The sequence below is a fragment of the Castor canadensis genome, chromosome 5 (genome assembly GCF_047511655.1).
Source record: "Castor canadensis chromosome 5, mCasCan1.hap1v2, whole genome shotgun sequence".
Taxonomy (NCBI): Eukaryota; Metazoa; Chordata; class Mammalia; order Rodentia; family Castoridae; genus Castor; species Castor canadensis.
The window spans coordinates 75,348,363-75,409,310 of NC_133390.1; the positions used below are offsets into that span (position 1 = coordinate 75,348,363).

The 60,948-nt window shown below is 39.6% G+C and overlaps 1 protein-coding gene, 1 non-coding gene and 1 pseudogene across 2 annotated transcripts; 1 reads left to right on the forward strand and 2 right to left on the reverse strand.

Annotated features, from left to right (window-relative positions):
* Positions 1 to 10,493: 10,493 nt before the first annotated feature.
* On the forward strand, positions 10,494 to 30,636 carry Ppp1r2 (protein phosphatase 1 regulatory inhibitor subunit 2). The gene is made up of 6 exons (XM_020179632.2): positions 10,494 to 10,911; positions 18,030 to 18,137; positions 18,691 to 18,768; positions 19,391 to 19,485; positions 25,421 to 25,588; positions 29,109 to 30,636. The coding sequence occupies exons 1-6, from the start codon at positions 10,790 to 10,792 to the stop codon at positions 29,153 to 29,155; spliced, it is 618 nt and encodes a 205-aa protein (XP_020035221.1). The 5' UTR covers positions 10,494 to 10,789; the 3' UTR covers positions 29,156 to 30,636.
* Positions 30,637 to 34,368: 3,732 nt separating this feature from the next.
* On the reverse strand, positions 34,369 to 58,616 carry LOC141423264 (small ribosomal subunit protein uS5-like; annotated as a pseudogene).
* Positions 44,989 to 45,091, reverse strand: LOC141423621 (U6 spliceosomal RNA). The gene has a single exon (XR_012448463.1). It is a non-coding gene; the product is annotated as a U6 spliceosomal RNA (small nuclear RNA).
* Positions 58,617 to 60,948: the final 2,332 nt, after the last annotated feature.

Consider the following 60,948-nt stretch of genomic DNA (forward strand, 5'->3'; position numbering starts at 1 on the left):
GGTGGCTGAGGGTGACGCTGATGGGAAGCCTAGTGAGTTACACTGCCACCCGTTTGAAAGGGCTCATTCACCATGCCACCCGACGCCCGAGAGCTGGCTGGGCTGGCCTATTTGGCTCCTGAAAGCAGCTGTCTCAGGAGCGAAGAGCTTGGCTGGTACCAGAATCTGGAAAGATTGAAAGTAGGGTCCCGTGCTTGCAGAGAGAGAAAGACATTTGTGCTAAATTCTGCTCAGAGCTATTACAGCATTGACTCAATCTCATCATATTCTATCCTCCAAGAAGTGTAACTTCACATCTAATAAAGACGCTAACTTAATTACCTACATTTGGTTTCTGCCTACTCATGTAAGTTTTCTCAATTTCTAAGTCCTTCTATGAAGGGAAAGAAAACATGAAACAAAAGTAGCTAATGCTTTTATGTGTTCTCCTTGACCCTGAAAAACTCTGAAGGAACTCACCCTGCAGCCTCATTCCATTGTTGCCTCTGTGGAGGGATGGAGTGAGAGCAAAATGGGCTCAGCTCCACAGTCCTGCACTGGAGTTCTGCCTAGCACAGCATTAAACATTCTTCTGCACTCTTTGGAAATGCGGAAAATGGTACTGGCTTTGACTAGCACAATGAGTAGTGTATTTAGGAACATAAGGCCGGTCATGGTGCCACATGCCAGTAATCAAGACAAAGAGGATGAGACAGGAGGATCACAAGTTCAAGCCCAAACTGGGCTACACTTTTGGCCTGGAGAAGTGGCTCAAGCAGTAGAGTGCCTGTCTAGCAAGCGTGAAGTTGTAAGTTCAAATCCCAGTACCACCAAAACCAAAAGAAAACAAAGAATGTCAGAATATTAGTGGTATGGTAGATGTTCATAAAATTAAGATAAAATTAGTGTTGACTGGGGGTTTGTCTTGGACAGGGCTGGGCTTCCAAATAAGTAAACCATTAATGATAGAAAGAAAGAATATTTTCGTTTTCACCTACAGAAAAATAGTACAGGTGCCACATTTTTTAAATTCCAGGGGAAAAGCTAATTTTCACTTTGGCATCTCTTTTTGAGGGTTCTGGGGATTGAACCCAGGCACTTATGCATGCTAAGCATGTGCTCTGCCACTGAGCTCCTTTGGCTACTTAACACACTGGCTAGAAAACCTCCACCTGTGAGAAATAGTGAGCGCAAATTCTTTTGTGCCCTGGAATGTTCTTGATTGGGTATACGAAAAAGGAGTATGGGAAGCCTTCAGCATTTCCTGCTTTATGTTCCCCATATCAGAACATGTCTACAGATACCACCAACCCACACAGCCCTAGCTGCTGGGCTCCCAGGTCTCAGCTTTTCTCTGCAGTCTGCTTTAACGCTGCTTCCTCCTGGCTTCCAGTCCATGGGCAAGAAAACAAGACACCAGTTCCTCTTGGGAGAGCTTTGTGATTTTCCCCACCTGCCTTAGCCACAGGAAAACACAAAGGGTCTACAATCCTAGTCCTATCCATGGCATAGATTGCTTAATTAGGACACCTGACTGGAACAAACAGGAAGATAAACCCTTGTGAAAACGCACTTTACTCTCATTGTGCACAGAACGAAAGCTGGGAGAGATGCACAAAACTAGGATGTGTGTGTGTAATGATGAAGAAAATTTTTAGAAAGGGTTCTAAACTTAAAATGAAAAGAAAGGAAATAACCTACTATAGTTTATTGTATGGAACCAAGCAAAGATAGTACCTAGAAAAAGAGCCTAGCACATAATAGCCCTCAATAAAGGTTTTTCACTAATTTAGACAGGCCAGTTCTCCTTTAAGTCTTCTCTACCTCTTCAGCAGTGGTTCTTATTTCTAGTATTTCCTTCCCAGCATGACAGCTGTTGGTATTTTACTCTGCCATGTGGAATAAGACGTAAAATCAGATTGCTTTCCAAGAAATGACAAAATGGTTTTTATGGACACCATTAGGAGGGAGGGGCGGTAAAGAGAAGAAAGACATGTGCCTGCTCCCAAAGAGGTCCAGTAGGAGAGCAGACACCAAGAGAACAACACTACTGTGAGACAGAGATACGCAAACAGTTCCAGGGGATCTCGTGGAGGCAGAGCTAGCTCTGCTTGTGTGGAGTCAGGGAAGGAGGTGACTTTTGAACTGGGGTAACTCAAGGATAAAAATGGGGATGGCTTTTCACACAAATTAGTAAAGTGTGCTCCTTCATGAAAAGGTGAGGAACACGGGCATTTCCTTTCTTTTCATGTTGGATTCAGAGCACTTTCTTAAAAAAGCATTCACTATTAGATACACACACGCACGCATGCACAAACATACTCACTCACACACCCGCTACATTTTTTGCATCTCTCCCAGCTTTGGTTCTCTGCGCTAAGCGCAAAGATACATAAAGATCTATCTTCCTATTTATGTCAATCAGGTGTTTTTCTCTTTTGTTTTGAGGAGTCTCATTTATGTTCCCAGGCTGGCCTTGCACTCCTGGGCTCAAGTGATCCTCCCACTTCAGCCTCAAGGGTAGCAGGGACTACAGGCCAGAGCCCTGTTTTGGATCCAAGACCCTCTGTATCTGGCACCTTGAGAAGGGTAGTGTGACTAGTGTGAAGAACACAAGGGAAGAAGTGGATGTGAAAAGAAGAGGAGCCTGGAGACACAGATGGGACAGGTTCTAAAAGCCCAAGGAGTTTAGACATTTTCTCATGCAATAAGCAGTCACAGAAGGCTGGGCTCATTGAAAAGAAACAAGGATGGGGGTTCTAATTGTTTGCCCTGTGTCTTAACACTAGGTGTGGCAAAATGGAACTGATTTTAGAAATTGGGATCATTACATAACCCAGTTAAAAATATAGAGCAGTATGAAGACAAATAGGGAAGAAAGTGCAGCTTCATAGACCGATCTGGTGGCTGTCATATAAAAATAATGAAATTATAACCTGCAATGGTGGTGCACACCTGTAATCCCAGTAATTTGGAGACTGAGATAAGAGAATCAAGAGTTCAAGGTCAGCCTGGGTACATATCAAGACCCTGTCTTAAATAAATACATAACATTACATATTTGAGAAATTGCAAACTAGGACAAATGCAAGTGAGTGTAAATACGGCAATAATGTAAAAAAGCCCTCTGATTATAAATGACAGCTATCTAGGGTCCAAAATATATTTAAGGTTTTCCATAAAATATCTATATCAACAACACATGTATTCTGTTTGTTCTTTTTTTTTTTTGCTTTATTTAGTTATTAGCATATTATAGTTGTCCCCAAGGGCATATTGTGATTTACAAAAGCACTCACGTTGTATTTTAGTTATATTCACCCTTTCCATCTTTCTCCATTATTCCCCTCTCCCTGCTTCTTAGAACAGTTTCAGTGGGCCTCATTGTTTCATTTTCATACATGAATACATAGTACTTCCACCATATTAGCCCTCCTTCACCCTTTCCTTATGCCTAGGTACCAGTGGATACCCCTGGATAGGACTTGTTTTACCTTATCCTTCATTTTTTAAAAAAAGACATTTTTATTTGTTTATGATGGTTATACAGGCAGTTTCATTGTGATGTTTCCATATATGTGTATTATATGTCTCTATATATGTATTACATATATATATATATGTTTCATTCCTTCTATTATTCTCCTTTCTACCATAGTCCCCTTCTTATGGTGATTTCAACAGGGTTGAGTGTTACGTATTCATACTCGTATACAAAGTACATCAACCTCACTCACTTTCTTTACTTTCTTCGTTTACCCTCTCTCTTCCATGTGTCCTGTTTTACATTCTTATCCTTCATTGTTTAGATGTCTGTTTGTTGTTCACTGGGATTTTTACCTCAATATTTTACCCATAAATGTATTGTGCTTATGTCAATCTACCCCCGATCCACTGCACTTCCTCACTCTTTTCCCCCAGCCTGTATTGTTCAACAGTTTTCAGTGTGTTTCGTTGTGTCTTGTTCCTGCACAGACGTGATATTTTTCATTATTAGCCATATCTTTCTTTCCTTCTTTCTCTCCTCTCTTAGTCTTCTCTACCAGTCCCATTTTTGTATCCATGTTCTGTGTATATTTATATGTATATATGATATTGCTTATATTTGTATAGGGCCTATATTACACATATGAGAGAGAACATGTGACCTTTGGCCTTCAGAACCTGGCTAACTTCACTGAAGATGATGTTTTCTACTTCCATCTATTTACCTGCAAATGACAACATTTCATTCTTCTTTATGGCTGAATAAAATTCCATTGTATATAAATACCACGTTTCCTTAATCCAATCATCAGTTGTGGGGCATCTTGACTATTTCCATAGTCAGATGGAATAGTGTTGCAAAAAATACATGTGTGCAGGTGCTTTTATTGTAAGCTGACTTACATTCCTTTGGGTATATATCCACAGGAGTGGTATTGCTGGATCATATGGCAGTTCTATTTTTAGTTTTTTTGAGGAGCCTCCATACTGTTTTCCATAGTGGTTGTGCTAATTTGCATTTCCACCAGCAGTGTATGAGGGTTCCTTTTTCCCCACATCCTCACCAACATTTGTTGTTTGTGTTCTTAATGACAGCCATTCTAACAGGAGCGAGGTGGAATCTTTTGTTTTCTTTTGTTTTGTTTTTATTATTATATTATTGTAGTACTGGGGAAACATTGTCACATTTAAAAAATGCTTACAATATATCTTAGGAGGGCCAGGTGCTGGTGGCTCAATTCTGTAATCCTAGTTAATCAGGAGGCAGAAATCAAGAGGATCTCTGTTTGAAGTCACTTCAGGTAGATAGTCCACGAGACCCTATCTCGAAAAAACCCATCACAAAAAACGGATGGTGGTTCAGGGTGTAGACTCTGAGTTCAAACCCCAGTACTGCCAATCTTAGGAGGTGGAATCTTAATGTGGTTTTGATTTGCATTTCCTTTATGGCCAAGGATGGTGAGCATTTCTTCATGTGTTTTTTTGGCCATTTGGACTTCTTCCTTTGAAAGAACTTTAGTTGTCCATTTCTTCATTGGGTCATTTATTTTTGGGGTTGTTTAGTTTTTTTGAGCTCCCTGTGTATTCTAGCTATTAATCCTTTGTCAGACGTATAGCTGGCAAAGATTTTCTCCCATTCTGTGAGATACCTCTTCAATCTGGTGGCCATTTCTTTTGATGTGAAGAAGCTTTTTAGTTTCATGTAGTCCCATTTGTCAATCCTTTCTCATATTTGCTGAGCCATTGGAGAACTATTTAGTTATTGCCTGTGCCTATATGTTCCAGTGTACTCCTTACTCTTTCCTGCACTCGTTTCAAAGTTTAAAGCCTTATATTATGGTCTTTGATCAACTTTGAATTGATATTTGTATAGGGTGAAAGACGTGGATCTAATTTCAATTTTCTGGATGTAAATATCCGGTTTTCCTGGCAACATTTGTTAAAGAGGCTGTTATTTCTCTATAGTATGTTTTGGGTGACTTCGTCAAAAATTAGGTGGTCATAGCTGTGTGGATTCATTTCTGGGTCTTCTATGCTGTTGCATTGGTTTTCATATTGTCATGGTGCCAATATCATGCTGCTTTCACTCTTGTGGCTCTGTAATATAGTTTGAAGTCAGGTATTGTGATACCTCTAACATTGTTCTTTTTGCTCAGTATTATCTTGGCTATTCATGGTCTTTTGTGTTTCCAAATGAACTTTAGGGTGGATTTTTCAATCTCTGTGATGAATGTCATTGGAATTTTGATGGGGATTGCATTGAACATGTAGACTGCTTTTGGTAATATATACATTTTCACAATATTGATTCTACCAATCCGTGAGTATGGAAGGTCTTTCCATTTTCTGAAGTCTTCTTCTATTTCTTCCTTCAATGGCTTAGAGTTTTCATGTAGAGGTCTTTCACTTTGTTAAGTTTACTCCTATGTATTTTTTGAGGCTATTGTAAATGGAATTGTTTTGCTAAATTCTTTCTCAGTCTGTTCATTGTTAGTATATAGAAAGACTACTGATTTTTCTAAATTGATTTTGTATCCTGCTGTTTTGCTGAAGTTACTTATGATGTCTAAGGGTTTTTTGGTGTTTTCCAGGTCTTTTAGGTATATGATCATGTCATCTGCAAACAGGGATAGTTTGACTTCTTCCTTTCCTATTTAAATTCTTTTATTTCTTCTTCCTGTCTTATTGCTCTGGCTAGGAATTCTAAGACAATATTAAATAAGAGTGGAGTAAGTGGACACCTTTGTCTCATCCCTGACTTTAGAGGAAATGGTTTCAGTTTTTCCCCATTTAGCATGGTGTTGGTTATAGGCTTGTTATATATAGCCTTTATTATGTTGCAGTGCATTCCTTCCATTCCTAGTTTCATCAGATCTTTTATCATGAACGGATGTTGAATTTTGTTGAAGGCTTTTTCTGCATCTATTGAGATGATCATGTGATTTTTGTCTTTGCTTCTGTTAATATGCTGTATTACATTTAATGATTTGTGTATGTTGAACCATCCCTCCCTCCCTGGAATGAAACTGACTTGATGATGGTATATGATCTTTTTGATATGTTATTGAATTCGGTTTGCCAGAATTTTATTGAGAATTTTTGCATCTAAGTTCATTAAAGAGATTAGCCTATAATTCTCTCATTCTCTCTCTCTCTCTCTCTCTCTCTCTCTCTCTCTCTCTCTCTCTCTCTGTTGTGTCCTTATCTGGCTTGGGAATAAGTGTAATACTGGCTGCATAAATAATTGTGGCAATGTTCCTTCCCTTTGAGAAGGTGTTGGTATTAATTCTGTTGTGTGTGTGGAGGTTTCTGGAAACTGAACCCAGGACCTAGTACATGCCAGGCACATGCTCCACTGTTAGTTCCATCCTCAGGCCCTGTATTCTGAATCAGTCTATTCTTATCCCATTATGGGTTCATAGAATAATAAAGTGCAATAGAACCTGCCCAAATTGACATAATGAAATTACAATATATGGCATTGCTTGCTTACTTCTTACGATAGGTTACAAACTAAACCAGTTAACACTTATGGAAAATTTTACAGTAAAAAAAGAGAAAGATTTCTGTCAGGCACAAGTTTAGCCAAAATAATAGTTCACATTTCCTACTTACCATCCTAGTCTTATCACACAACTTATCTTGCTTTCTTTTTTCTTTCCAGGTTTGGTCTCATAGGTTTTGAAAAAGACTACTTGTGCAGATCCCCTGGATTTAAGGGGCAGGAACCATATAGGGACAGATTAAAACTTTGTGTAACCAAGGAGGACATGTGAGCCTTCTTAGAAAAGTGTCTTGGCCACTTGGAGGCTTTCATGGTGATATCTTTGAAGAGAAACAGTGGGAAGTTTCATGGTTGGAAATCAAAGCTATTTTTTAAGCAAAAATGATTAATCTTTGTCCTTGGTATACTCTCTTTTGCTCTCTGTCTCTAATACTTTTTGTATTTTGCTTAATCTTGCCCTTGCCACTGTGAATTTCTATAATATACTGCAAAATCTGTGATCTTCCTGTTGGGGGATGGATTACCTGAAAAGGAAAAGAACAATGTGCTAACATCATGCTAGTTCCTGGCAAACAAAAAGCCCTGGTGACTCAGTGGTCATTAAATCACAATCTTTGATTATTTTTCCAGAGGTTTGGGTGGGGGGACTATCCACTTCCCTACTGAAGGACCTGTGGTTGATGATTTAGGCAGCTGGGTGGAAATGGCCACCAAAGCCATTTCTCGTTTTGGAATTCTACTGTTGATGGGAATTCCACCAATCAGCTTAGTAGGCTATTCCAAGAGACAGAGAGTCAACTGGCTCAGTCACATTCAGGGTACACTAAATATGTCTCCTCTTCTCCTCCAGATATGCTGCATTGGATCAGGTAACCATGATGAAACAATTGCCAGACAATCCTGTTTCATGTATTTGTTTAAAATACTGTATATGATTTGCCTTGAGCTCAAAAGCTACTTCCAGAAACTGAATCCAGAATGGAGGATTCCATTCATAATCAAGCTCTTGGCAGTCACACAGGAAATGGCATATAAATACAGCCAAATTTGGTGCTTAAGCTTTTTGGTCCAGATGACCATCTCCAAGATCAAGCTTCAGCAAAGGCAATGAAGGAGAGCTCTGTGTTAGAGGCTTTTGTAAAATTTTTTGTGACACACTGAGGAATAAAGTGGTTTAACTATTCTAAAATATAAGGAAGAGGGCTGGCAGAGTGGCTCAAGTAGTAGAGTGCCTACCTAGCAAATGTGAGGCCTTGAGTTCAAACCCCAGGTACTGCACAAAAAAGAAAAAGAAAAAGATAAATATTATGTGTATGTATATTATGCACATGTATATATATTTTGCTGTACTTGCGATCTTTCAGCCAAACTATTTTATGGTTTTCAATTGTTAACTTGTTCATCTGCATTCACTTTTTATGGAATCTGAGTGAAAGAAATAGTATGAGACAAAAATTTAACTTTGACAAATATAAGGGAAGGAAGAGATTTCTCAGAGAACTCTCCACCACTTCTGGTCCAATGTCTTTTAGTTTATTAACTGTAATAAAAACACATTATGTCACACTGTGGTAGCCCTTTTCATTAAAGGGTCTCCAAGCAAGGCATTGCTTAATTATGGACCCAGTGTTAGGTTCAGAGTGATGAGTGCCAGGCTCAAGCAGGAACAAAGTAAATTGCCCAATAATTACAGTCATGAAGACAAGTTTTGTGGATTATCTTGCAAGCAGGATTGCTACCGCTGAGCAAGGCTCCTGCTGACTGGGCAAGTAAGAGAGGCCACACAGGTTCTGGGAGCCCAGCTGGGTTTTGGCCACTGAGAACTCACTCTTGATGCTGGTCCAGACAGAGCTGTCAGATTGTAATACTAGATCCAATGGATTGTCCTAGTCTGGGAGGAAGGGAAGGCAGTGGGGGACACTTGACTGGGAACTGAGGTGGGGTCAGGGCCAATGCCTGCTATGGAGGCCTCACCTGGGAGAAATCCCTGGGGAAAATATTCAGCTCCAGTACTAACAAAGCTGCTTCCCTTCTGCCTTCCTGCCCACTTCCCCTCCGTTATCTCCATCAGCATTCCTTCCTTTACTGAGGCCCTACACAGCAGGACTCAGCCAGGGTCAGGCTGGAAAATCAAAACAGAATAGTTTTCAGGACCCCTGAAGTTGCTGCTGGGGAACAGAAGCATAAGGACACAAGCTGAGCATTGTCCTTAAGGCACTGAGGGAGATGAGACTTGGGGCCCAGAGATAAGAGATTTGAGGAAGATGACTGTTTAAAATGAAAACTGCTTCCCCATCAACAGAGGGACAGCAGGTGCTGCTGGGAATTAGGTTTGACTCAATCTAAGGAGCTTCCTGAGACAAAGCTGTTCAAAAGTAAAATGAGTTGTGTGGGGTAGGGCTTGGGGGGTGAGGTCCTGGGCCCTTGGGCTTTTAGAGACAGGCTAGCATAGCCACCTCACAGGACTGCTTGTCAAGGTCCCTTCCAGACCTAGCAGTCTTTGAGTCACCAGGTGGGTTTGCTAGAGGCACCCATTTGGGGTGGCTCAGTTAGTCTGTTCTGGCTAGTCATAAGGATGATGAAGAGGCCTGATCAGGACAGGGCGTCAATCGCAATCAGTTGGGGACTGGAGGTAGGAACTGGCAGGGAGGGAGATAAGGGTTGTCACAACAAAGTGCCACAACTAGGTGGCTTTAAATAACAAAAACGAACTGCGAATTTGAAGTCCAAAATCAATAGGGCAGCAGGGTTGACCCTGGGGGGCTCTGAGGGAGAATTTGTAGCAAGCTGTTCCTCTGGCTTCTGCCATCCCAGCTGCCCCTTGACTTGTAGAGGCATCACTCAGACCCTCCGTGGCCCATCATGTTTTTGTCTATCTTCGCATTCTATGGATGGTCTACGTGACAGTGGTGGTCACTTGCCCTCTCTGTCATCAGCTTCTCCAATGGTACAAAGAGGTTAAGACTATAAAAACCAACGCGGGCATTCTACGAGTTAATAAAAGTCACCATTGTGTAATCTCCTAAGAGATCTGCAAGGATCATTCCAATGCTAATATTCCTTAATTTTATAATAGGGGTTAAGTTTTTTACGCGGGTTAAGTAGAAGAGACATATGGTTTCTTTCAAAATAAGATATCATCTATCTGTGGCGATGAGGCCACCTCTGAGCCTCAGTTTTCTGACATTCAACAGAAATAACAATACAGCCTCATAAGGTGTTGGGAGAGAGGGCGCTTGAGAGATGTGCACGTCTAGAAACCAAGTGGGTTCTCTCCCTAGGGAAAAATAGTTCCTTTGCTGCGAGCGCCGCCGGGAGCGGAGAGAGCGGAAAATGAAGTCTGGAGGGGGCGGAGCCACCAGGGGGCGGAGCCACCAGGGGGCGGAGGGAGGAGCCATTAGGGAGGGAGGGAGGGGCGGGGTGGGCGGGGCGAGTAGAGAGCAAGGGCTGGAAGGGGTGGAGAGAGGAGGCTGGCTTTTGTTCTCGCCCCGCCTCGCCGTAAATATCGCGAGAGGGCGGGTCCGGCTTGGCTTCGGCGTCTGCGTCGCTCCCGCGCTGGGGCACTGGGTTGGCCTCAGTCTGCGGGTCGCGGCTGAAGTGCCGGCGGCGAAAGGCCGCCAGCCGCGCGGCGTTGGCTGTGGCGTCGCGGTGGTTTTGTCGTGACAGCCACGCCGATAGTAGTTTCTACGACAACCGGAGCGGCCGCTTTAGTCCCCAGCGGGCTCCGCAGCTGCTTGCCGGGTCTCTGTAGCGCGCGACCCGGTGTTCCCGGACTCCTCGCCGGCAACGACCCTGAGCCGTCAGCTGAAGAGACCGGCAATGGCGGCCTCGACTGCTTCGCACCGGCCCATCAAGGGAATCTTGAAGAACAAGACCTCCACGACTTCCTCGGTGGTGGCCTCGGCCGAACAGCCCCGCCAGAACGTCGAGGAGGAACTGAGGTGAGAGCCGGGAGGGCCGGCCCGGGAAACCCCTCCTTCCCGGCCGTTCCGGATCCGGACCCAGCGGCTGCGTAGACGCGGCCGGGGCGCCGCCTGGCTCCGCTCCTCTGGCCCGCGCAAGGTGGAGTGATTCCTAATGAGAGGGGCTCGGTGACGTTTATCGCCTGTTATTTTTAAAGTATATGTGCAAATGTAGCATTTTAAAAACAGACATCGTCTTTGAACTTTCTGTAATTGGGAGCATTAAGGAATCAATTGGACGTTCGAAAGCGTAAAGGGTTAAGCGTTTATTATTCCTTAACCTATACCCAGGTATCTAAAATTGTTCAGTAATTAAAAGCGTTTTCTAGCCTTAGGAACCCTTTACGATCTAGGCTCAGTCTAATACTAACAAGACATCTCTCAAAAAAGACCGCTTCCCCCTTAAGCATCTTACTACACTCATGCGCTTAGTTTCTCCTTTGCCATCGTCTCCGCACCTAGCGAGACTAGAATTGTCCAAGTCCTTGATTTGTCTTTAAGGGAACGTTATTTATGGCTTAGTTTTGGGGGCGCGTTCTGCGTTTTGGTCCCGCTCAGACGTATCTAAACTCAGGACAGTTTAGAGAAGAGCGGCTTGAGGGGGTGTTGACCCGAAGCATCGTGTGTAATAGTAAATAACTGGAAACAGTCCAAGGTCCATTAGGAAGAGCTAGTGAAATATTAATTATGGTACATTTGTGTAATGTAACAATATACCAGCCTTTGAAAATGAATGAGATAGGCATTTTGTGCACAGAGAAAAATATCCAAGGTGCAATGCTCAATGAAAAGAACGTTGCAGTGTAGTGTCTAATATTGTGAAATATACCACTGGATTAGAAGTGCAAGGGGGCTTAGATATTATAACTAAAAACTTAAGGACTCTGCATTTTGGAAATAAGGCCTAAAAAGTTACTGAAATTTGTAGTGATGAAGCTAAGATGAGTATATTCATGAAAACTTAGAATATGAGTTCCAGGGCATTCCCGTATAGAGAATCTAATTTAGTACCATAAAATGAACTGCTACTTGGTGATGACAAATTTATGGGGACTGTGTTATCTTGAAGAAAATATCAAATAGGAGTGCAACTTAAAATCATGGCCTTTAGATGCTTGAATCTTACGTTTTCTCATATGCAGTTTTTCTAACCTCTATTTGGCAGAAACTGCTTTAAATGGGGAATTTGAGGGGCACCATGGGTGTAGGTCATGGGATTAAGAAAACAGAATATCATCAAAACACAATTATAGCAAGAAGATCAAGATTAAAAAAAAAAAAAAGAAGGCTCTAATGCAGCTTCGAAATATTCAGCAGCAGGAAGATGGCTCTCACTGGCTTTTATATTATTCTCCATTGTGAGCTTTTTTCTGTCCAAGGACCAAGTATCTTCTTTTTCTCTTTTTCTGCTTCCTTAATTTCTCCTTATTCTCAGCTTAGATCTGCTGTAACTCATGTCCCCATGCTGTAATGTGGGTTAGCCCCCATCTGCTCTGTAATTGCCTGTGGTTTACATCCAGGTCTTTCTGCTTTGAAAGCCACTGTACTAGGCTTACTCAACTAGGTAGGTTGCTTCTACCTGCAGGGCAGGGCAGATTCACTTAAGAGAGATTTTTGAAGGTAGATGAGTGATTGACCTGACTAGTTAGAGGGTTATAGCCATTCTCAGTGTTACAAAACTGTAAAGCAAAGAAGCTATTATACTACTAATACAGTATACATTATTATTTATGTCACAGTTCAAGTAAGCAATATTAATAACTTTATGAGAGTCTCTTTAAACATGAACAGTAAAGTATAGTTGAATGCATTTGAAGCAAACTTTTTTTTTTATTATTCATATGTGCATACAAGGCTTGGGTCATTTCTCCCGCCTGCCCCCACCCCCTCCCTTACCACCCACTCCGCTCCCTCCCTCTCCCCCCCACCCCCTCAATACCCAGCAGAAACTATTTTGCCCTTATTTCTAATTTTGTTGTAGAGAGAGTATAAGCCATAATAGGAAGGAACAAGGGTTTTTGCTGGTTGAGATAAGGATAGCTATACAGGGAGTTGACTCACATTAATTTCCTGTGCGTGGGTGTTACCTTCTAGGTTAATTCTTTTTGATCTCACCTTTTCTCTAGTTCCTGGTCCCCTTTTCCTATTGGCCTCAGTTGCTTTTAAGGTATCTGCTTTAGTTTCTCTGCGTTAAGGGCAACAAACGCTAGCTAATTTTTTAGGTGTCTTACCTATCCTCATATCTCCCTTGTGTGCTCTCCCTTTTATTATGTGCTCAAAGTCCAATCCCATTGTTGTGTTTGCCCTTGATCTAATGTTCACATATGAGGGAGAACATACGATTTTTGGTCTTTTGGGCCAGGCTAACCTCACTCAGAATGATGTTCTACAATTCCATCCATTTACCAGCAAATGATAACATTTCGTTCTTCTTCATGGCTGCATAAAATTCCATTGTGTATAGATACCACATTTTCTTAATCCATTTGTCAGTGGTGGGGCATCTTGGCTGTTTCCATAACTTGGCTATTGTGAATAGTGCTGCAATAAACATGGGTGTGCAGGTGCCTCTGGAGTAAACTGTGTCACAGTCTTTTGGGTATATCCCCAAGAGTGGTATTGCTGGATCAAATGGTAGATCAATGTCTAGCTTTTTAAGTAGCCTCCAAATTTTTTTCCAGAGTGGTTGTACTAGTTTACATTCCCACCAACAGTGTAAGAGGGTTCCTTTTTCCCTGCATCCTCGCCAACACTTCTTGTTGGTGGTGTTGCTAATGATGGCTATTCTAACAGGGGTGAGATGGAATCTTAGCGTGGTTTTAATTTGCATTTCCTTTATTGCTAGGGATGGTGAGCATTTTTTCATGTGTTTTTTTGGCCATTTGAATTTCTTCTTTTGAGAAAGTTCTGTTTAGTTCACTTGCCCATTTCTTTATTGGTTCATTAGTTTTGGGAGAGTTTAGTTTTTTAAGTTCCCTATATATTCTGCTTATCAGTCCTTTGTCCGATGTGTAGCTGGCAAATATTTTCTCCCACTCTGTGGATGTTCTTTTCAGTTTAGAGACCATTTCTTTTGATGAGCAGAAGCTTTTTAGTTTTATGAAGTCCCATTTATCTATGCCATCTCTTAGTTGTGAAGCAAACTTTGTAACGTTTAATTAAAATCAGTATCCCCTTCCCATATAAAAAAGACTGAAAAGAGTAAATAGCTCTTATAATTACAGCATACTTAAAATTCAGAAACTTGAAATGTAGAGTGGTGGTCTAACTTGAAATGTTAGAAGAGCAGAAGGCAAATGAATCTCATTAATGTGCAAATAGCAAGGTATCTAAGTTGATTGTCATTACTTACAGTAATTGTGTTCTATAAAGTCCCACAGACACTAAATTGTAAGTACTGAACCCTTGCTCTTAGGGTAAATAAGAGATTAGGTTCCTTGAAGCCTCTGGTCACCTTTCATCAACTAATCAGTACATCGCCTTGTTTTCTGCTTGTTTCTTTGTAAAGATGCCTTATTTAACTTATATTGTTGATTGATTAGCATTGAACTCATAGCCAAAAGCATTTATGGGTAAATGAAACTGATCTAATAGAAGTCACATCACAGCATTATTACACTTAGAAACACTGGACGGCATCTTTACACTTGAGAGCCATTTGCCAAAAAAATGTGAAACATCATGGCACTAAATATGCCTTGAAAAGCACACTTGTTGGCTCAGTTGTAGAATACTTGCCTAGTTTGTGTAAGGTCCTGGGTTTGATCCCCAGTACTTCGTAGGGAGGGAGGGAGGAAGGAGGGAATTGCTTTGTTTGGCTTCAGCTGAGAATGTGTGCAGTAGGCAACTAAAATTTTTTCCTTCTCTGCTTATGTGTTCTAAGTAGCCTAACCTAAAGCACCTCCAATGTTAATTTTTACATTACAGATAAATTTTTGTAAAGTAAGTGAATTCTAGATTTTGTCTCATAGGTTTTGAAAAAGACTACTTGCCCAGATTCACTGGCTTTACCTCATTTTTAAAGGGTCAGGAAACATAGGGACTGATTGAAAACTTTGTGTACCCACGGAGAAGCCTGTAAGTCTTCTCAGAAAAGTGTAGGGGTGCTGGGTTTATGATTAAATTTTCTTTTTCTTTTTTTGCAGGAGAGTTTATTGAGATAGAAAAGTATAAAGTGGGAGAGTAGAGCCCCTGCAGAATTAGAGGAATTCTATTGTTAATTTTAAGAAAACACAATTTTGGCACATGTCCTATATTTCTTTCTTTCTTTTTTTCTTTTTTCTGTCGTCATTATCTTGCAAAACAGATTTAAAGGGTGTTGGTATCTCTTCCTTGCATTAGTGATAAGCTTTAAACTCCAAAGGTCTACCTTCATTTCTTTTTCTATCCATGCAGTAATAATAACTTTCTGTTTTTAATTTAGTATTGTTAACTCATTTAGGAGTAACTTGTTTTACTTTGAGATTAGGGAGCACTCAACAAGGTCATTAGTATTAGTATGTGTTTATTTAAAAATATTGTACACACATCCAGAAAAATATTAAAAAGTAAATTTAAAACTTAAGGCATTATTGTAAAGCAAACACCCGTATATATACCATCTTGGTTAAAAAATGTTTCCATCACCTCAGAAATGTCCCTTGTCTTTTCAGTCACGGTCTTCTTTTTTCCAGTGGTAATTAACCTAAGTGCACATCCCTGCATGCTGGTTTTGCTTGCCTGCTAGTTTTCTTTTACAGTATCTTTATTAGGGAATCTTACCAGGAGGGAACATTTAACTATGGTATTATGAGTCTCTCTGTTAACTGGATTCACAAAATCTACTTCTCTTAAAATTTACATCTATTTTTTTCATTATCCTACTAATCACAAGCTCCTTAATCATTTTTTCTATCTCAGATCTTTAGAAGTATATCTCTTTTCACTATTGAGTTTCCCTAGAATATGGACATGAGTAGACTGAATTATTTGCTTTTTAAGTTTACAGAAGTTTATAGATGGTAGAGCTATTTAGCAAAATAAAAGTACTGAAACTGTAGTCAGAAATAGAAAACTGATTGCTTTTTAAAAAATACTTGTTCGTTCTGTAGCAGATTTAAATATTTCAAAATCATTTAAATTTTGAGTCTTGTGGGGCAAACATGGAAGGAATTCAGTGCAAAGGCAGTTGAAACTTTTAGGATGACCTTTCTCAACCCATTCTATACTATTCTAAGTGAGATCCTGTTTCAGTACTCTTAACCCAAGAGTTTAGATTTTATTTTATTTTTTATTTATTTTTTAAATGTTTTTAGTGGTACTGGGGTTTGAACTCGGCCTCACACTGGCTAGGCAGGCGCTCTACCACTTGAGCCATTCCACTAGCCCTAAATTTTAGATTTTCAAATCATAAAAATGCGTTGCAGTTATATGGTACTTTTACAACTTGGTTTCACAGACATTTCAGTTGATTTTCTCAACAACTCTAAATCATAAGGACTGTTACTGAAATTCCCTTTTATGTAACGTTCATGTAGACTAAATATACCCCAAGGAGAGAATGTTTATTGGGCTTGCCTACGGTGGCAGGACTAGTGAAGAATAACTGAAACTTAAACTTTAAACATTGTCTCCTAATTTTTTGGTTTTTGTTTGTTTTCTGCCATAAGACCAACTGTTATTGTGATAGAGGCCTAGGCATTTAAAGAAATCAGTGTCTGGTTCAATCAAGTGACTCATGGAATATCAGTGATATTTCAATTTGATTAGTTGAAAATTCAGGTGAATAACACATGAGTTTCATGCTTAATGAATAACAGCATTTGAAATGCTGTTTCTGTACTTAAAAATAATGGCCTATGTATCTTAAATTTTAGCTTCTTACAAATGTTTAAAATTTTGACCGTTTCATGAAGAGACTTTAGGCAATTTCCAGTAATGTGCTTTTGGAGAAAAGTGAGTGTCGTAGACTCAGTCATCTGTGCAATATCTGTGCCAGTCTTTACCTGTTGAGAAAATGAAAGATAAAAATAGACTTGAAAAGAAGGTTAGTCAGAAGCACTTAGTTTTTCTGTTAGAGTGTTAACTTTAAAATATGAAATTCTGATACTTGCTATAACATGGCTAAACCTTTAAGACATTGTGCTGAAGGGCATACATCAGTTACAAAAAGACAAATAATGTGTGATTTCACTTATATGAGGTCCTTAGAGTAGTCACATTCATAGAAACAGCAAATAAAATGATGGTTGCTGAGGCTGGGGAAAAGGAAGGTGGGGAATTACTGTTTAATAGGTACAGAGTTACAGAAGAATAAGATGAAAATAGATAGTAGGAATGAGCACACAACAGTGCCACAGGGCTCTACACTTACAACTGGTTAAAGTGGTGAATTTTATGTAGGATTTTTTTTTTTTTTTTTTTTTGAGACAGGGTCTCACTTTGTAGCCTAGGCTACCCTGGAACTCTGTGTAGCCCAGGCTAGTCTCAAACTCACAGTCCTCCTACCTCAGCTACCTGAGCACTAAGATTTCAGGCATGTACTACCATGCTAACTTAGTACTTTAGTAGTATTAGAATTTAATAAGGTTTTCTCTGTAGTTTTATAATATTCTTGTTCTTATGGATATTCCTGAAGACATTATGTCAGGGAAATATTACAGTTATTTTTATTGTTGCTTTGTTTTTGAGATGGGGTGTCACTATGTGGCCCAGGAGGGCCTCAGACTTTTGATTCTCCTGCCTTGACTTTCCAAGTGCTGGGATTATAGGTGTGCACCATCACTTCCTGTTATGTTTCTGTTTTGTTTTGTTATTTTTATTTTTTGGTAGTACTGGGGTTTGAACTCAGGGCCTCACACTTGCAAGGTAGGTGCTCCACCACTTGAGCTGTGGCCCCAGCCTTTGTTTTGCTTTTTGAAAGTTTTTTTACTATATGTAGCCTAGAACTTAATTCCTGAGATTGTATAGTGGTATCAATTTCTATTTTAATTGTTAATTAGTTCTATGGGCCAGGTGTAAAAATGCCATGTCATAGTACAGTAGTGTTTCAAGTGCCTGATTCTGAAACTTCATTTTTAATATATGGTCACTAAGTGTTCTTTTCTTTTAAATTTTAGTAAAAAATCCCAGAAGTGGGATGAGATGAACATCCTGGCAACATATCATCCAGCAGACAAAGATTATGGTTTAATGAAAATAGATGAACCAAGCACTCCTTACCATAGGTAATGCTACATAGACCTTGCTTTTGTGACTTGTTTGCATTTTGCATTGATACAGGTTCTAGATAGCAGCTGATTTGAATTTGTTTTATATTTGTTATAGAGTACTAGTTAATAACGTAACTATATGATTTTTATTAATTAGTGTAAATATTATGTAACTTGAATTGTGGAAAGCATTTTCTACATTATAACCATAGAAATAAACATTTGTTGTTCCCCAGTGATTGTTAGCTGCTAGTCAGACATGAAAAGTAGTGAGCTTTGCCTTTTTTGAAAGGAAAATTAGATTTGGGTTTGTTTGTTTCTCAAATAGAAATCAGAAGTTTTCTTTTCAGAAAAAAGTAACTGCATGGTTGATAACTGTTTTTCTAACCCACTAAAAGACAGATATTGTTACTGTTGTTTCATGTCTTTATTTTTGAGATTATATAATGTAGTTCAGATAATTACATTGTGATTTTTTTGGAGTTTTGAGTCCATAATTTTTTAAAAGGATTGTTTTTGTGGTTGAAAATAATATTTCATGTATTAAAATGTGTGTGTGTCATCCTAGTATGATAGGTGATGATGAAGATGCATACAGTGATTCAGAAGCCACTGAAGCCATGACTCCAGGTATCTTAGCTAAGAAGTAAGTACTAAAGCATTTTCACTTACGCAGTTTTTCATTGTGTAAAGTTAAAGACATTTACATTGTCTTACTTCTACAAGAGTAAAAAAAGACTGAGTTTTATCTGGGGTTTTTCGGTGGGGTATGGGATGCTAGGGATTGAACCCAGTGTCTTGGTGTGCTAATCACCTGCTCTGCCACTGAGCAATATCCTCATCTCCCATCTGGATTTTTCAACTGTTACATTTTTATTTCTTGATTAAAAACAGTATACCCTGTTTCCTGGTAGCAGGAAAATTAGTGTACCTAAAAATGAGATACTGAGATCTGTCTTAATTTTGTGTATTGTGTTTAAGTATCCTGCTACCTGCATTTTAAAGATGAAAGTGATGAAAGCAAAAATAAGCTAATTCATGAGACAAAAGCTTTCTTCTTTTGCTGTGGATGGATTTCTAGAACCCATTCCACTGTTCTTGTTGGTTTCTATACTCATTCCCACTCTTGTTTTTTATTTTCATCATTAGGTTATAGCTAGTATATTAATGATCTTTAAATGTTTTTGTGGTACTCAAAAGTTGAACAGGACCTTAAATAATACAAGAATGTCACAGTGTTAATTTCTTTATAAATGATTGTTATATAGATTAGCTGCTGCTGAAGGCTCTGAGCCAAAGTATCGAATTCGAGAACAAGAAAGCAGTGAAGAGGAGGATAATGACCTCTCACCTGAAGAGCAAGGTGGTTTATTTCTTTTACTACATAATGTTAATAATTTTTGCTAAAATAAGTCCATTATTTGGAAGATTAGAAAATGGTTTTCACTGTTGGAAAGTGAAGCATAGGAAAATAGAAAGCAACACTTTAAAATTCAGATTATACTTGTGTGAGTTTATTGCATTACAGTATTTTCCCCCTGATTTTAAGAATTTGGGAGCAATATTGCCATCATTAAATTATGAACATGCCTTTCTTAGTGCCTGATATAGAGTAGGCACTCAATAAATACTTAAATTAAGCCAGGCACGGTGGCTCACACTTGTAATCCTAGCTACTCAGGAGGCAGAGATCAGGAGAATTGCAGTTTGAAGCTAGCCCCAGGCAAATAGTTCATGAAACGCTATCTCAACAACAACAAAAAAACCCTGGCTCAACTGATAAGAGTGCCTGCCTAGCAAGCGTGAGGCCCAGAGTTCAAACCCCATTGCCACCCAGAAAAGAAAAAATAATGTTTTTAATCTTTGAGTTTTTGAGTGGTCCTAAAGTTGATAAATATAAGAGCTAATTTCTTTGTTGCTTGTGCTTTTTCTGTTTTAACATAGTGGTGCAATTTGTCAAATGAAACAAGATGGTCAGATACAATGTTTTTAATCTTTGAGTTTTTGAGTGGTCCTAAAGTTGATAAATGGAAGAGCTAATTTCTTTGTTGCTTGTGCTTTTTCTGTTTTAACATAGTGCTGCAATTTGTCAAATGAAACAAGATGGTCAAATTTAGAGCGAGAAACTTTATAGGTTCCATGGAACAAAAAGAGCAATAGTGTCACAGAAAAGGAGATGGAGACAGTCCTCTTTAACAGGGATGAAAGAGACTTTCCTAGTCCATACAATTCAGGTTCAGTAGACATTATTACCAACTCGTGGTTTCTGTTTTATTTTAAAAGTAGCCATGGTTATCTTTGGAGATGGGGAGAGAAGAAATGTATTTTACTTTTTTTGCTTTTTATACTTTTGAACCATGTGAATGTGTAATTTCTCAAGAATTAGGGCTAGAAGTGTGGCTCAAGTGGTAGCATAACTTGAGTTCAAACTGTAGTTCCACCAAAAAAAAAAAAAGTTAAAAATTGTATATAGTTAGTTGAACCTCTATATGTGCAGGTTTCACATCTGAGTATTCATCCAACTATGGTTCAAAATTATTTCATAAAAAATGAGCCTGTCCTGAACATTTACAGATTTTTTTCTCCTTGTCATTTTTCCCTAAAAAATACTGGATAGCAGTTATTTACATTGTAATAGGTATAAGATATATCATAGAGATGATCTAAAGTGTAAACCGTGTGTGAAGGTTACATGCAAATACTATACCATTGTGTATAATGGACTTGAGCGTCTGTAGGTTTTGGTGTCTGTGGGGTCCTGGAACCAATTCTGCTCAGATACTGAGGTATAACTCTGTATAGTTTTCCATTCTCTTTTAAATGAAAAAACCAAGGGCCGAGGATGTAGCTCAGTGGTAGAGTGACCACTTTATAGCATGCATAAAGCCCTGGGTGTGATCACAGACACCTCAAAAAAGAAGGCGACAACGACAGAAAGGAAAAAACAAGCCTTTGTGGAAAAACAATGCAAGAAAAATGCACACAAAAATGCTTGAAGCTTTTAATGTGGGAATTGCCTACAGAAGTTTGGGGATGTTATAACTAAACCTCTGAGTATTTGCTAGTGAGCTTTCAGGATCTTTGTCACATGTAACTACTGAACTATTTGGTATTCTTTCCTGTCTTCAGACTATAGCCCACCTATTCAGTAAAACACTGGTCTGAGCCTAATGTCTATACAAGAGAGAAATTTGACATATAGCACATTCTTAAGTTGTATTATATCTCTTCTACTCACACTGACTTCCTGACTTATTTTTCCAAAATATACCCAAAGAGGTCCCTGAAAATGATTCACATAGAATTTTCTTTCTAATCAATGTGAGTCAATGCCCTGTATAGCTATCCTTATCCCAACCAGCAAAAACCCTTGTTCCTTCCTATTATTGCTTGTACTCTCTCTACAACAAAATTACAAATAAGGGCAAAATAGTTTCTGCTGGGTATTGAGGGGGTGGGGGGGGAGAGGGAGGGGGCGGAGTGGGTGGTAAGGGAGAGGGTGGGAGCAGGGGGGAGAAATGAACCAAGCCTTGTATGCACATATGAATAATAAAAGAAAAAAAAAGAATTTTCTTTCTAGAGTTTGTTTCCTCATTACTCTCCAAAAACATGATTAAGAGTAGGGATTGTCAGTTCTCACCAAGAATTATTGTTCCTCAAGTTGTAGTTCCAGGAGCCAACCTGCAGTGGGAGCTTTTAGACCAAATATTCATTAATTTGGGTCCCACTTGTAGTTACTAAATTATGAGTTGTTTTACACTTTGTACAGTTACATGTTTGGAACATAATATTTATTGACGTAGATACTCATTTTTAAAAATTGTACCAAAGTTTGAACTCAGGTCCTCAATCTTGCTAGGCAGGCATTCTACCATTTGGGCCATGTCCCCAAGTGACATTCTCCCAGCCCAATAGGAGATAGTCTTAGGAAAAAATTATCTAGTAATTTGTAGCATAGTAACTAAGATTATTGACTATGGAGTCTGACAGACAAGTTTGTGCTACTTGGCTGATTTGCTTACTTTCTCTGAGCCTCTGTTCTAAACTGGGAGGTTTGTGCTTGGGTTTGTGCTACTTGGCTGATTTGCTTACTTTCTCTGAGCCTCTGCTTCTTATTTCTAAACTGGGAGGGGAGCTATAAAAATACTTACTTTAGAGCTGGTTGATGTGGTGTACATCTTTAGTCCCAGCTGCTTGAAAGGCTGAGGCAAGAACAGTCTCTCAAACTTATGTGTTCAAGACCAACCTGGGTAAACTAGACCCATCTCAAAAAAAAGCAAACAAAACTGGTGACTATTAAATGAAATTAAAGCCTTTAAAGCTGCTTAGAACTGATTCTGGCATGTTATACACACTCAATAAATGTTAACTTTTAATAATTTTAAATAATCAAGATATTCTCCAGGTTGAGATCATTTATATTAGCAGCTTTCTATGAAATGAATACTTAACATATTTTTAAATTATTTAACTTAGGAAGAAATAACATTCCTAGATTATATAAATATAATTTACAAAAGAGACATACTATATTGTCAACTTCTAGGAATAAGAAGCTGCAAATTAAAACAGCATCCTACCTTTCTTTCAGATCAGTGAAGGTGAAAGGATGACAGTTGGTCTAAAGATATACCTCAGTGGTAGAGCACTTGCTTGATAGGCATGAGGCCCTTGGTTTGATTTCCAACACCATACAAAAAAAGAATGACAGTTTTGCTTTTAGTGTGAATGTGGGATAATGGGTACTTATACTTGTGGGTATGAAAAATGGTTCAGTCATTTCTTACCAAATTTTACTCATTGTACATGTACACATAAAATTACAAAATGAAAAATTTCACAAAATAGTATTCACCTTTATTTTATGTGATACATTCCAATTTATGCTGCTTATTTCATCTTTGTTAATATTGGTTGTGACTTATGCACAGTTTGAAAAACACTGGTTTATATTGAGGAAGTAATACAACAAATGCGCAAAAATGTGTATGTGTATATATATTTTATGACATTTTATATGTGCATATATATTTGTATAATATACCATTTATACTTAAATCTGCTGAATACAAGGAAGAATGTTTAGTTTACTATATATTTGTTTACTTTTAAAGCAGGTTCTTTTTTTTTGGTAGTACTGGAGTTTGAACTCAGGACCCCCGCTTGCTAAGCATGCAGCCTGCCACTTGAGCCATGCCCCCGGCCCTTTTTGCCTTTAGTTTCTTTTTTAGATAGGGTCTTGTGCTTTTGCTTATCATCATACCTCTGCCTCTTGTGTAGCTGGGATCATAGGTGTGTGCCAACACGCCTGTTTAAATAGGGTCAGGATTACTGTTACAGTTCTATCAAACTGTAGCCATAATCTGAGACTTCCCTGAGTAAACTGAGATATATTATTATCCTAACAATATAATAAGTGAAAAAAACGGCTTACACCTTAATATATGAATCCTTTTTATAAAATGTATTTTTAGAAAAAAATCATAAGCCAGGTGTGGTGCACTTCTGTAATCCTAGCACTCAGGAGGCTGAGGCAGAAAGATTTCTAGGTCCAGGCTAACTTGACCCTAACTCAAAAAAAAAAAAAAAAAAGAGAGCTAGAGAGAGGGTCGGGGAAGGAGAGAGGAAGAAAAAGGGTGGAGATGCAGCTCAGTGGTAAGAGCTCTTGTCTAGCATGCATAGGCCCTGGGTTCAGTTCCCAGCACCACAAGGAAAAAATTCCAGAGATATAAAATATTAGTGGTAATTTCTGGATGCTTGTGTTGTTGCGGTGCTGAGGATTAGGCCTGGAGCTTTGTGCATGCTAGGCAAGCACTCTACCACTGAGCGACATTCCCAGCCCCTATTTCTGAGTAAGGAAATTAAGAGTGACTTTTTAAATTTCTACTTTGAATGTGTTGTTACTTCATTACTCTTTTTACTAAATTATGGTAATGGAGGTGATTAGAACCATTATTTTTTGTATATTTTGCTTTTACATCATCTGAATATTTGAAAGATGTGTCAATAAACATTTAGTCATAGCTGGGTGTGGTGACACATGTTCCAGCAACTCATGAGGTTGAGGCAGGAGGATCGCTTAAGCCCAGGAGTTCAAGACCAGCCTGAGCAACATAGCAAGACCCCATCTCAAAAATGAAAATTTAGTCGTGAGGATTTTGTCTTTTTATTGGTTTAGTTTTATTTCTCTACAATATGGCACCCTTAAAGAGCAAAATGAATCACAGAAGTAATTTGTAAATAGAGCAGAATAGAAATGTCTGGCAAGATGTTCGTAATTTGAAACAAATTACAGGGTATGATATGGATATCAGCCTCAAAACTTTCCCTCTCCCAACCCCAATAGAGGCTGAAAAGTGATTGATGTCTAGTGACATGAACTTTTTAAAAAAACATTTTTAAGTATAAATGGTAATAAATACTTATGACGAAAATAAAGACCCTTAAGAAATTACTTTGAATATCCTGTTCTGAGTGTTATCTCTATGCTTTTTGAGATTAAAATAGTTAAATGAACATAAAACAATGGTGATGAATATTAATCCTCTTCATTGGACAAAATAAAGAGTTGACAATTTTATACTGACCCCTTTTTGTTTATTGTTTTTTTGATCTAGTGACCTAAGAAAATTTTAAATCTTAGAATTATTTCCTCATAAAATTGCTCTTTAAAGTGCTGTTAGTAAAATGTGACCAGTTATATTGAATTTCTGCTAGCTCTGTTTGTATGGTAAATTCTAAAATCATGGAAGTTTCTTAAGGATTCTTTAAAGGAATTTTTTCTTAAGAAAACAGAAAACATAAAAATACTAAAACATAATTTAACCACTTTTGATTGTTAAGTCTTTTCAATATATGTGTGTGCAAGCTTTGTACATTATACATCTATACAAAGGGAGCTACACCAATGTATAGTTGTACACTTTTACATAGTATATGTATTATATACATATCCAGTTCAACTCTTGCTGGAGAATTTTCCTTTATTTTTAACTTTTCTTCACGAGTGAAACTTCTAATAGCTGTGTCTTATTCCTGTTCTTCCATTAGGATATACTTAACTTAAAGCAGAGATGGCAAGTTTTTTTTGTGAAGTACACAGATACTAAATACTAAATATCTTTGACTTTGTGGACTGTATGTTCTCTATTGCAAATTACTAAACTCTACTTTAAGCACAAAGAGCAGCCTTAAACATGACAAACCAAATGTGTTCCAATAAAACTTTACGTATAAACAGGCATGGGGCAATCCTTGAGCCAAGATTTTCCAACCTTGCTTTTTTTTAAATCTTACAGAAAAAAAGCGACAATTTGAAATGAAAAGGAAGCTTCACTACAATGAAGGACTGAATATTAAATTAGCTAGACAATTAATTTCAAAAGACCTACATGATGACGAGGAAGACGAAGAAATGTTAGAGTCTGCAGATGGAGAAAGCATGAATATTGAAGAGTCAAATCAAGGTCAGATGTTTAAAAAAAAATCACTGAGACTTGTGATTCTCTGTGCCTATGATAATGAACATTATTTTGCTTTAAACTTGTGAAAAAACTCTCAGAAAATTTTGCTGATTCACTTTGGTATGCCAGTATTTCTAAAATTTGAATTCCCTTGATTGATTTTAAAATAACCTTTTCATGCCTAGAGTTGATTTAATGTTTAGTGTTGTTACATCATATGACCGTTTTTTCTTATGGCTTACTTGGCCTTAGGCAAAGATACTTGTGTTCATATTAAGGTATATATTTTTTTGAGTGTTTCAGATCTTTTTTGGGGGGGGTTGGGCAGTATTGGGGTTTGAACTCATGCATGCTGAGCAGGCGTTCTACCACTTGAGTCATACCCCCAGCTCTTTTTGCTTCAGGTGTTTTGGGGATAGGGTCTTACATTTATGCCAAGGCCGGCTGGACTGCACTACCATGCCCAGCTTTTAGTGGTTGAGATGGGGTCTTGAGAACTTTTTGCCCAGGCTGGCCTTGAACCATGATCCTTCTGATCTCTGCTTCTCAAGTAGCTGGGATTACAGGTGTGAGCCACTATACCCTGCTAAGTCATATTTTATTTGACATAACAATCTAAATTAAAGCTTAAAACATTTTTACCTGACTTTGTTTACTTGTTTGTTTTGTGGTGGTGCTGTAGTTTACACCCAGGGCCTCACACATGCTATTAAAACTTTTTAAAAGAAATGTTTTTAGTATGGATTTTTTTTTTTTGGCAGTACTGGGGTTTGAACTCAGGGCCTCTTGCTTACAAGGTAGGCACTGTACCACTTGAGCTGTGCCATAACCCTGGAAAATTGTTTGGATATCCCTTTAAGGTGCAAAAAGTATGTCATTATCTTGCCATTTTAAGAATTGAAAAATAATTTTGATTGACAAATAATTGAATTGACAAATAATCTTGATTCCTTTGGGGATTGTTTTGTTTATTGAGATAGAATATCACTATGTAGCCTCAAATTCTTGATCTCCTTGCCTCAGTCTTCTAAGTGCTAGGATTATAGGTATGCCCCACACCTTTGATTTTTTTTCCAATTTTTTTAAGGCTTAGACAACTTGTCCTTCTTACCAGTCATAGAAAATGGATTTTTTAAGTATTCTTTCTTTTTTTTTAAGATACTGGGAATCAGACCCAGGCCCTTGTACGTGCAGGGAAGTATACTCCACTGAGCCACACTCTCAGTCTTTTTGTGGTCAGCTTTGTTTTGGTATTTGACAAAGGTGAATCTTTTGCACCACTAGTGAAGAATTTTTTGTGCTGACTGCCTACACTTTTTGAACTTGCATATATGCTTTTTGGAGAGGGTATAACTTGTTTGTGGTGTCTAATGTGGTTAAGTCTTAAGAACATAAACAGTTATTATTATTTTGGTGAGCACAGTGTGAAATATGAGTAAGTCTGTGATACAGCCTGATGTGTCACTGTCTCATTATAGTGTCAGAATTACAGTATTTTTGTTAAATATTTTCCATATTATGCTTTAGCCTTTCAGTCTGATTCATACAGCATTTCTTTTCCATTGTGTATACCAAAGTCTATTTAGCTTATATTTAACTTGAACAAACTTCATCTTACCTAATGATTATTACATACCTCTCTAAAAAAATCTGTTACCCATTTTTAGGTTACCTATTCCTTAATTGCCCTGAAGTCTTTGTTTCCCTTTTACCTGTATCTTGATAGTTTCTTTTGATGTATTAAAGAGTATGGTTCTGAGGGGTATCAGCAGTACTGGGAATTGAACTCTGGACCTCATGCTTGCTAGGCAGATACTCTACCATTTGAAACACGCCCCCAGCCCTTTTTGCATTGGTCATTTTTGAAATGTTTCATGTTATGCCCAGGCCAGACCGGACTGTGGTCCTCCTGTTTGTGCTTCCCTGCATAGCTAGGATGACAGACACATACCACTGCACCAGGCACTGGTTGAGGCGGGGGGGTCTCATGAACTTGTGCCTGGGCTGGCCTTGAACCTCCATACTCCAATCTCTGCCTCTCATTGTAGCAAGATTATAGGTTTGAACTATCATACCCGACCTCAAGTGAATGATTCTTTATAACTGTTCATCAACTTCTAATTCAGACTTTCAAGATCCACTCTTAGTGACTGAAGTGGGGTACTAGAAATAACCCTCATTTGCTGCTGAAAATTTATATCCATTCCCACTATGGCAAACAATAAGAGGATGTATTTTTCCTTCTTGCCTGCCATCCTTCCTCTTTGGAAAAATGACTCTGGCCTTTTGCCCATCTCTGTCTGTAAGGTACTAAATTTTGCATATTTAATACATGGATATATTTTCCATTTAAGCATAATATGATGATTAAAATTTGTATTAGTTCAGTGTCTGATTTTTTTCAGTGGAAATAAAGTATTCCTCTCATAGGATTATATCCTGCATCACAAAAGTCCATAAGAATTGGGAAACTACATGTTAAGGCTTAGAGAAATAAGTTTCTTATTTATTCTCTACTCTTTTTAGTCTCTTAGTTGTTTTTTTTTAACAAGCTTTTATAATCTTTAGGTTCTATAGAATCCAGTTTTACTGTGCATTGGCAGTGTCCTCCTTTCCCTCTCTTCCCACTTCTCTCTTCCATCCCACCCGTTTTATTGGTGTTTTCATAAAGAGAAAAGTGTTTAGATTCAGGTGTAATATTTTATGTTTTCAGGTAAGAAATGTAAATATTTTTATAGTTTCAGATATTTGATTTATAATAAACTCTTAAGGTTCCACCGTGATTTACTTGCAGAAATATTCATTCCGAAACCTATTTGTCTTATTAACAAATAACTAGTCCTGTTCTACTCCTTAGAATATTTAGGGGCAGGGCTGGCAGAGTGCTTCAAGTGGTAGAGCACCTGCCAAGCAAGTGTGAAGCCCTGAGTTTGACCCCCAATACCCCCCCAAAAAAAGAAAGAAAGCATTTAGGGGTATATACAGATTCTTTTATTACAGTCTAATTCAGCCTGCATGAAATTGATCTTATTTATTTATTAGAGTTATTGGCCATACCAATGTAAGAGAGCCTAAATTCAGATAGTTACTTCCAGGTTGACAATTATGCTAGTTTTTTGTCATTGTGACAAATACCTGGAAAAACGATTTAAAATAAAGAACTTATTTTGGTTATGGTTTCAGTCCATGTTTTGTTTGGTTCCATTGCTGTGCACCTGCGGTGAGGCACAGCATCATGGCAGAGAGAGCATAGAATATCAGAGCTACTTAACCTTATGGCAGCAGGGAAGCAAAGAGAAGACAGGAAGGGGCCAGGTTAAGATACAGCCTCCAAGGACACACCCCCAGTGACCTATTTCTAGCCAGGCCTCACCTCCTAAAGTTTCCAGAATCTCCCAAAATAGTGCTACAAGTTGGTAATCAACCTTCAACACATGAGCCTGAGGGGGACATTTCATATTCAAACCATTATAGCAATCAATATAAGGCAAATTATGTTTACTTTTCCTCTTTATCTTTGCAGGATCTACTACAAGTGACAAACAGCAAAGCAAATCGCAAAGTTCATAGAAGAAATTTGTTCACCATTGCAGTTGTTTTGTCAAATACAAACCCTGTTGTTATAATACACTGCTTCTTGTTCTATACAATTCATGACTTACATACCAAAATGCATAACAATTATTATATATTGCCAAGAATTAAATGGTAATCTAGAGATTGATTAGACTGAAATGCCTAATTAGTGCATACATTCTTGTGCCTCGTACTTCACCACAAATTCAGTGTAATGTCATTAGTCCAAAACTGCTTTACTTTTTTAAGTACACTGGTTAATTTGTATGAGATATTATATAGCTTTTTATGCTTTAGAGGGTAAATGATGTCTTTTTTGTGGGGAGGGGAATTAATTTATATTCATCACTCCTAGCTGTACCTCTTACAAAAAGTTTGTTGAGTCTTTTTTTTTTAAATCAGAAGCCAATTGGAACAACGGGATATAGAGGTGCATAAATTTTCAGGCTGAAAGGTATTTTAACACTTGTCTTCAACTTGATTTGTCTATTAAGCCTCGAGAAGGATTGTAAGAGCAACTGTTGCGTTTTCTGTGACCTTTAAAATTCCTGTTGAGTTTTCTTTGTGTTTACAAGGAAATAATTGAAATTTTTCTAATCAAAACTAGCTTTTTTTTTTTTTTCATAAATTATCAAGTTAAATTTGCACTAATGTCTGCTCTGCTTGCTTGTTTGGGTGTCCTGAGCAGACTTCAGATCAGTTTTTTAATAAATATAATTCTAATGTAGCTATTTCAGCATTCTCTTTATTTATCTGTCTTAACCTACTGCTTTTGTTTCCTGCTCCTTTCCACACATACATGTAGAAGTGTATGGACTGTATTAAAAGATGGCAAAGGTTGTCATGGCATTAGGAACTCTTCTTTCTCTCACATATTCTGTCATTTGAAATTTTTTGACCACCATTGCCTACATGAAGAAGATAGATTGCAGTAGTGTAGACAGGAAATACAACTCAACTGCTCAGTTTCTATATCTCTCTGATTTTCTGCTTGATAAATTGCTATTGGTTGATTTGACTTAATTAGACTTTAGAAATCAATTAACTGAGGCTTTTTTGCATGAGAGAATTGTATGTAACCAGTGATTGTTCCTGAATGTACAGACAGAATTAAACCTGAACATTTTTTTAATTTAAAAAATTTAAACAGTCCCTACTTTAAGGGAATATAATAACGTATACTATGACAAATGTACTTTTATTCTTCTAATGCAGTAAGAATTATTTGGATTTTCTTTTCCCAAAATGAAGTGCAGTTCCTGTCTATCTTGGTTTAGTGATGGTTTTATTTCTAGTCAGTTATTTGTATCTTAATTTTTGTTAGTACCAAAAGAATTCATTATATGAACATCTTTAAAATAATATCTGTATATTATATATATGAAATGACTTTTATTTAACAACTTATCTTCCACTCCAAGTTTATGGAAGTATCGGTATATCAAAATAAAAAGTGGGAAGATTCTTTGCTGTTAGATTTGAATGTCTTTTTTTCTTTTTTTTAAATGGGATCTAACCAAACTCCATGTGAATAATTTTAACTACACATATGTTCATGCACCCAGATCTCTGTTTTTGGTTTTCTCTTTTTTAAGTTCTTAGGAAGTATCCACATACTCTTTTTTATTTGTAGAAGTAGCCTACTGTACACTGAAGAAAAGGTAAGATCTTTAACAACTGATAATTTTTGTGGTTTTTGCAAACTATTTATTGAAATTTAAATCACAAGCATACTAATTTCTGGTTTTAGAAAGTACTTAATTTCTTTAGAGGAGTAAGATATGCCAAATAGCATGCTTGATAGGATTTTAGGTAGTCAAATGCAACTGAGTAAAAGTGTTTTTTTTCACCAAGTCATGAGTTCTAATTGACATGGTATTGGACTAGTCAAAAAATGAGCTTTTATGACCTAGAGATACAGCCCAGGGATAAATGCCTGCCTAGCATGCACAAAGCCTAGGGTTTGTTCCCCAGCACCATCATGTGTACACACACACACACACACACACACACACACACACACACACACACACACGAAACTTTATGGTTCAAATTAGATTTTTCCTTTGGAGCAAGTTATCTCTGAATGTTCAGTTCTAGCCAAGGTAGGTCTTACTTTCATTCTTTTAATTAATATTACTTCTTCTGCTTAACTCTTTAATACACCTTTGTTTATTCATTTGTTTAAAATTCAACAGAAATGACTCTTTAAAGTCTGAGACAGAATGGTATAAATGAATTGTTAAAGTAAAAGTAACTGATGAAGATTAAAGGAAAATGCTATTTTCCCCTAAACTTTCATTTTTTAAATATTTCTCTTTTTTGTTATACATTAGACATATTACAATGAAGTATGATATGACTTTTGCCTGTGTGTAAATTTTATATTTTTGCAAGCAGCTATCTCAAGATCATAGTCCATTACCAAGTGGTCTAGATAGTGAGGCTGCTCTTCTTGGGCTATGTTGTGGCTGAGTAGTTTGATTAGTTGTAGTATAAATAATAATAAGAGATGTGCAAAGTGGTTCTTATCTATAAGGCCAGCTGCTTGAGAGGCCAAAGCAGGAGGATAATGAGTTCTAGGCTAACCTGGGTACCATAGCAAGATCCTGTCTCAAAAAGAAAAAGGGTTTTTTTTGTTTTTTTTTTAAAGACAAAATAATAAGAGATACCATTTATTGAGAACTTGTTTGTTCTTGCCCAGCATTGTGCTAGGTACTTCATATCTAGTCCTTTAAATCACCACACGAAGTACACATTATCTCTCTACTTTATAGGTGAGAAAAATGCTTGGCCAGATGATTCAGTTTCAGTTTCTCAAACCTGCTAAATGGTAGGATTCTAACTGAATTTCATGGTCTTTTTTTTTTTGCAGTATTGGGGTTTGAACTCAGGGCCTACACCTGGAGCCACTCCATCAGCCCCCTTATTTATTTATTTATTTGTTTGTTTGTTTGTTTGTTTATTGTGATGGGATTTTTCGAGGTTGAGTCTTGATAACTATTTTTGCCTGGGCTGGCTTCAAACCTCAATCCTCTTGACCTCTGCCTCCTCTCCCAACCAGGCCCGATCCTCCTTAGCTTCCAGATCAGATGAGATTGGGCACGTTCAGGGTGGTATTGCTGTGGACCTGATCTCTGCCTCCTGAGTAGCTAAGATTACAGGCATGAGCCACCAGTGCCCAGCTTTTTTTTTTTTTTGGAACTGGGGCTTGAACTCTGCTTCAAGCTTGTAAATCAGGCACTCTACCTTTTGAGCCACACCTCCAGTCCATTTTTGCTCTTGTTTATTTTGGAGATGGGGGTATCTCGAGCTGTTTGCCAGGGCTGTCCTTAAACAGTCCTCCTGATCTCAGCTTCCCAAGGAGCTGAATTATAGACATGAGCCACTGCTGCCCAACAGACAGGTTTTTTCTTTTTTTGGATGGGGAGGGAAGGGGATTGGGGGTTTGAACTCAGGACTTTATGTAATCTGTGCTGTTTTAGATGTAGAAAATTCACTTTAGAAATTGTACCTTACAAATGAATTTATTTGGATTGATAAATATTATGTGCATTAGGAGAAACATTTTTCAGGTGTTTTCACTTTCTGGGTTTTATTTTAATCTGAAAAATTGAAATTTTCTTTGGGTTTTCTGGTATTTATTAAAATCACATACTTGTTGGCTACCGATGTCTAAATGTATGATTTGGTTGTATTCCACAATGTTCTAAGCATACTGTTTCACACTCAGAGCATGATTTTTTCATAGAATCACTATTATAAAGTCAAGTAGCAAACTAGCCTATAAAAACCAACATACACCTAAACTAGCATTTCCCAGTGTGTTCCATGAAACTTATCCCAGATGTTCCATGGAAAGCATTCCATGAACAAACACTTTTTGCATATACTAAATATTTGATTCTCCTAACATCTTGGAGACTTAGAATGATATACATTACCATATTAAAGGGTCTGATGGGATGGGGGTGAATGTCAGTGGTGGAATTCATGTTTACCATGTGCAAAGCCCTGGGCTCAAACCCTAGAACCAAAAACGAATGGAAAGAAAAAACATCTGGCATGGTGGTGCACATCTGTAATTCCAGGAGTTAGGAGGCTGAGGTAGGAGGATGCAAGCTCAAGGCCAGCCTAGGCTATATAGCAAGACTCTGTCTCAAAAATAGTCTGATAAATCTTAACTGAAGGAAAGTGTTTAAAACTGCTTAATGTTGCATTTTTCAAATCATTCATAATAACCACCCCACTTTGTTCATCAAATAACATTCCAAATAGGGGTAATAGACTAGAGTTTATAATATATGAAAGTTGAACTTACTCGTAGAAGAGGAAGAGCATGATTTATATATAATTTGCCAAACATGAGACTTTAATTTTTGGTAACTTATGCAAGAAACTATAAAATGCCTTTCCAGGACAGAGGAGGGTGTGGTTAGTTGTAAACTGCTACATGGTTTAGTACTGATATGACTCTTGCTCCGTGATTTGCTGCTCTAAGCAGTTTCCAAATGTCCTTGTCATCGGCTCTTACATAGCTGGTTGACAAGAGCACATCTGCTCCTTACTGGAAAAAAAAAATTAGCGAGTATCTCTGCCTGTGCCTAAAGCCCCCAAGCCTTGGTTGGTTTATTTATTAGCTCCTATACTTTATATTTGAGTTTGACTCATCTCTGGTTTTATTTGAGTAATTGTTGGGGGAGGTAATGATGACAGTAGGTAGGTGAGGGAGGGTGGATTTGGCAAATGTTTAGTCATGATTTTACTGCAACTGCCCAACCTGAAATTTTTTGCAGTAAGTCTACCAAGCAGCATCTCAGTTTGTTACCAGTGGGAATTATTGGAACTTCTATAAATTGTTGTTCCCTCTGTTTAATTCTTTCTGAATTGATGGCAGTGTTGACTAGAAATAGAAGATTATACAGCCTGATCTTTTGTAGCTTTTTAAGCAAAAAGCTACAAAAGATAACCCCCTTTTTTTTTTTGTTTTTTGGTTTTTTTTGTTTATAACCCCCTTTTTTTTTGTTTGAATAACATGATTCAATCTGAAAAGTGTTACTGGTAACAAAGCTAACAAACATAAGAAAAAGAAGGCTTAGTTAAACTATTGTTGCACTCCCTGGTCTCTGAAGTTTCCCTATGTAGAGCAATTTCTTACAGACAGAATTTTTCTTTTCAACTCCCTGTGTAAAAAAGACACCCAACTGGAAACTAAGCACTTTTCTCTATTGCAGTGTACCATGCGAAGCTAAATGGGGAAATAAGGATTTATGACTTTCCTATGTTGAAAGATTTCTGAGCTTAGATGTGCATTCATAATAGAGCGCTGCTTAGAGGAAACAAGGAAAGCTTAAGCATCTGCTTGACCATCTTCAGTTATTCTGAAGAGGCCTTCCTTGTATATAAGGCTAGGATGAGCAGTTTATAATTATTTTAGCAGATTTTTGCAGATTATCTTAAAACCAAATTATGATCTCTTTAGTCACCTATCACAAATTATTACTAAGCAAGATAGGTCATTCCCCACAAAAGTCAGAAGTGTCAAATGATTTTCTTAACACCACTGCCCAATACAAAATGTTGATTTTATTTCACAGACTGAGCAGATTAAGTTTCTGTGGCCTTTTTTTTTTTTAATCTCTAAATTTATTGAGGGTAAGGAGCAAGGAACTGGGACAGGGCCACAACCATATGGGAGTTCCACTCTAGCTTAAAACTATCTAAGGAAATGTGTTATGGTTTGATGTGCCGACTTTGGAAAGCAAATAGGTATGGGCTTCCCCAAGAAGAGCAGTCTTGAGCTTTTCATGGTAAATTGCAAAGTATATCATCCAGCCTAGTGGGGTTTTTCTTCCTAGTCTCAATCTGAAAGCAGGCCTAGGAAGAAAAAGACAAAACAAACAAAACAGTTGGTCAAATTGCAAAGTGAATTGAACCCAAAATAGTATTTTTTATTCTAAGATTCAAGCATTGTTCTGTTGATCTAAACTAGAGTTATCTGAAATGTTAACAGTTTGGATGAGGATACACTATATAAAGCTGAAGGATTTATTTTGTGAGAACTCTTAAATGTTATTAAAAGTATCAGCTATAGGGTTGGGGTGTGACTCAAGTGATAGGGTGCAAAACCCTGAGTTCAAACCCCAGTACAACAAAAAAAGTACTAACTATATGCCCATATTGGTAGGTAATATGCTTATAAAGGTAGATAAAAGGTAATTTCTAGGGGAAAAAAGTATACAATTACTGTGACCAAAGCAAAATACATGTTCGCAAGATAGAACTGAGTTATCAGAATGTCTGTTGCTTACATAGCTGTCTTATACCTATCACAAACATATCCTCCAAAACTGAGCTCTTTATTTTTCCTTCCTAATTGTTCTTTTTTTTTTTACTCATATTTGCATACATTGTTTGGGTCATTTCTTCCCCCATCCCCTCCCTCTCCCCCCCACTAATTGTTCTTAATTGCTTCATCCTCCCCACCTCAGACATTTTCCCCAAATCAGTAACTTGGCACCATACCAATTCTCAACCTTGATTCATTGTTTTCTCTCAAATATGCAAGTCCAGTCCATTAGCAAGCCTTCCTGGCTATTCCCATCATGTATCTAAATCTGAGACCCTTCTCCAATCTCTACCATAGATATCTTGGGTCACCATCATACTTGCCATGACAGCCTTCTAAGTGATTTCCCTACTTTGATTCTATTCCTCTCCAATCCATTTTCTACACAGCAGCAAGTGTAGCTAGCTGACCTTCTTTTAAAGCCCTTCAGAAGGAGTCCAGATTTCTTACTAAAACTACGTTTACTGCTCCCAACAATCTCTTTAAGTCCTGTGCCACTCTGCTGTTTACTTACAAGTCATAATTTTTGCTGGGTGCCAGTGGCTCACCCCTGTAATACTAGCTCAGGAGCCAGAGATCAGGAGGCTCACAGTTCGAGGCCAGAATAGTTCATGAGACCCTATCTCAAGAGAAAACATTACAATAAAAAAGCTGGTAGAGTAGCTCAAGGTGTAGGACCTGAGTTCAGACCCCAGTACCGCAAAAAAAAAAAAAAAAAATTTGTCTGTTTCTCCAGAAACATAAAATTTCCCCCTTTTGGGGCCTAGCAAGTCCATCTACCTCAAATGCTTTTCACTACAATCAACTTTATTTATTTATTTATTTATTTATTGATGGGATTGGAGTTTGAACTCAGAGCTTCACACTTGAATGGAAGTACTCTACTGCTTGAGTCACACCTCCAGTCAGTTTTTACTGTGGTTACTTTTTTTTCTTGGCGGTACTGAGGTTTGAACTCAGGGCCTCTTGCTTGCTAGGCAGGCGCTCTGTCACTTGAGCCACTTGGCTAACCCTCATAAGACTTTTCTCTTTAGGTTCAAATGTAACTTCCCAGGAGTGGTATTCCTACCCACCCTATCTAAACAAGGTATCTTTCCTACTATCCTGCTATCCTTGTTTGCTCACCTAGTTGCTTTGCTTGGTTGCCTAACCTCCTCACTAAATAGGAAGTTCCAAGAAAACGAGGGCTCTTTTACTTACTACGGTATTCTCAGAGCTTTGTATAAGCTAGTTAAGTAGAAGTCTCAATAAATATATTTTGAATAAATGAAAGGATAATACTTGTTCAAAATGCAATTCATCTTTTCCTTCCTATTATCTTTGCCTCAGAAACTTAATGTTTGAATATTAGAACCAGGAAGGATTTTGGAAATCAACTAGTCTAATTTCTTGGCTTCTTACAGAAGACAACTCAGACAAAGTTACCAAATTGGTTATTAGTGGAGGAAACATTAGAATCCAGTTCCTTTGGGTCCTCATTTTCTTGGTAAATCTCTCGAATTGAACCACTGTGACCCTGTCTTGGCTTGTTGGTTTTGCTTGGTCAGAGAGACTAGCCTGGGCTATATAGCAAGATCCTGTCTCGAAAAATTACAAAACAAAACTCCTTATGACGCTTTCCTGGGTTTTGGTACAAACAAAACCAAACCAAAAAAAACCTTCTTAGGGTAATTCTACCCAAGTAAGCTTTTTTTTTTTGCGAGAGGGGGTGGTCAGAGTGGGGGGACTGGGATTTTAATTCGGGACTTCAAGCTCGCAAAGTAGGTGGTCTACCACTTGAGGCACACACCTTCAGTCCATTTTGCTCTGGTTATTTTCGAGATAGTCTTCTGAACTATTTACCTGGGCTGGCCTTGAACCATCACATCAGGATCCCAAGTAAGATTTCTCAAAACAACTGAGACCTAGGTCAAAACTCCCTTTTAAGCATTTTGGGAGTAAAACTTGTTAGGAAATGTTGTATTTTCCAGTATCTACAAACAAACCAAGGACCCCAGACAAGTTTTTCTAAATGTTTAATTCTGTTTGTTCTTATGAATATTGCTCTCAAGAGCCATTGAAGGGATTTTTCAGAAGTAAAATAGCAGAGGGTAGTTACTGGTTTTTGCATGCTTTTCTTGGTGCCAAGAGGCTTGTTTTAATTTCTACTTTCCTGACTTTGTTTCTGACTATTAGAAATTGCCAAGTATCAGACCAGGGTGAATGGGTTGTTAATGAAATCTAATACCCTTTGAACTGTGCTCAGTCCTACCTGTCTTAGGAAAAGTCTTTAGTACTTTGGAGAGAAAAAAGTTCTGTGATTCAGCTAGAATATGAGTCAAAGAGCAGTTTTAGGCTCACAGCAAAAATTGAGCAGAAAATATAGAGAATTCTCATGTGCCTGTTGCCCTGACACACAGCTTCTACCCAGTGCCAACATCTTGCACCACAGTGCAGAGTTTACAATTAGGGCTTACTCCTGGTGTTTGGATGAATATATCATGACAGGTATCTACCACTGTAAAATCATACAGAATAGTTTGCCTTACAAATCTTCTGTGTGCCACTCATTCATCCTTCCCTTCCTCCTAACTGACGCAACTACTAATCTTTTTGCTGGTTTCCTAATTTTGCCTTTTCCAGAATGCCATATTTGGAATCATGCAGTAATAGGAGATATGTAATAGTAGCTCTTGTTTAATTTGCATTTCCTTAATGAGATATGATGTGGGGCATTTTGTTTAAAAATTTTCTTTTTTTGAGCATCTTTTATATCTATTTGCCATCCATATAGTATCATTGGTGGGATGTCTTTTCAAGTCTTTGGCAAGTTTTAAAAATCAGATTATTATTGTTGAGTTTTAAGAATTCTTTGTATATTTTTAATAACTGTCCTTTATCATATTAATCTTTTGCAAATATATTCTCCTAGTCTGTGGTTTGTCTATTTTTCCTCTTGAATAAAGTTTGAAAACAGTTACTTCAAACACTTAGCTTTTTCTTCTGTCCAAATTCTAGAAGGTAGTATTACACGTGTTAATGGGATTCTTCTGAAGAATTAAAGAGATACAAGTGTTGGTGAGAACTGAAGAAAAGGGAACACTTAAAAGCTGTTGGTGGGAATGTCAATTAGCACAGCCATTATGGAAAACAGTACTAAGGATCCTCAACAAGCTAAAAGTAGAACTGCCATATGATCCAATTCCATTTCCAACAGATAGCACAGGAAATGAATCAGTATTTTGAAGAAATGCCTGCCCTCCAGTGTTCATTGCAGCATTATTCACAATAGACAACACGTGGAGTCAACATGAATGGAGAAAGAAAAGGTGTTTTGTATACACAGTGGAATACTATTCCACCTTTGAAAAGAAGAAAATCCTGGGATTAGAGTTGTAGCTCAGTGGTAGAGCACTTGCTTAGTATGTGTAGGGTCCCAAGTTCTATCCCCAGCACTGTGAAAAAGAAGGAAACCCTGTCAACTGTGACAAGAGTCAACCTGGAGGACATAAGTGAAATAAGATAGACACAGAGAAACAAATTCTGCATGATCTCACTTACTTTTGACATGAAAAAGTCATACTCAGAAGCAGAAACTAAAGTGGTTACCAGGGACTGCCTGAGGAGGGGAGGAGGTGATGTTTACCAAAGAATACGAACTCCTTCCTCTCTCCCCTCCTCCCACTCCCTCACCTCTTCCTTTTTTTTTTTTTTTTTTTTTTTGAGATAGTGTCTGTGTTGCTCAGGCTACAGTGGTGCACACCTGTAATCTCAGCACTTGGTAGGCTGAGACAGGAGGATCCCAAATTTGAAACCAGGCTGTGCAACACAGCAAGTTCAAGGCCAACCATGGCTAGGTCATGAGACCCTGCCTCAAATAACATACAAAAAAGTGAGGTAAAATATGACCTTTTCTTTCCCTTTCCTCCCTTCCTTCCTCCTTTTTTTTTTTTTTTTGAAGTATTCCCCTCCTATCTCAGTCTCTTGAGTGAACTATAGGTTCATGCCACCTCATCTATCTTGGATACAAATTTTAGTTTGATAGAAGGGGTAAGTTCAGGAGATCTATTATGGTGACTAGTTAATAACAGTGTTTCATATACTTGAAAATTACTAAGAGATTTTAGTAAAATGTTCTCACCACAAAAAATGGGAGGTAATGGCTGTATAAATCAGTGGATTTAACTATTCTACAATGTATATATATATATATATATAAAACCATGTATGTCATAAACATAATTTTGTTAATTTAAAAAATAACTAAAATGAAAGTCATACTTTACCTTATTCTTTTTAGTTTGTTATTTGAGACAGGGTCTTCACAATGTAGCCCTGGCTGGCCTAGAACTGGCTATATAGTCCAGGCTGGTCTTAAATTTGGGATCCTCCTGCATCAGCCTACCAAGTGCTAGGATTATAGATGTGCACCACCATAGCTAGCTACCTCAACCTTTTAGATTATTTTCTAGATTAATTATGTAAAAGAGGCGAGTAAAAATGTGTTGACTTTTCAATTATTTTAAATAATGAAAAGATCTATTTGCTAAATTTACCTATTGTCAGAGGATGTGTTTAAAACCTGATGGCTATAAGTTTGGAACATATTTCAGATATTTCTAAGTGTATCAGGAATTAATCTCTAACATAAGGGTGCTAACATGACAGAGTCTTCATTACATTTAGTGTCACCTAGATCTCCCGTACCTTAGTAAGAATGATTTCATTGGCCTCACAAGGGTAGAAGCCACACTGCAGTGGGACAGAAGGAGTGTAAAGAGCAGAAGTGGATGCCGAATGTGTAGACAGTTCAAAGAGTTTAGGTAAAAAAGCAAAGTGGATATAGACAAAGGACAGGGATTTGTGCATTTACAATTACATTTCATAATTAGTATAGACTTAGGAAATAGGAAAATGGCCTCTTGGTTTAGTTATAAGAAATTTTAAAAAGTAATAATGGTTTGAAAAATAGACGTGAAAGTACCTCATCAATAATCCTGCTGTCCTGTTCTTTGAAATCTATCTCCTTCCCTCTGCACATTATACTGTGCATAGTGTTTATTAAGTATCTCATGGAGCATCTTCTTAGCCTGTTCTTTTCCTTAATCCAGTGCCTCACACACATCGTTGTTTTCTATCATGTGGGTCTATGAGATCTCTATTAATATTTTCCATTATTTTTGTGTTATTTGCTTTCAAAAGATCATCTATTTTTAAACCTTTAATTAGTCTTCAAACAGATGGCACAAGAAGTACGAAATCTTTTTCAGAGTCAGAGGCTTTTGGTATATATTATGTTAGAGCCCCAAGTTTTATGGCTCTTTGTTTACACATCTTATAAACAAAAGTTACTGCATCCTAATTTTAGTTACAAGTTAAAATATGTACTGATGTCAAAAAAGTCTATTTAGAAAACATTTAAAATTACCACCCCCAATTTTCTTTGTTAAATGAAATTTTGGACAGGAAGGTGGCAAGGCTCATAGAAAGGGGATGTTCCAACACTCCATAACAAAACACTTGAGCACAGAGCTAGACAGCTCGGAGCTAATTTTGGAACTCAGCAGTAGAAGCAAAATTTTTCAAAAGGATAGCTGAAAAAAAACAGGTCTCAAGTTTACATTCTTTTGTTTAAACTCAAACTTTCCCTACCAAACCATGCCATAATTGTGGAGTGTTTGCTTCCTGTCACCCTGCCATGCATCAAGTCATCTTTGATGTCCTAAACTCTCAATGCTTCCTTCAAAATTTCTCTTGAATCTGTCCTTTTGTAGCTTCTCTGTTTCTGCTCTCACTCTGATCCTGTATTTCCCACCCCTCCAATTAGTCTCATTCCTTCAGTACCTCTTCTGTCACTCTTGCCAGTTTATACTCATCCAGTTCCTGGATGCTAATTATCCTTTTAGAGCAAATGTAATCATACATTAAAATATTCCCAGAGTTAAAAGCCCCTTGGGCTTCCAGAACCTATAAGATAAAAATCAAAACTCAATTTGCCCTTAGGTCCTTTATGCTCTGGCCCGCCTCCTCCTTTCTAGCCATATTTCTTTCTACCCTCTGTATGTCCCTTGGGTTTGGGTAAAACTCAATTGCTGTTCTTTTTTTCTCTAACCTAGCTTTTGCTTTTTCACTTCCTCTGAATATTAACCCTTTAACATTCTGGTTTTTCTTTTAGGTCAAATTGCATCTCCTACATTAAACTTTTTCACATATGATTTTTGTTTCCTTTGAATTCCTATTACATTATGAATATGACATCCTGTGTCATATTCTGTTCTGTGTTTTTTGTGTTCCTGTCATCTCTTCCCTTGGCTACTCACATCTTTCTCATACTTTTAACACATAGAAAGGTGCACAATGAATGTTTATTTTTGAATTTTGAGGTATATTAACTAGTGAACCATTAATATGTGGTTTCAATCTGTAATGATGTAGTCTTATTGTTGATCTACAGCCAGATGTGGGTGGAGGGACCAAGAAGAAAGTCTACATAGATACCAGTGCCATGGACCTGTTTCTTGATTAGATATAAGAATTTATTCCAGCTACATTGCTCTTCCTTTCTCTTGTCTGCAGATCTGGGCACCAAACAAAATTGCTGGATTGCCAGGGTATGCAAGGCTGTCTCAGATCCCAACAGATGGGATTTGGGATACCACAAGAAATATCTGTTCAGTTTAATTTGAGCTGAGTTTATCCACCTGCTGCAAAGCCTATCAATTCAAAGGTGAGAGAAATTAGTGACACATGGCCCCTCATTCATTGGACAGGAGTAAGTTGGACTTGAACAACTGTGTGCTTATAAATGTTGGTTAGCAAGAAAATACAATATTGTATCATTTTCATTTCTCATGTGGATTCATGGAGATAAAAATGTTAATTTCAGCAGATGTGTCAATTTTACTCTGGGAAAATGTGTCAGAACACTGTACCATTACCCAAAATAGTTTCTTGAAGACACTGGGTGCCTGAATTTAGGTTGAAAATAAACACAAACATGTTCACATGTTTTTTCAAATGGTGATAAATAGGCTCTGCTTTACACCAGGACTTTATCAGGATAGTTTCTTTTTTTTTTCTTCTTCTTTTATTATTCATATGTGCATACAAGTCTTGGGTCATTTCTCCCCCCTGCCCCCACCCCCTCCCTTACCACCCACTCCGCCCCCTCCCTCTTCCCCCACCCCCTCAATAACCAGCAGAAACTATTTTGCCCTTATTTCTAATTTTGTTGTAGAGAGAGCATAAGCAATAATAGGAAGGAACAAGGGTTTTTGCTAGTTGAGGTAAGGATAGCTATACAGGGCATTGACTCACATTGATTTCCTGTGCGTGGGTGTTACCTTCTAGATTAATTCTTTTTGATCTAACCTTTTCTCTAGTTCCTGGTCCCCTTCTCCTATTGGCCTCAGTTGCTTTAAGGTATCTGCTTTAGTTTCTCTGCGTTAAGGGCAACAAATGCTAGCTAATTTTTTAGGTGTCTTACCTATCCTCACCCCTCCCTTGTGTGCTCTCGCTTTTATAATGTGCTCAAAGTCCAATCCCCTTGTTGTGTTTGCCCTTGATCTAATGTCCACATATGAGGGAGAACATACGATTTTTGGTCTTTTGGGCCAGGCTAACCTCACTCAGAATGATGTTCTCCAATTCCATCCATTTACCAGCGAATGATAACATTTCGTTCTTCTTCATGGCTGCATAAAATTTTAGGACAGTTTCTTGCATAAGCAAATGATAAACATCTCCACCAAGTTTTCAGAAATGCACAGGGATTTTTCATCTGCCCCTTTCTTTTCAAGTTATTTATTGATGCAGGAAGGCTTGTTTAGCAGTATTTTGTTACTCACATGCATCTTAATCTGATTTTGAAGAGTTTTTTTTTAATTTTTTTTTGGCTGCTATTCAATTCCCAGAGAACAAATTAAGAAAGGTAGATGACGGGGTGTTTCAGAAAAGCTTTGTTCTTAATCTGGTTTGCTTCAATTACACATTAATTTCCTTCTTACATTCAAATAGCAGCAATAAGGCTTTGCTAAGTATTGTGAAAGTAAGGAGAACTCACACAAAGATGATGTAGGGTCAGTGTGTACATATGGTATCATGTTACGCCATTGAAAACACGATGCCTTTGTTGTTTCACACTGATGGCAGAAGTAGTGCCATATTACTGCATGCAATAGATCTTACTGTGGCTGAAGTGCTTTTCCTGAAAATTAACAATGCCAGTGACAGGTTGATACACACATAGGTCATTTCCACAGAGCCTCAGTAGGCACTGGATCTCACCTTCACTCTTCACCAGCTCTCCACCAGCCAAGAGGAAAGGGGAGAGCTGGCCCCTAAAGGAGGGAACAAGGGGCAGATAAATCTGTGAGGCTTTAATGTCATTTAGAAGTCTGGGGGAGGCTTGCTTCATTTATTAAAGTCTGAATTTTATAACACTTTTTATTTTAAATATATACGTTTAGCCTTTTTGTTTAAAAAGCAGTGTTTTTCTGGGTGTGGTGATGCATACCTATAATCCCAGCACTTGGGGGATTTAGGCAGGAGGATCATGAATTCAAGGCCCACCTGGGCTACATAGTTATGCCCTGACTATAAATAAATAAATAAATAGTTTCTCAGCCTTTTGGGCACAATCAAGTACAAAAATAAAATGAAAGGCAATGTGTTTTTCTTGGGGCTGGGGGTGTAGCTTGTTGGTAGAGTGTGCTCAGCATGCATGAAGCCCTGGATTCAATTCCAGCACCAAAAATAAGAACAGTGTTTTTTCTTTACATTCATATGTAAATTTTCCATTTAAAAATAAATTGCAGATTCTGAAGTAGACTCAATTGTTAAACATCTCAGTTACTAATAGTTGAAACGGCTAACACTGAGCACTGTTGTTCTAAAAATTATTCTAAGGATTATATATGTAATAGTTCATTTAAGTTTCAAAACAACCCTAACATGGTAGATTCTATTATTACTACTTCTTAAAAATGAGGAAACTGAGGCCCTGAGAAAATGCCCTGACAAGGCCACACACAGTAAGTAGTGCATCCAAGATTGCAACCCAAGTAGTTTTCAGAAAACTGCTATTGGTGCAGCTGTACCATTGTTGCTGCTGAAGTCTGTTACACATCCTTCTCTTACTGCTCATGTTGTTCTTTGCATGTTTTTGTTTCCAGTGTATTCTTACCATGTGCACAATAAAATCGAAGTTCTCTGCCATGGCCTGCAGATCGTGCAAAGCTCTGCACGCTCTGACCCCATCCAGTTCATCTACCATCCATTATCCATCATCTGCCACTCTCCCCGCTTGCTCACTCCTTGCTTCTCCTCTGATATCCCAAGTCCATTCCCACCTCAAGAAAGTAAAACATCCTGTCCCCTCTGCCTGCACTGCCCTTTCCCCAGATTGCAGTCTTGTTTACACTCTCATTTTATTCAGTGTTACATTCTCTTTGATCACTCTATAATCCTGATTTTTCTTTGTGGCATTTATCACTTTTTTAAAAATATGGAATGCTTCACAAATTTGTGTGTCATTCTTGCACAAGACCATGCTAGTCTCTGTGTCATTCCAATTTTAGTGTATGTGCTGCTTAAGTGAGCACGCATTTATCATTCTTGAAATTATCCACTGTTCTGCTAGAATGCAAACTCCATGCAGGTGGGGTTTTGTCTATCTTGCTCACGAGGCAACAGGTGTCTAGGGTGGTTCCAGACACATTACAAGCCTCCTATAGAATTAATAAATTTTTAACTTCTCCCAGGAGTCTCTACAAGGCAGACAAGGCAGATAGTATCTTCGTTTTATAGTTGAGCTGGTCTGCAAAAGAAATCAATACCTCAAATGTATTGGTTAATAAGTGGTTGTTTCTAAAGTGAGGGCAAAACCCTCCCTCTTCACTCTCAAGTCTGGGCATTTTTCACTGTACCACCATGGTTTGCCTGAGGTCATCTGTTTTTCTCTGCTTTACTTCTAGGGTGGTTACAAAACTTTTCTGAAATTACCTTCTGCTTCAGCCATTACAGCAACCCAACCACAGCTAAGATAGACTGTAGAGTTTGAAAATTCTTAAATTTGGTGACTCTAACTTGTTTCCCAGCATGTTTTATCTTGGTTAAGACTTTGAAATATTTATAAATCTGTGTCCTTTTCCCATTCAATATGTGGTCAGATATTTAGCTAAATCCAAATCTTTACTCAATTTGAATAGGTCCATTTATGTGATAAAGACTTTAAGTCCTGGATCTTCAATTATAAGTCATTTAAGCTCTCTGGGCTTTAGTTTCCTCATTTTGTAAGTGGGGGTAATAATAGTAACTACTTCATAGGACTGTTCTAATGACGAAATGAGATTATATAAAATGCCTGACATGTAACTATGGCTAAAAGATAATGGGATAAGAAAAACAAGAAACAAATAATACATAATAGACATGAATAGCATGCACTCATGATATATGGTGAGCAGATACAACAATGAAGAAGCCAGACTTGGGACCCTCTCCCCAGGAATGTTCATCTAATAGCAGTGTTCAATAAACGGCGTGTTTCCAGAACTCTAAGGGGTGGGGTGGAGGAGAATGCTTGACTCCTCTCTCATACCCACATCCAACCCATCCGAAAATCACATGAGCTCACTGTCACAAAAACTCCAGAATTTGCCAGGCACCCATGGCTTACGCCTGTAATCCAAGCTACTCAGGAGGATCACAATTTGAAGCCCTGGCAAACAGTTCATGAGACCCTATCTTGAAAAGACCTATCACAAAAAAGGGCTGGTGGAGTGACTCAAGGTGTAGGCCCTGAGTTCAAACTCCAGCACTGCAAAAAAAAAAAAAAAAAAACCCAAAACTCCAGAATTCGACTATATCTCGCTACCTCTACTCCTGGTACCTGGTCTAGGTCTTGATCAACCCCCACCTGGGTTTTTATAGATCCTAACTGTTCTCCCTGCATCCACTCTTGTTCCCTGCCATTCCCCACAGATCAGCCAGGTGTAAGAATGCGTGCCTTTAAGAACTAGGGAAGTGGAGGCAGAAGGATCTCAAGTTCGAGGTCAGACTGAGCTACATAGTGTGACCCTATCTCAAAACAAACACTTAAGTTGGAACATTACTTTTTTTTTTTTTTGGCAGTTCTGGGATTTGAACTTGGCGTTGTGCTTTCTAGGCAGGCTCTCTACTACTTGAGCCCCTCCACCAACCCAGATCGTTATTCTTGTTTCAGACAGAATAATACCACTGTCTCCCAAAAGGTGTCCATGACCCAATCTCTGGAATCTCTGAATATATAATATAATAATTAGTAGTAATGGCAGTGCTGGGGATCAAACCCAGGGCCTTGTGCATGCTAGGCAAGGATTCTACCACTGAGCCACATCCCCAGCCCCGGGATAGATTACTTTACATAGCCAAAGGACTTTGCAGATTGTGACTAAGAATTTTGAGATGGGGAGACTTCTGGGTTATTCAAGTGTGTCCACAGAATCCTTCTGTGGATGACCGTTCCTGGCTGTAGTCAGGGGGAGATTGACTGCAGAAGAATGACCACAGAGATGCATTGTGGCTGCCTTTGAAGATAAGGGGAGGGAACTTCTAGAAGCTGAAAAAGCAAAGAAACAGATTCTCCCCTAGAGTCTCCAGAAGAAATGCAGCCCTATCCACATATTGATTTTATCCCGCAAGATACTCTAAAACTGTAAGAGAATAAATTTATGTTGTTTTAATCCACTTAATTTCTGGTACAGCACACTGGTAACAGCAGGAGTAGAAAACTAGTACATCAGCTGGGTGCCAGTGGCTCAGGTTTGTAATCCTAGCTACTCAGGAGGCAGAGATCAGGAGGATCTCAGTTCAAAGCCAGCCCAGGGAAACAGTTAATGGGACCCTATCTCAAAAAAACCCAACAAGAAAATGGCTGGTGGAGTGGCTCAAGTGGTAAAGCACCTGCCCAGTAAGAATGAAGCCCTGATTTCAAACCCCAGTGCCGCCAAAACAAACACTTCTACCCACCTGCCTCCAGTGACTCTCCAGCTCACATGGGGTAAAAAAAAGTGATCTGCAAAGTCTTAAGAGATCTGGCCTCTGTCCCTCACTGACCTTATTTTGTTCTGATTCCCTCTTTGCTCCCTCTGCCTGACTGTTCTCAACACTTCCAGCACACTTCATTCAGGCTCTGCATGCTGGTCCCTCCCTTCTTCTGCACTGGGTCTCCCCTAGAAATCCACTCCTTTCCTTTGATCTCTGCTGGAATGTCACTTCCTCTATAAGTCTGTCCCCAGCCACCAAATTTAGAAATAGGCACCTGTCCTTGTACTGTGGCATATCCCACCCACCTTACCTTGCTTCATGTTTCTCATTAACAGTTACCACCTGACAAATAATTTAATCACTCATTATCTACCTCCCCCCTTTAGAAAATATGAGCTCAGTAAGTGCTCAGTAAATAATTTATAAAGTGAATTGAATGGATGAAAGAGAGGGGGATAGGAGAGAGAGAAAGACTGTTGTGGGAGCTGAGAGGACAGCTCAGGTGATGTGAAGAAACATGGAAGATCTAACCTGAAACCCAAGGGGGGTTTAGCCACATACAGGCCAGGCTGTAACACATTGTAGACAGTGTGACTGGCACATGTGAGGTCATGGAAATAGCCAGAATGCTGGAGCACACAGGGGTAGCATGATGAGGCTCAGAAACTATTTTAAGCAGCTGACCTGCCGTTGACTGCAGAGGGGAAGTGTGGCTTCATGGCCACTGGTGCAGAGCTAGGCTTCTGCTGGCTTCAACCCTGGCCCTGCTTCCTACTTTCTGTGTCCTTTGGGCAGGTTACTCATCATCTCTGTAGATGGGTATGACAATGACCCTATTTCTGGGGTCATAAATAAATGGGTAAAACAGACAGAGGCGGGGGTGGGGGGGGCTGTCTGCAAGCATGCTGTCAACATGATTACTGGCAAGAGGGGATACTGAAGAGGTTTATGTCAAGGGTTGCCATAATAGGACTTAAGAGGTTTTGTTTGTTTTGTTTTAAGACAGGGTCTCACTATGTAGCCCAGACTGGCCTCGAATTTATGATCCTCCTGCTTTAGCCTCCCAAGTGCTAGGACTTAGGTTTTAAAGGCTTGCTATGGCTGCAGTATGGAGAATGACAAGGAGGGAAAATGATTGTTTTCTATAAAACGGCTTTTCAAGGAATATGAAAGTATTTTTTGAATTAAGAGTGAAGAGATGATACTTGTTTTCAGAAAATTTACAACATACTTGAAAGAAGATGATCCAGTAGGAAAGAATACAAAGAGCTTTTGCTTATGTGAATGGTGCTTTTCAAACTGTACGTTGTGACTCATTAGTAGGCCATAGACCAATTTAGTGGGTCAAAAACAGCTTTGCAAAAACAATAATAGAAAGAAAACAGAGTGTGGCATTTGGAAAGGAGAAGTTTCAATTACATGTATGTATCTGTTATCCTCACACATGTCTAAATCACACTCACACTAGTCAGTAACCAGGACATAGATTTCTGGCCAGAGGATCTGGGTTCACAAGTTTGACAAGCATTGCTTGAAGGATCCTGCTCTGTTTTTTGTCCTGTAAGCTGGCTGCGTCACTGGGTTAGTCTCCGTTAGGATGGTTGATGTTCTTAGAGCTCTGTAAAGTTATAACTTCAGCTGTAGAAAATCCACCCTGTTTGGGTATGTGGCCAAATGTCTTGTGGCCAGTGATTTAAAGGCAAAGCCCAACCACTCTACAAGGTTCAGCCATAGGGAAGCATTGGCATATAAGCCGTGGAACAGCATCTGCAAGAGGCCAACTCCAGATCCCAAAGTACCTTGTGTTTCCAAGTTAGGGAGTGGGAGGCAGGAGGGGAGGTGTGAATTGCTTATCTCCATAGTGCCACCCACCTCTGCTACCTCTGAGAGTCACGGCAAGCTGCCCACAGAGCAGAGACAGTGGCCATGCTGATCTTCGCCCCTCTTTCAGCTGCCAATCATGGAATCAGCTGAGGAGGAAAGTGAGAGGTTCCAGGCCATCAGAAGACTGAATGTCTCCACCTGCCCAGTGGTCATCTCTGCTGATATTCTTTTCCAGGTGGTTGCCTAGCAGTCAGCTGAGTCCAGGGTGGAGGGAAGGAGTGACTCTGGCTAATTATATGCAATTTGGCCAATGTCAACAGTGCCACACCCTCATTTGTCAGTGGCAGCAAGTCACTGGTACGAGCCACCTATTGGCTTTGCTCTAATAAATCTTCCAGCTCTCTGAGAGAGGTCAAAGAGCCAGGAGTCAGAGTGAGTGGCAGCTGGGACCCAGGGAGCTGGGCAATTTCTGCTCTTTGAATTTGCCTGGTTGTGATCAGTTGTGTGGAAAGCACAGTACCCAGATAGCAGGGTACATGGAGGCCATGTGGGGAGGACTCCTGGCACTTATGAGCACTGACATTTCTCTAGCACTTTGTTTCTTGTTTGGACTATTTTTACTAACTATAAACATCGTCCTTCCCCTTGCATTCTAGAGTACATACATTTGCTGTTTCTAATGTGCACTTCTGGACTTATGGCATTTTGGCAAGCATTTGTTTTGGTGCAGACTATTACGAATAACATTAGAATTTTTTTAAAAATGAATTTTTTTCTCTGATGAAAGAAAATCTCTCTCTCTCTCTCTCTCTCTCTCTCTCTGTCTTTTTTTCTCTCTCCCTTTGGTGATATGGGGGTTTCAAATCAGGGCTTCATACTTGCTAGGCAGGAAAATTAAGAATCTGACCACACCTCCAGCCCTTTTCGCTTTAGCTATTTTTCAAGTAGGTTCTCTTGCTTCTGACCAGACCTGCCTGGACCACATTCCTCCAATATATGCTTCCCACATAACTGAGATGACAGGTGAGCATCATCAGACCCAGCTTGTTGGTTGAGTTAGGGTCTCTTGAACTGTTTGCATGGGCTGGCCTTAACCTCTATTCTTCAGATCTCTACTTCCCAAGTAGCTGGGATTATAGACGTGAGCCACTGACACAGGGCAAAACATCTTTTTAAAAAACCTTTTCTTGAAGTTATAATTGTAATCTAGACAGTGTGTTCAAAAAGACTTTAAACACTTATTCGAAATAACAACAACAACCCACCTTGTCATTAGGAGAGACACAGCAATGGGGCATTCCCAAACCACATGTGGCAGACAGTTTGGGGATAAGTAACTTCTTACCTTTTTTGCTCTTTTCCTATTGTTGATTTAAAAAATTAAAGAAATGTTTTTAATTTCAGCCCAGAAAGTCAACAGCTTGGCTTTATCTATCAGTACCAATTTTATCACATGAAGGAAGAAGAGGATGAAGATGACAAACTTATTTCTATTGCCTTCTCTCCCCAATCACCTCCACTGTCCCCAAGAAGCTAGAGGCAGTTAGAGGAAGAAGACAGAAGGGGAAGCAAAGCATAAGCGTCATGTTGATGGTGGCAGGTGACCTTGGCAGCTATGGCTTGCGCTGCGGGCGCCTATAGCAGTGGAAGGGACTTGTGTGTCACTGTCTAAGCCTCACAAGCGCTCAGAGCTTTAAAATCATCAACAATAGCAACAAACCTAAAGCCCCTTCCTAGTGTTTGAAGAAACCTCAACCCATATCTGGAAATGCCAAATTTCTTTTAAAACAATATAAAGCAGGGGGCTGAGGGTGTGCACTGGTAGAATGTGTGTTTAGCAAGTGCAAAGCCCTGGGTTCAATCCATAGCACATCCTCCTCTTGCCCCGAAAAACAAAGTAAGGAAAAGAAGGTATGCGGCTGGGGTGTCGCTCAGTGGCACAGCACTTGCCCAGCATGTGTGGGGCCCTGAATTCCATCCGCGGCAATGAAAAGAGGAAGGAAAATAAAAGAATCCACATGTGCTTGTGAAGCACCGCGGGCTCATTGCTAGTGCCTCCAAGGTCATGAAGCCAGCGGAGTGAGGCTGCAGCTGATGTGCTTGGTGGCTTGTTAACAGGGCACAGGGACTCGAACTCCAGACAACAGTATCACAGTGTACTTTATTTGTTCTTTATCTGAAATAAAAACAAACACAAAAAACAAGTCTAGGGTCTTGGTATAACTTTTTTGTCTTCACAGGTTTTCTTTTTTTTTCTTTTTTCTTTAATGTCCCACCACTCATGAGTTTTCATTTTTTTAAAAAAACTTTTTGGTCAGGCACCTGTAGCTCACATCTGTTATCCTAGTTACTTGGGAGGCTGAAATCAGGAGGATCATGGTTGGAGGACAGTCTGAGCAAATAGTTCTTGAGACCCCCATCTCCAAAATAACCAGAGCAAAATGGACTAGAGGTGTGGCTCAAGTGGTACATGGCCTGCTTTGTAAGTGTAAAGCATTGAGTTCAAATCCCAGTCCCATTAAAAAAAGAGTAAAATACTTTTTGTTGTTGTTGGTACTTGGGTTTGAACTCAGGGCCTCATGCTTGCAAGACAGGTGCTGTACCATGTGAATCATGCCCCCAGCCCTAAAAATTTCATTTTAACTGTTATTATTTGATATTTTAAAAATTGAGGCTGGGCATGGTTGTTTACACATGTAATCCCAGCTACTTGGGAGGTAGTGATTGAGAGAATTGCAGTTGGAGGCCAACCCAGGCAAAAAAACAATAGAAAGACCCTATCTCAACCAATAAGCCGGGTGTGGTGATATGTGCCTGTGGTCCCAGCTAAGTGGGAGGTGGTAAGTAGGTGGAGCCCAGTCCAGGCTACCCTTAGCATGGGGGCTCTACCACAGAGCTAGGCCCCCCGTCCCAATACACAGTGAGCTAGGTAATCAATTAACTATTAGTAAAAATGTAGCCCATCCCTTTTTCCTCTAGAAATACCACTATAGTATGCCTGTGTACACATCTTTTCTTAGGATCAATTCAAAAGATCACATACTTAAAATTGTGAGATATTGTGAGATTGTCTTTCAGTTCCATCTTCCTACCAAGAATGAACAAGAACCTCTACCGGCACAGTCTCATCAATGTTTACCCAATTTTTCGCTTTTACACGTGTTTCCTGTTTCCTCTTTCCTCTTTGAAGCAGTTTATCTTCTCACTACCCAGAGCTTTCAGAACTGGGTAGCACCACAAGCCAGGTTTGTTTGTCTTTTTTGAAACAAGCATTTCCTTCTGTGTCTGCTGTGTGTGGTAAAGGGAGGGCTGAGGGCTTGACTTCGCCCTTCACCTCTTACAATGAGGAAAGCTCAGATCTGGCAGGTGTGGGAGTTGTTAAACATGAAATATTAATTGAGCCCCACTATTTGCCAGGCTCGATGCTTCATGACTGGGACACACTGGTGAGCACAGCAGTCCTTGCTCTCAGGGAGGTGACATTCTCATGGACTGTGTTCTAAGGCATATTCTTTTCCATCTGTACCATGCAAGAACTGGGGTAAGAAAAGCTCAATCTTTCTAATGCCACCAGTCCTTTTAGCTTTATTTATTTTTGGGATAAGGTTCTGTGGTTTTGCCCACACTGACCTTGGACTGTAATCTTCCTACCTTCAGCTCTGTGCATAGCTGATATTACAGACACAAACCACCTTACCTGGCTTCTTGGTTGAGGTAGGGTCTCACTGACTGTTTCCCTGTCCATTCTCAAACCATGATTCTCCCAATCTCTGCCTCCTGAGTAGCTGGGAGCATGGGTGTAACAGACTGTGCCTGCTCTTCTTCCCATCTTTTATTGTGACTATTCTTGTTCTCTTCCATCTTTGGGATGCTGGATATCAAACCCAGGGCTTCAAGCATACTAGGAAAGCATTCTACCACTGGAACACATCCCTAGCCCTTTCCCCTCCTTTTGTCTTCGATTTATACAGAAACAGGCCCCCCCGTCTTTGTCCTTGCTAAGAGAGCACTGTGCTCGGGCACTGTGTGGCCATGGTAAGTGGGGCTGGCAGCAGTGCCTGGCTTTTAGGAGAAACAGGGAACTGCACACCGAGCCCTGGCTCTGGCACTAAATCCCCAGGTGGTCTCATGAGTGACAGGCTACTCTTGATGGATTCCATTTCTTCACCCATAGAAGAAGTGCTGGTCAAGACAGTGTTTCTGGGTCCTCTCTAAAGAGGTGCGTGGAACTAGGAACTGGAGAAGCAAATCCAACCGTCTGCAGCAAATGTTTGCAGTGTACAAAACGACACTGGGCACTGAGTATACATCCACAAATACGACTGTCCCTGTTTTTAAGGACTTCATGAGTGGTGACATGTCTATAATCGCAGCACTTGGGAGGCTGAAGCAGGAGGATCATTTGAGTCCAGGAGTTTGAGACCAGCCTGGACAACATAAGGAAACTCTGAAACAAAAACAAAATCCCAACTCTAGAAAGGATGTGAGTGAATAAGGGAAATAGTTGCGTAAACAAACTAAAAATAATCTATGAGGATGGACTTTCTAAAGCATACAGCTGGAACAATTAGTTATCCATATGTTAGATTTTTAAAAAGATGTCTTTCTGATACCATTTATAAGAATTGATTCCATGTGATATGAAAAACTCACATGGCAGAAACTTTTACAAAAACATATAAAAGAATTACCATTGTAAACTCAGGGTATAAAAGAACTCCTTCAGACAAAAGAAACACAAACTATAAAGAAAAAGATTTCATTCTATAAAGCCCGGTGTGGTGGTGCACACTTGTAATTCCAGCACTCAGGAGGCAAAGCAGGAAGATCACAAGTTTGAGACCAGCCTGGGCTACATAGAGAGACTCTGTCTCAAACCTACCCCTTAAAAGAAGATATTACTATATTAAAATTAAACACTATGTTTATCAAAAGGTACCATAAAGGCTTGAGATGTAGCTCAGTGGTAGAGTGTTTGCTGGCATGGGTGAAACCCAATAACACATGTGTGAAACCCCAGCACTGCAAAAACCAACCAAACAAAAGATTGACATCTAAGACATATAAAGATATTCTGGGGCTGGGGAAGGGGCTCAAGTGGTAGAGGTGCCTGCTTAACAAGCACAAGGCTCTGAGTTCAAGTTCTAGTACTACCAAAAAAAAAGATTTCCACAAATAAAGAAAAATACCTCTAATAAAAAGACAGGAAGCTATTTCACAAAAGAGGCAACATAAATGACCAAGAAGCCTGTGGAAATGTTTTGACCTCATTCATAACCAGGAAATGTGCATCATACAATTTATACATACAATATATATTGCAAGCTCATTGAGTTTGTAACTTATGCTTTTTATGCCATCAGATTGGCAAGAATGAAAACATCTGACAATGCCAAGTACTGGTGAGTCTGTGGTAACATGGGAGTTCATAAACCATGCAGACTGATTTATAGGTGGCCAACACGCTGCCTGCATCTGAGGAAGTAGAAGATTTCTGGACACGTGCAGCTCTACAGTCTGCTTCTGGGCACATGCCCTGAAGATGCCCTTGCAAGTGGGTACTAGGAGACACAGACAGAACCCTCACAGAAGCATTAATTCTGAAAACAAACAAAAACCATTCAAAAAATAAAGTACTGCTGGGCGCCACTGGCTCATGCCTGTCATCCCAGCTACTCAGGAGGCAGAGATCAGGAGGATCATGTGAGTTGGTTCAAAGCCAACTCAGGCAAATAGTTCACAAGACCCTATCTCAAAGAAACCCATCACAAAAAATAGCTGGTGAGTGGCTCAAGATGTAGGCCCCGAGTTCAAACCCCAGTACTGCAAAATAATATATATTCACTGCCTTATACTTACATACTTATACTGAAATATACTTGAATAGCAGAGAAAGTGAATGGTGTGGAGCTGTTGGATCATGGAGGGTGAGTCTCACAAACATGAATCTGACCCTTCAAAACAGAGAGAGAGAAGTATTTAAAGTTACTTAAAGTGTAAAATGTATAAAGCCAATGTCATTTAGTACACACATAAAGCAAAAAGAGAGCTCGGATGTAGCTCGGTGATAGAAGCGCTGGCCTAGTATATGTAAGGCTCTGGGTGTGATCCCCAGCAAAGAGAGAGAGAATAATAAATAGAAAACCCTGCAGTGATTTCTGAGGGGCTGGTAAGGAGAGGCAGTTGGGGGAATTCACAGTGGGATTCAACAGTCCGGCCAGGTTCTACTTCATAAGTGAGTGCAAGGTATTTGTTATATTATCCCTTACATTATATGTTTACACGTGTGCACCCCTCCCCCGAGAAGCACTGGGAATGTCGAGGAGGGGAACAGCGAGTTCAGGGGCTCAGAAGACTGAACAACACAGTACACCCAGGAATTCATCATTAGCTGAGGAGGTAATGATCAGAGGAACCGTGAGCGCTCTGGCACACATTACCTTTGCGGAGCATCTGCTAGGAACCGGGCCCAGTACTACACGTGGGACCAGAGATAATGGCACCAGTGCCTGTCCCAAGCTCTATCTAGGGCAGGATGGGGGAGGGAGGTGTGTGGTAAGTGTTATGTAGGGAGCAATAATGCACCGGGTCCACTGAGAGAGCAGATAGGGCTAAATGGAGGTGCAGGGTCTCCTGGAGAAGATGACCGGAAGTGGAATTTACAGGGTAAGTAGCCGCTGTCCTGCTAAAGACCAAGGAAGGCTCGGCGAATGCTGCGTGTAAGAAAGTAGGGCATGAAGCAATGAACATTGCTCTTCTGTGGTCACTGTGTTATGTCAAAACTCATGTGCCCAAGTCCTAGCTCCAATGTGACTTTTTTTTTTTTTTAAGTGCAGGAATCAAATCCAGGGCCTTCCGTGCACTCAGCACTCTACTACTGGCCTAAACCTCCCCAGCCCAGTGGTAGGTTTTGAAAGAGGGAATTAAGGTAAATGAGATCACAGGGTGGTGCCTTAATCCAAGAGGACTGGTGTCTATAAGAAGAGCTCAACCAGGTATGCACATACAGAGAGAGAGAACAGCAAGAAGGTGGCCATCTGCCAACCAAGGGAAGCAGCTCAGGAGAAACCAAACCTGCCAACACCTTGATCTTGAACTTTTAGGCTGCAGAACTGTAACAAGTACTTAAACTACTTTTGCTGAAAAGCATTGACTCCTTACTTGGGCCCACGAATTCACGAAAAGCAGGGTAAAAGCTTAGCATCCCTGACTCCATTTTTAGCTTTGCTCAAAGCTGTTCACTTTGCAGTATTCTTGGAATCCAGTAGGACAGGACTGATTAATAACATCTTTATGGGAAGGGTCTGAAACTCCCTCTTAGGAATAGCAGAACCTTTTAGAACAGGCCCTCCACCACCCCGAAATGAGGATGTTTACCTCTAATGATGAGGCAGTATCCTTGAGCAGGAGCACTCATCTCATGGGAACCAGATTGTTGCCCTCAAGTGACGACAGCAATGACAGCCTCTCTGGAACCCTCAGACAAAGACTGAGATAATAGTCAACCAGTCCTCACCTGACCAATCCTGAGACAATGAGCTGCCAGACCACCTGCCACCACCTTTGACCACCAGAATATACCTGTGAGTGGGACTGTTTAATATTCTGCATCCCTTTCATCCCCTGCCCTGATTCTTTGTCTGTTTACAAAGCTCATGTCTGTGATAAAAGCGAGAGCACACAAGGGAGGGTGAGGATAGGTAAGACACCTAAAAAATTAGCTAGCATTTGTTGCCCTTAACGCAGAGAAACTAAAGCAGATACCTTAAAAGCAACTGAGGCCAATAGGAAAAGGGGAACAGGAACTAGAGAAAAGGTGAGATCAAAAAGAATTAACCTAGAAGGTAACACACACGCACAGGAAATCAATGTGAGTCAATGCCCTGTATAGCTATCCTTATCTCAACCAGCAAAAACCCTTGTTCCTTCCTATTATTGCTTATACTCTCTCTACAACAAAATTAGAGATAAGGGCAAAATAGTTTCTGCCTGGTATGGAGGGGGTTGGGGGGAGAGGGAGGGGGCAGGGTGGGTAGTAAGGGAGGGGGTGGGGGCAGGGGGGAGAAATGACCCAAGCCTTGTATGCACATATGAGTAATAAAACAATAAAAACAAGCAAACAAACAAACAAAAAAGCTCATGTCTGTACCTTAAAGATGGCTGAAGATGAACTGAAGTGCTGTCTTCCCATGCCATGTAATAAACCTCCTTTCTCTGTCCTTCCTTCCTTCTTTCTTTCTTCCTTCCTTCTTTCCTTCCTTTCTTCCCAGAAATTCACAACTGGAGCCTGGGTCCTCTGCATGGAGACTCTGGTGTGGGTTTTCACAAGATGGTCAGTGAGTCACGTGCTGGTGGCTCATACCTATAATCCTGGCTACTTGGGAGGCTAAGTTCAGCAGGATCATGGTTCAAAACCAGTCTGGGCAAAACCCTATCTCCAAAATAACCAGAGCAAAATGCAATGGAGGAGTGGCTCAAACAGTAGAGTGCCTGCTTTGCATGCACGAAGCCCTGAGTTCAAACCCCAATCCCTCTCCCTCCCCTCTGCAAAAAAAAAAAACCTGATAGGGAGACTTTCCAGAGGCTGGGATCAGGGAACTGTAGGTCTTGGAGACAGCATCAAAGGTAGCCTTGGTGATGTTGCTCAGCATGGCAGTGCGTCCCTTGGCTGACGTGACGTGTAGCACTCATCAACACTGGCCATTAGCAGCAGCTTTTTGGGAAGAGAAGCTGAGATGATGCCACTGCCTCTGGGCCACCAGCATAGAACTACAGTAACTTGTCACCTTGTGTGGGAGAGATGTGGGTTTACCAATCTTATTCCCCAGGTAACCTCTCCACAGAGAGACAATGGAGAGCTTGACCAAGATGATGGCCCCTCCAATGGTGGTAGTTACCTCCTTACAGCACAAAACACCCAAACCAACGTGTCTGTTGTAGTCCTCAATGGCTACAAATGCCTTGAACCTGGTGCACTGGCCAGCGCAAGTCTGCTTCTGCACAGCCATGATCTTCAAGACCTCATCCTTGAGGGCTGCCACCAGGAAGAAGGCAATAATCTCTGACTCCTTGATGGGCAGGGAGAAAAGATAGATGTCCTCCAAGGACCTGATCTTCATGTCCATGACCAGGCAGCCCAGCCTGGTGACAGGGATCCACTACTTGTCTTTGGCCTTGCTTCCACAAGGCCTGTGGCCAGCTGCTGAAGCTGCCAAGGCCTCCCATGCTGGGCCTGGGGCCTCCTGGCCCTCCTGCTATACCAGTGTCGTCTGCCATTTGATGATTTCCTGGAGAAGTAAGAACTCTGGTTTCTGGACCATGAGAAAACTTTCTACTGTTGAAGCCACCCAGTCTGTGGTGGCTGTTATTCTCTTCCCCAGTCCTCCTCACACACAGGGAGGCCATGACCTAGGGTGGATCACAGAGAAGCACCCATCCAAACTTGGTCTTGTGCCACAGACAGCAGCAGCAGTCACTGCACAGAATCCCATCTGGAAACAGGAGTGACAGCAATGGGAGATGTTTTTGGTTCCCAAGACTGGCCATGGCTCAGGGGCAGTGTCCCCTGCCATGGTGACGCTGGTGCTGGTTATAATATCTGGACTGGGTAGTAGAGGCACAGTACTTTTGAGCTTGAGATTAGTTTATATGAGAGCCATCTAGTTGGACTCTACCAGACTAGACTGGAGTCTAACTTGAAGAGGATGACACTATGGTGGGGACACTGGGTAGGACGCTATTTGGAACAATCCAGGCAAGAAATAACGAATACTTGAATCAAGGCAACACACTGGGGTTTGGATGAAAGGCACAGATTCAAGAACTCGTACATGGGAAACAGTTGCCAGGATCTCAGGACCAATTAAATGTGGAAGTCATTGGAGGGGAAGACTTCCAGGAGAACTTCCAGAGATAGGAAGTGGGCTGGGGATGTATCTCTGTGGTAGAACCCTTGCCTAGCATGTGCAAGACCCTGCATTCAGTTCTTACCATGGTAAAAAAAAAAAAAAAGGAAGGAACCTAATGGCATTAAGTGAGGCAGAAAAGACATTTTCTTACTATGTAAAAAAAAGCAGGAAGGTGGGTAGGGATAGAAGGAAGTAGTAGCATTGGAGATTGCTGAGGTATAAATGCAATGATAAAGGCCCTGGAGTCAACTTGTGCTCTGGGCCCCATTAGCCTAAACCTGCCTTCTTTTTTTTTTTTTTCATTTTTCTTTTATTATTCATATGTGCATACAAGGCTTGGTTCATTTCTCCCCCCTGCCCCCACCCCCTCCCTTACCACCCACTCCACCCCCTCCCGCTCCCCCCCTCAATACCCAGCAGAAACTATTTTGCCCTTATTTCTAATTTTGTTGTAGAGAGAGTATAAGCAATAATAGGAAGGAACAAGGGGTTTTGCTGGTTGAGATAAGGATAGCTATACAGGGCATTGACTCACATTGATTTCCTGTGCGTGGGTGTTACCTTCTAGGTTAATTCTTTTTGATCTAACCTTTTCTCTAGTACCTGGTCCCCTTTTCCTATTGGCCTCAGTTGCTTTAAGGTATCTGCTTTAGTTTCTCTGCGTTAAGGGCAACAAATGCTAGCTAGTTTTTTAGGTGTCTTACCTATCCTCACCCCTCCCTTGTGTGCTCTCGCTTTTATCATGTGCTCATAGTCCAATCCCCTTGTTGTGTTTGCCCTTGATCTAATGTCCACATATGAGGGAGAACATACGATTTTTGGTCTTTTGAGCCAGGCTAACCTCACTCAGAATGATGTTCTCCAATTCCATCCATTTACCAGCGAATGATAACATTTCGTTCTTCTTCATGGCTGCATAAAATTCCATTGTGTATAGATACCACATTTTCTTAATCCATTCGTCAGTGGTGGGGCATCTTGGCTGTTTCCATAACTTGGCTATTGTGAATAGTGCTGCAATAAACATGGATGTGCAGGTGCCTCTGGAGTAACAGTCTTTTGGGTATATCCCCAAGAGTGGTATTGCTGGATCAAATGGTAGATCGATGTCCAGCTTTTTAAGTAGCCTCCAAATTTTTTTCCAGAGTGGTTGTACTAGTTTACATTCCCACCAACAGTGTAAGAGGGTTCCTTTTTCCCCGCATCCTCGCCAACACCTGTTGTTGGTGGTGTTGCTGATGATGGCTATTCTAACAGGGGTGAGGTGGAACCTTAGCGTGGTTTTAATTTGCATTTCCTTTATTGCTAGAGATGGTGAGCATTTTTTCATGTGTTTTCTGGCCATTTGAATTTCTTCTTTTGAGAAAGTTCTGTTTAGTTCACGTGCCCATTTCTTTATTGGTTCATTAGTTTTGGGAGAATTTAGTTTTTTAAGTTCCCTGTATATTCTGGTTATCAGTCCTTTGTCTGATGTATAATTGGCAAATATTTTCTCCCACTCTGTGGGTGTTCTCTTCAGTTTAGAGACCATTTCTTTTGATGAACAGAAGCTTTTTAGTTTTATGAGGTCCCATTTATCTATGCTATCTCTTAGTTGCTGTGCTGCTGGGGTTTCATTGAGAAAGTTCTTACCTATACCTACTAACTCCAGAGTATTTCCTACTCTTCTTGTATCAACTTAAGAGTTTGGGGTCTGATAT

What these genes read in the sequence shown, in the direction of transcription:
- Ppp1r2 (XM_020179632.2), top strand. Translation starts at nt 10,790, where the DNA reads ATGGCGGCCTCGACTGCTTCGCACCGGCCCATCAAGGGAATCTTGAAG. An exon ending in AACGTCGAGGAGGAACTGAG is followed by an intron (nt 10,912 to 18,029) that starts GTGAGAGCCGGG and finishes TTTAAATTTTAG; the next exon opens with TAAAAAATCCCAGAAGTGGG. An exon ending in TATTGAAGAGTCAAATCAAG is followed by an intron (nt 25,589 to 29,108) that starts GTCAGATGTTTA and finishes TTATCTTTGCAG; the next exon opens with GATCTACTACAAGTGACAAA.